This window comes from Nicotiana tabacum, chromosome 15 (genome assembly GCF_000715075.1).
Source record: "Nicotiana tabacum cultivar K326 chromosome 15, ASM71507v2, whole genome shotgun sequence".
Classification (NCBI taxonomy): Eukaryota; Viridiplantae; Streptophyta; class Magnoliopsida; order Solanales; family Solanaceae; genus Nicotiana; species Nicotiana tabacum.
In genome coordinates this window covers 28,029,296-28,101,384 of record NC_134094.1, presented here as the reverse complement: position 1 = coordinate 28,101,384, position 72,089 = coordinate 28,029,296, and the positions used below count along the sequence as shown (strand labels likewise).

The 72,089-nt window shown below is 37.6% G+C and overlaps 1 protein-coding gene across 4 annotated transcripts; it reads left to right on the top strand.

Moving 5' to 3' along the window:
- Positions 1-23,118: 23,118 nt before the first annotated feature.
- On the top strand, positions 23,119-51,982 carry LOC107785348 (ornithine aminotransferase, mitochondrial-like). 4 transcript variants are annotated; one of them, XR_012699102.1, is made up of 12 exons: positions 23,119-23,528; positions 28,229-28,337; positions 29,426-29,656; positions 32,104-32,263; positions 32,391-32,446; positions 32,763-32,915; positions 33,033-33,130; positions 34,008-34,088; positions 34,435-34,668; positions 35,566-35,717; positions 38,779-38,846; positions 51,717-51,982. XR_012699102.1 is itself a non-coding variant. In XM_075230449.1 (11 exons), the coding sequence occupies exons 1-10, from the start codon at positions 23,368-23,370 to the stop codon at positions 35,714-35,716; spliced, it is 1,434 nt and encodes a 477-aa protein (XP_075086550.1). In that variant the 5' UTR covers positions 23,119-23,367; the 3' UTR covers position 35,717; positions 51,717-51,835.
- Positions 51,983-72,089: the final 20,107 nt, after the last annotated feature.

The following is a 72,089-nucleotide window of genomic DNA, read 5'->3' as shown; positions in this document are numbered from 1 at the left end:
TGCGCATCGTTCGAATGGCATCCGAGGCCCCCGAGATGTCGTCCAAACATTACAACAAGTTTGAAATCATAAAACGGACCTACTTGACCTCGCGAAACACAAAAAATAACACCAAAACTAAGAATCACACTCCAAACCAAATCGAATCAACTTATGAATTTCAAGTTCTTCCAACTTGCTCCGAACGCGCCGAATCATAACTAAATTACTCGGAATGACACCAAATTTTGCTTGCAAGTTTTAACTTACCATACAGAACTATTCCCTGGCTAGGAATCCCAAACGGACCTCAATAACACCAAAACCTACTCCAAGCCAAAATTAAAGAACTTTAAAACTTTCAATAAGCCAACTTTCAACTTTAGGCGTTCAAATGCTCTGGGTCATCCAAAACCCGATCCGAACACTCTTCCAAGTTCAAAATCATCATACGAACCTATTGGGACTGTCAAATTCCCGTTCCAATGTCGTTTGCTAGAAATGTTTGCCCAAGTCAAACTTAACCTTTTTAAAGTCAATATTAAGGAACTTAATGTTCCGATTTCAACCTGAACCCTTCCAAACCCGAACTAACCATCCCCGCAAGTCATAAAACAGTAAAAGCACATACGGGAAGGGGGGGTCTTATAAAGTAAAATGACCGATCGGGTCGTTACACCAGCCTCTCCCGGCTCTAGTAGGGGGCGTGGGTGTCTACTCGGCTGATCCGGTAGTACGTTTCCTCAATATTTGTGAGATAATAGAAATACAAAGGCTCAAACTCCGAAAGCAATGAATCTGCATGATAAGTATGAAAGAAGTAGAATTTTCCTAATAGTTTCGTAGCTTCTCAAAGATAAGTTCAGACGTCTCCGTGCCGAACCGCAAGATTCTACTAAACTTGCTCGTGACTCGTAAAACCTATGAACCTAGAGCTCTGATACCAACTTGTCACAACCCAAAATCTTGCCTTAGACATCGTGATGGAACATAGTCTCTAAGACTAGGTAAGCCGATTAATAACAATAGTTAAGCCAATTTAACAATGATATTTTAAAAACAAAGTTTAATATAAAAACTGAAATAAAGGTGAAACAAGCCTACACGGCAATAATCACAACAACCTCCCATGACTAGGTCACGAACTCTAAAGGAATACATAGAAATACCTCAAAATTAAAATAAAATACAATACTGTTCGGATAACGAATTGGACGTATAATAAAAGAAAAAGGACTCCAAGGGACTGCGATGACCAAGCAACTTTACCTTGAATTCTCGCGATCAAGAAGCTAACTCTGTCTGAGTCCGATATCTCGAATACCTGGATCTGCACAAAAATATGCAGAAGTATAGTATGAGTACACTACAGTCGATACCCAGTAAGTATCAAGACTAACCTCGGTGGAGTAGTGACGAGGTATAAGTCAGACACCTACTAGTGATAATAACATGTGCACTATATAAGTATAAAGTTAATAATGGAAGCAAGAATTCGTAAATGGAAACAAGTAATAAACATGTGATATAAATAGTAAAGTAATCCGAACACTGTTAAAGTACTAGTGAAACCAAAATAAGGAAAATAAATGACAACCAACTAATCAAGATGTTCTAATACAAGTCTCACAACAACATTACTCCGGGATACCTCATCTAAAAATCACAAGTCACAAGTCCCAAATCACAAATAATATGCTCACGGCACCTCGTGCCCACATTATCAATCACGACCGTTCGGACAACTCACTTGCCAATATATCAATCTGCCCAGCATGGTTACATGCTCACAATTACAATCCGCCCGGCTTGGTCACATGCTTAATACCACATTTCGCCCGGCATGGTCAAATGCTCACTATCATAATGGAAGTAGCTAATACAAGAATATATGGACATGATCAAAATGAATATCAAGTTCATAATCTTGAACTGGTGTAAACGACATGTTACAGTGTATGCTTTTGCGGGTGTACTATTACAGTCCAAGTCAACAAGTAATATCAAAGACATCGAGTAGCTAATTGGAAGCAACACAACAAATCACGCAAGGTGCATGACATACACAAGGAAAATCACACCCTCAAACGAATATCATCAATATTATGCTCCCAGGCCATTACATATCATCCCTGACATCGACACTCTTATCTCCGTATTGACAACATCATAATAGCCACCCTTATTGCTCCGTCGAGACAATAACACAATAGCCACTCGTATTACTCCCCATAATAGCCACCCTTATCGCTTTGCCCAGATAATAAACACAATAGCCACCCGTATCACTCCGCCCAAACGTTATATCAATAGCAACATGTATCACTCTGAACCATTAGCAACAATGAGATGCCACTCTTATGCTTCACATAACAACAAACAAACCACACAACGAAAGTATATCATGTAACAACAATTTCAATTAAGAATAACTCAACAATAAAGGAAGTTACATTACAATAAAAGAGGTAACAACTTCAAATAAGGCATATAAGAGTAAACTTGACAAGTAAAAGATATGACATGTGCTAACAACTTCAAATAAAGCATGTGAGAGTAAACTTGACAAATAAAAAATATAACATGTGCTAACAACTTCAAATAAATACACGAAAGAAGCCTAAGAGTCTAAACCAATTAATTTTGCCACATATAAGCCGGGTACACACTCATCACCTCATGTACACGTCTTCCGCATAACTCAAACAATATAATCAACCCAAATCCTAAGGGGTAGTTCCTCCACACAAGGTTAGACAGATACTTACCTCAAAGAAACTAAATCAATACTCTAAAATGACCTTCTCATGTGAAACAACCTTCGGATGGCTCGAATCTAGCCAAAATAACTTAATATCATAAATAAAAGCCATAGGAAATAATTCTAGATAATAAAGCTTCGATCTTTAATGAAAATAAAAAAGTCAACCCAAAAGGTCAACCTCAGGCTCGCACCTCGGAATATGATAAAACTCACAAAATTCGAACACCTATTCCGATACGAGTCCAACCATACCAAAATTATCCAATTCCGACATCAAACCAGCCTTCAAATCATCATTTTTGTGTTTTAGAAAGTTTTTACAAAACTCCCAATTCTCCAATTCAAATCACTAATTTAATAATAAAAACAAAGATGGAATCATGAAATATAATCAAATTTGGGTCAAGAACACTTACCCCAATCCAAACCGTAAAAATCCCCTCCAAAGTCATCCAAATCCGAGCTCTCTAACTCAAAAAGTGATAAAAATATCATAACCCTCGAAATATAGTACTTTTATATTCTGCCCAGGTATCTACTCAATGCGATCGCGGAACATTCTGCGCGATCCCGAAGAACAAAATGAAGGCTGCCATAAATAACCCTACACGAACGCGACTCATAACGACCTCAGCTTACGCGATCGAGAGCCACCTTATGTGAACGTGAAGAACAAAATACCTGGCCTTCCCATCATAGTCGCCCGCTATGCGATTGCGTAAACCCTATTGCGTACGCGCAGAGTCAACACTCCACAAGTCCGCGATCATGGACTACACACTACGAATGCGAAGAAGGAAAATCTGTTGGTCCACCAAACACCCTACACGATCGCGGCTGACTCTTAGTGATCACGAAGAAGGATATCAGACACCAGAAATCAGCAAATTCCAAACCTGAAGAAATGGCCCGTAGCCTATTCGAAACACACCCGGGGTCCCATCCGAACATACCAACAAGTTCCAAAATATAATGCGGACCTGCCTGAGGCCTCAAATCACATCAAAACTATGAATTGCACCTCAATTCAAGCCTAATGAACTTTCAACTTCTACAACTCACGCCGAATCATATCAAATCAACTTGGAATAACCTCAAATTTTGCATGCAAGTCCCAAATGACACAATGGAGCTATACCAACTCCCAAAATTACAATCCGAATCCGATATCAACAAAGTCAACTCCCGGTCAAATCTCTCAACCTTCAACTTTCCAACTTTCGCCAAAATGTATCAAATCAACCCACAAACCTCCAAATCCAAATCTGGACATATGCCTAAGTCCAAAATCACCATACTAAGCTATTAAATCATCAAAATACTATTTCGGAGTCGTCTACACAAAAATCAAACTCCGGTCAACTCTTACCACTTAAACTTCTAAAACAAGAATCATTATTCTAAATCAATCCCGAATCACCCAAAAATCGAATTCGATCATACACGCAAGTCAGAATACACAATACGAAGCTTCTCAAGACCTTAAACCACCGAACAGAATGCTAAAGCTCAAAATGACCGGTCGGTCGTTACAAGTACAAATCATGAACTATCTTCCCCAATTAAAAAAGTGGGACAAGATCTAAGAATTCATAGATATGCATAACCAATTGATATAAGAAGGAAATATTTATACCAATTAACAATTTAGATAATGAAATGAACAATAACGTAAAACATCTTTCAAAGTCTTCCTTTAGCATTAAACTTTAACAAAATCAAGTGAAATTTTCCTTTATCGAGAGTACTATTTTTTTTTTCTTTATTGGGAGCATTATACCATCATCGATATGTAAGAAAAGTCAACTAGGTTATATATCTAGCATCAAATATTATATACCTTACTTGCTCAGGTCGTCTCATCATTGTGCTGCACAAATCGATTCAACCATGCTAATAACGTAGCACAATAATACCCTCTTCTGAGGTACTCTGCCATAGTTCCAACCATAAGGTAGGTTCTATGCCTGCACTGGCACGTGTAATTTCATGGTCTAATACAAAAAGATGTCAAAGGCCAATCTCGATGAACTCAAGTAACTTCCAAATCTTTACCATTTATGGCATTTAAAGCTAATCCAATCATTTATAAAGATTTAAGTGTAAATATTTCACCAATCATGTATTTTCATTTGCAAAATACTACAAGTGTTATTCTTCCTTTATTTAATTTATGAGCGAAAAAGAAGAGGGGATGACAAGCAACCACTGAAAACCCTATTGGAAAAATAACAGGTACTCAAATCAACTGAATAAGAGAAAGCGAACTGAAAAGAAACTAAAAAAGAAACGGAGAAGCAAAGAGGAAGAGCAATTGGTGAGGAGAAATCCTAAACGAGGGACTGCCGCAACATCTCAATTGGGTAGTTTGGTGTTCAGGCTTCTTTGAATCGGATAGGACTCAGATACTACGAGAGAATACACTAAAAAGGATATCTTATGAGTTGGGATTCCAACTTGTGATACTACTATGTATAGAAAAAAATTATGCATTATATTTACATTAAAATTTTAGGCTTAATTATAGTGTTATAAATTAAAATCACAATACAAATTAGTTGATTATGATTAAGTGATACAAGTTATATGTAAGTCACATTACATTAATTGTTTTGACAAGAGTGAGTTGCTCTAGTGGTAAGCACCCTCCACTTCCAACCAAGTTCTTGGAGGGAGGGAGCCGAGGGTCTATCGGAAACAGCCTCTCTACCCCAGGGTAGGGGTAAGGTTTGCGTACACACTACCCTCCTCAGACCCCACTAGTGAAATTATACTAGGTTGTTATTATTGTTGTTATTACATTAATTGTTTGATGCAAATCTTAAGTATCAGTAATTTTTCTTGTGTTATACTCAACTTTATTGAAGTAAATATTAGATGCGAATAAGATTTTTTCATTAGAATTGTGATATTTGTTTATTTGGCTACTTCTTAAAAACAAAAACATTGAGAACTCACTATTAAAAATTCGGCAAAAATCAACCAAGATCGACCGACCAACTTTGGTCGGTCAAAAAACCGACCAAAGTTGGTCGGTTTTTCAAATTTTTTATTTTTTATTTATTTTTTACGAAACCGACCAACTTTGGTCGGTTTTCTTTGGCGCAAAAATGCGGGAAACTATTTTTGAGTCCCGCAAAGTTTATATTTCAAGAAACCGACCAACTTTGGTCGGTTTTTCAATTAAAATAAATAAAAATTAATATTAAAAAAACTAACCAAAATTGGTCGGTTAATTCGGCGGGTCATTTAAAAAAACCGACCAACTTTGGTAGGTAATTTTACTTTTTAATAAAACCGACCAACTTTGGTCGGTTATTTTCATGCGAAAATACAATTAAAGAGTATAAATTAAATAAAAGACAATCTTAAAACAAAATGTACCAATGGTCTAGTGGTAGAATAGTATCCTGCCACAGTACAGACCCCGGTTCGATTCCCAGATGGTGAATTTTTTATTACATTATTAAAATACCGACCAACTTTGGTAGGAAAAAACCGACCAACTTTGGTCGGTTTTTTTTGCAATATTTTTTTTTTGAATTTAATTGACCGACCAAAGTTGGTCGGTAATTTCCGACCAACTTTGGTCGGTATTCCTTTCCGACCACAAAAATACCGTCCACACGTAAATAATCGCGTTTTGGTCGGTTTTTGGCCATTACCGACTAACGTTGGTCGGTATTTTTGATCGATTTTTACCGAATTTCTAGTAGTGACTAAATAAGAATTTTGTAATTACTTGCTACCTGATTATTAGTTACTGAAGTCTAGAAGTATCTGACTTCTACAATCAAAAGGAGCATGAAAATAAAACGGACTAAATCAGGAAGGAAGTTAAATGTACCAAAAAAGTAAAACGTGAAACATTGATGAAATTCAAAAAAAAATGACTAACTATTCTTATAAACAAGAAAACCATTTTCTAACCCTAGCCAAACAAAAAAAAAATATGGCCATAAATATGCGTTCTCTATATATGCACAGATATTACAACCACTAACCATTAAGACAAACTTGCAATATGGTGGGAGGTAAAAGACGGATCTAGATTTTAAAAGGATTGGTACACTATTACCAATACTCTGTATGAAAAATGTTGGAATCAATTAAGCCCATTCACTCTAGTAGTTTTAATATACATATTTATTTGATTCTACAATAAAAATTGGCCAAATACATTCACAGCCCCTTAAATTGACATCAAATTTCACTTAGACACTTCAACATAGGCTTGTCTCACATATTTCACCAAATATGTCTATTCCATTTTAATAGACATATTTTATACGGAGTTCAAGTACTCAATAGGAACAAGCCTTGATTAAGGTGTCTAAGTGGAATTTGGTGTAAGTTTAAGAGGTTATCTATGTATTTGGCCTAAAAATATTTATGGTGACAAACGGAGAATATGAATTCCAAATAGGTATCACATTTGAAAATTTTAAAAGAATAAACCAAGCAATGAAAGAAGAAAAAATAAAAATAAAAGTACTTAATTAAAATGCAAGAAGTGACTCGAGGCATGCACATTCCCATGGGTGGTTCCAATCCTAGAAAAGGAAAGGAAAAAATAACAAGATAAATATAAAATTTGATCTTTCATCCTCACTTGAAGAGGTGCACCCGCTAATCATAACATCATATCATACTTTGAGTTTGAGTGCACAGATATACATTTAAGTATTTTTTTTAAAAATATAATATTATTCTACATGATTTAGGAAAGGTGAGCGTGAGTTCACATAAAACCCAAGAACCCTCCCCCTATATATGATATTGACTTGGAGGTCTTTTTTCAAAAGAAATTTATGTTATCATTTCAATTTAATTATTAATAAAAAGTATTATTTTATTTCAACACAATATATGAGTCACCCTCAAAATTATGGACCAAATTCCCATGACATATTTTTTGACCATGAAAATTATTTTATACGCTCAACTTTTTCATAGTGAATCTAATACATACTATTTTTGTCACATGATGCGTGCAGTGTTTAGAAAAAATAAGCGCATAAAACCTATACGTATTTTGTCCAAGTCCTTGTGTAAACCCACGTGTCAAAATTTTATTGTGTTCATATTTTTCAATTTTTAATAGATTAGAAGAAAAGAAAAAGACGGCACCAGGCCTTTCTTCAACTAGTTAAATTGTAAAAGTTATGCATGCAACCTATCTTTTCTCCTCTTTGCGCTGAGCAAGCAACAAATTCGAATCCAAATATCAAGAATTTGGTTTGGATTTGTCTATCGTATGAGGGGGAAATGGAGATAGAAGAGATGAGGTTGAAAAAGATACGGGTAGACAAGCTATATAGAATGCAGATCGACACATTCAATGGAGCAGCCAGTACGACAGACAAGCTACGTTCTTATTCTAGGGCTGGAAGATCCTCTATCTATTAGCATACTCGTACATACAGTTAGACTAGCACTCTCTCCGCAATCAGTCGCAATAACTGGCTATAAGAGAGCTGCTTGTCTACTATCTATGTCATGCCTTGGCAGGTAAATATGAGAGAGAGGCTGTAAGTGCAGTCTCTCCTTCTCCATCTTCTCGAAAGCACTCTTTGAACATGCTGACAGAATAATTGACACTCACATTTCTCTTATTGTTGGGTTTTAAAGCTTGGTTTAGCTTAAAAGAGAGTGAATGGAAAATGGAGGGGAAAATAAAATTTTGATTCTCCCTCCTTGAGAAAGAGACATTGTCCCATATTGGAGGAGGAAAAGAGTTTTGATGGGTATATATATACAATTGCTCTTCTTCTAACTCTTAAAGAGTTAAGAAGAAAGGAAGCCTCGCGTCGTTGTCGTCGCCGCTCGCTCGGCTCGGCTTCGGATTTGGATTTGGATTTGGTCAAATGATCTAATTGATTGATTATTTTTTTTGGACCAAATTTATTTGTTAATATTAAGATTAGCGTAATATTATTTTAATCCAAACTAGCCGTTTTTGTAACAGTAAATTAATTTTCCTCCGCGTTTTGATTTCCCATTTTATTTTGCGTAAATAGCTATTTACGTAATGGTCGTTTTTACGTGAACATTCATAACAGACATTCTGAAGAGTTGTACCTCTTCATTTAAACTCAACATGTTGGCTATAAATAGCAGACCATTCCCTCAAATTCTTCTTACAAAAAATTCTAATTTCTCCTTCTTCCTTCTGCATTGTTTTTAACAGAAAGAAAGCAGTAAGTGTGGTTTGCTACTGTTCTTTGAGTTCGTTGGTCACTGGGGTTTGAAATACTGCTACACCAGTGGGGTTATTCATTATATCCTGGGAGAAAATAATCCTAAACCTCGGGTACTAGGACGGGATTAAGACACTTTGAATTCAGTGGGTTCAGATTAATTTATTTTCTCCTACATTTCTGATTTTTTTCATTGCTACTGGTTTTGAATATATTTTCGAATACATAATACTAACAGACTTAAGGAACTTAATTTATTTTTCTGTATTCATCTTAGATTATGTTTGTGGGAGACTAAATCTTAGTGATTTCTACTCTCAGTTTGGAGACTAAAATCTTCAGATTTTCTACTCCTTTTGTATCCGATTTGAAGAAATAAAATCTCCACCGTGGTTTTTAATCTGCTTCTGTTATTCGGTTTGAAGATTTTAAATACTTCACCGTTAATAATTTTGTTTCTATTTTGTGACTAACAGAAGTGACAGAAATAGGAACCCCCGTGGTTGGCTCTACGAGCAATGTTGCTTCTTCCAGTCGTTCTGTGCCATCACCGGCTCCGACGAAAAAGCCCGAAATTTTTTTCGGTATTGACTTCAAACGGTGACAACAAAAGATGTTCCCTATTTGACTACTTTGAGTCTATAAAAGTTCATCAAAGAGGATGTTCCAGTTATGCCAGAATCAACTCCTGAGAATGTACGTTTTATAGTGATTGAGGCATGGAAGCACTCAAATTTCTTATGCAATAATTACATTCATAGCGGATTGGAGGATGATCTTTACAACGTTTATAGTAATGTGAAAACTTCAAAAGAACTATGGGAGACATTGGAAAAGAAGTATAAAACTGAGGATGTCGGTTTGAAGAAGTTTGTTGTAGCCAAGTTTTTGGACTATAAGATGGTAGACATCAAGCCTGTCATTACTCAAGTTCAAGAACTGCAAGTTATCATTCATAATCTCCTTGCTAAAGGTATAATCCGAATTAATACTTTTGTTGAAAGTATTCATTTTGTTACTAATTACGAATTTTTCATTGAAGGTTTGATCATCAATGAGGCATTTTAAATTGCAGCAATGATTGAGAAGTTGCCTCCTTTATGAAAGGACTTTAAGAACTACTTGAAACACAAGATCAAGGAGATGAAACTCGAAGATCTCATCGCTTAGTTAATGATCGAACAGGACAATAAAGCTGCAGAAAAGAAGACACGTGGGATCTCAACAATTATGGGAGCAAATATAACGACCCGACTTGTCATTTTAAGAATTTACATCCCGTTCAGTGACTTAAGGTTTCGAGCAGCCTCGCAATATGTATTATGACCCGCGTGTGTGATCAAGTTTGAATTACGGATGATTCAGAGTGATTTGGGACACTTAATTCCTAAAAAAGAGTTTAAGTCTTAGGATTTTGATCGTAGTCGGAACTATATGAAGACGAATCTGGAATGCTGTTTTGTCGGTTCCGTTAGCTCCGTATGATATTTTGGACTTAGGAGCGTGTTCGAAAAATTATTTGGAGGTCCGTAGTGGAATTAAGCTTGAAATAGAGAAACTCAAAATTTTGGAAAGTTTGACCGGGGGGTTGACTTTTTGATATCGGGGTCAGAATGCAATTCCGAGAGTTGGAACAACTCCGTTATTTTATTTGGGACTTGCCTGCAAAATTTGACGTCATTCCGGGTTGGTTTGATAGGTTTCGGCACGAGTTTTAGAAGTTAAAAGTTTTTGAAGTTCATAAGTTTGATTTGTGGTGCGATTTATATTTTCGGCATAATTTGATGTGATTTGAAACCTCGAGCGAGTCCGTGATATATTATGGGACTGCTTATCATGATTGGACGGGGTCCCGAGGGGCTCGGGTGTGTTTCGGACCAAATTGGAGTTGTTTGGACTGATGTTGCTGAAGTATGGTTTCCTTCTTCGCGAACGCGAATGAAGTCCCACGTTTGCGAAGAGGAGTTTGAGGGGCTGATGATTTGTCCTTCGCGAACGCGAAGAAGGAGCGGGGCAAGCCTTCGCGAACGCCGCCCAGGCAATGCGAACGCGAAGAAGAAAAGGAAGATAGGGGCCTGGGGTCGTTTGGCCTTCGTGAAGAAGAAAAGGAAAATGAAGACTTGCTTTATGTTGAGTAATTTCTATCTCTATTGATTGTTTTTGGGTGTTGTACACGTTGTGTGGAGCATTTGGCTATTTATTGTGAAATTAATTGACTTGGTTTTAGCTTTGAAATTTGGTTGTGGCCATTGAAAAAATTGTGATATGAATTGATTTTTGTTATGTTGTTGTGATAATTTTCCGTGTAAATTATTATGTTGTGTGAGTTGTTATTTTGGGGAGATAAGGGTGGCATTTCACCGTTGACATTATGTGGTTATAAGTGTGGCATTTCACTGTTGTATTTGTTGGTTATTGATATTGTCTGGGCGGAGCGATAAGGGTGGCTATAGGAGCGATAAAGGTGGCTATGGATATTGTATGGGCGGAGCGATAAGGGTGGCTATAGGAGCGATAAGGGTGGCAATAGGAGCAATAAGAGTGGCTATTGTCAGGGACGATATGTGATGATGTGGGGTTGTGGTGTTGATAATTTTCATGTGATGTGATTTTCTTGTGTTTATTTTTATACCTTGTGCAACTTGTCTAGTTGTTAGTAAATTGATAATAATCTGATTTATGTTGAAATTGGGAGCCTGTGGCTATTGCCAGGCGGTTTATAAAATAAAATGTGGGCACGAGGTGCCATAAATTGTGATATGAGATGGGGATATTGGCACATGAATTGTCTGTGCAGTTGTGATATAAAAATATGGGCACGAGGTATTGTGATGAAATGATAATGATATTTTTGGCACGTGAATTGTCCGTGCAGTTGTGATATGAAATGAGGGCATGAGGTGCCGGAAAAATATGATGATTTAATTATGGGCACGAGGTGCCGTGGAAATATAAAAATGGGATGAGACTCGTATTTACGAAAAATATGAAAATGGGCTGAGACCCGTATTTTTGATGATTTTGAAATGAGGTGTCACATGGTGACTTTTTAATTAAAAGAATTATATTCAAATATTTTATTTGGAAGGAGTTTTACTTAGAAAGTATTATATAAAAGAATTGTATATTGATAGATATTTATTTGAGCAAATTGTATTTGAAAATATTTATTGAAAGAATTATATTTGAAAAATATTTATTTGAAAAAATTATATTTGAAAGAGAGTTATGTGGAAGAACTATGTGAAATACATTTATTTGAAGGGCTTGATTTAATTGGGTGTAATTATGTTTATTAATTGTTCAGTGATATTAATGGTATTCTTGTTGTCTGTTATGCATATCACTGGTTGTTTTATTATTATTATTATTATTATTATTATTATTATTATTATTATTATTATTATTATTATTATTATTATTATTATTATTATTATTATTATTATTATTTGTTTCCTATTATTTTGTATATTATATTGCACAGGTTATTATTATTATTATTATTATTATTTATTTCATATTATTTTGTATATTATATTGTACGGGTTATTAGACTAGTGAGTGTCTTGACTGTACCTCGTCTCTACTCCATTGAGGTTAGTCTTGATACTTACTGGGCACCGCTGTGGTGTGCTCACTCTACACTTCTGCACATTTTTATGCAGAGCCAGGTATTGAAAATAACGGACTTGAGCAGAGTTAAAGCGGGATCGTAAGAATACAAGGTAGAGCTGCTTGGTCGTCGCAGTTCCTTGGAGTCCTTTCATTTTATTGTACTGTTAACTTGTAATCAACAGTATTGTATATTCGGTCCTCGTGATCATTCTATATATTCAGTTAGAATTCGTGACTCAGTACTACTAGTCTTGAGAGGTTGTATATTGTAATTATTTCTGCTGTTAGTTTTGGTTACTTATTTAATTCAAAAAATAAAAATGGCTTAAAAAATGAAATAAAAATCGGCTTACCTAGTCTTAGAGACTAGGTGCCATCACGACTCCTGTGGTGGGATTTTGGGTCGTGACAACAAATATTATTAAGACTGCTCCAACTAATCCGAAAAAGATAAAGAAGTCTTCTGGACCGAACAACTATCCCAGCAAGAAGAAATTCAAGGAAAACTGGCACAACTGTGGAAAGCTTGGACACAAAGTTGCAGAATGTCGTGCTCCGAAGAAAGAGAAGAAAAAGGGTCAAGCAAATATGGTTGAAACAAATGATGACTTGTGCACTATGTTGTCTTAATGCAACTTAGTGGGGAATCCTAAAGAGTTATGTATTGATTCTGGAGCCACCCACCATGTTTGTATTGTTAGAGAAGCATTTGCTTCATATGTTCCCGCTGGACCCGACAAGACTATTTTTATGGGAAATTCTGCAACAGCCAAAATTAAAGGTTATGGAAAGATATTTCTGAAGATGACCTTTGGCAAGGTGGTGACTTTTAACAACGTTTGTGATGTTCCTGAAATAAGGAAGAACTTAGTTTCTATTTCACTTCTCGTCAAGAACGGATTTAAGTGTGTTTTTGTTTCAGACAAAGTTGAAATAAGTAAGAATGAGATGTACTTAGAAAAATATTACCTTACTGAGGGCCTTTTCAAGCTGAATGTAATGGTTATTGACAATAAAAAAATTTCAGCTTCTTCTTACTTACTTGTGTCAAATGATTTATGGCATATACGTTTGGGACATGTCAATTATAAAACCTTACAAAAAATGATTAATTTGGAAGTATTGCCTAAATTTGAATGTGACAAATCAAAATATCAAATATGTATGGAATCTAAGCATGTTAAACATCCTTATAAGTCAGTTGAAAGGAATTCAAATCCTTTAGACTTAATTCACACAAATATTTGCGACATGAAGTCAATAACATCTCGCGGTGGAAAGAAGTATTTCATAACTTTTATTGACGACAATACTCGATATTGCTATGTTTACTTATTTAATAGTAAAGATGAAGAAATAGATGCATTCAAGCAATACAAAAATGAAGTAGAAATGCAACTTAACAAGAAAATCAAAATGATAAGAAGTGATTGGGATGGTGAATACGAATCTCCTTTTAAAGAAATATATTTAGAATATGGAATTATTCATCAAACAACGACATCTTGCACGGCCCAATCTAATGAGATTGCAGAAAGAAAGAGTCATTCATAAAAAGAGATGATGAACGCTTTGTTGATAAGTTCTGGGTTGCCACAGAACTTGTGGGGGGAAGCCATTCTTACGGCTAATCAGATACTAAATAGAGTACCCCATAGCAAAACACAATTCATTCCATATGAAAAATGGAGAGGAAGGAAGCCCAACTTGAATTATTTTAAAGTGTGGGTGTGTATGGCAAAAATGCAAGTTCCTAAACCCAAAAAGGTAAAGATAGGGACCGAAAACCATTGATTGTATTTTCATAGGATATGCGACCAATAATAAAGCATATCGATTTCCGGTTCATAAATCAGAAAATCCCACAATTCATAATAATACGGTTATAGAATCAGATAATGCTGAATTCTTCAAAAATATATATCCGTATAAAAAGGAATGTGAGTCAATTGGTGAAGGATCTAAATGACCTCGGGAAGAAACAAAAGAAAGTACGTCTAATCAGGAGGATCCAAGACATAGTAAACGTCAAAGAACGTCTACTTCATTTGGACCATATTTTGTGACTTTATTATTGGAAAATGAGTCTCGAACATTTAAAGAAGCTATGTCTTCTTCGGAATCATTATTTTGGAAAGAGGTAGTCAATAGTGAAATAGAATCCATATTTAACAACCATACATGAGAATTGGTTGATCTTCCTCCTGAAAATAAACCGTTGGGTTCTAAATGGATTTTGAAGAGGAAAATGAAAGATGATGACACTATTGATAAATATAAGGCAAGACTTATGGTCAAAGGGTATGGACAACGAGAAGGTCTTGACTATTTTGATACATACTCTCCAGTTACAAGAATTACGTCCATACGAACATTAGTAGCATTAGCTGCGGTATATGGTCTTGAAATTCATCAAATGGACGTTAAGACGACCTTCTTAAATGGAGATTTGGAGGAATAAATCTATATAGAACAACCTAAAGGGCTTGTGATTCCAGGTAAAAAAAAAGAAGGTATGTATACTTGTTAAGTCCCTTTAAGATATTCCATTTTAGCCCAAACCGTTGGCCCCAATATGTATACATTGTGATAGTCAAGCGGCAATTGGAAGGGCTGGGAGCATTATGTATAACGGTAAATTTCGTCATATATGACGAAGATATAAAATCGTTAGGCAATTACTCTCTAGAGGAATTATCATGATTGACTACGTAAAGTCAAGTGATAATGTGTCGGATCCACTTACGAAAGGCCTAACGAAAGAAGTAGTTGAGAAATCATCGAGGAGAATGGGACTATGGATGAGGACAAGTCATTGTGGCGGTAACTCTACCTAGAAGACTGGAGAACCCAAGATCTAGATTCAAGAAAATCAAACAAAGTCATTAATGACAGTTCAACATTGTCAACTAAAATTTTTTGGCTCATTCTCGTGATGAGACAATGTTCAATACCAAGGATAAAGCATTAAGACTTTTAATGGTTTCTAAATTTGATACGGGGTATATCAAATAGTGTATCTAAGAGATGACACATTTAGGAATCACCTATGTAAGTGTGAAATGTTAGCCGCTTCAAGGAGAATTTCTTAAGGCCAGTTCTCTACGCACTTATGAAACCAAGCGGTGTTCATGGCTGAAACGAATACAACAATGAGAACCAAAGACGGTAAGGGTTGATTGTGTGACTTATGATTGTCTGGGTATACACCAAAGTTCAACGGTTCAAAGATATCAAATCTACCGATTGACCAAGTATATCTGACATAAATTCACTACGAAAAGTTCAAAGGGAAACCTGGTTATCCAGATGCGATTAATCATTGCTTGCGAATCACACAGTTTTCACGTATATTTCTATGATATAGCCATTCCCCATTCATGTAGGGGATTGTTGGGTTTTTAAGCTTGGTTTAGCTTAAAAAAGGATGAATGAGAAATAGAGGGAAAAATAAAATTTTGATTTTCCTTCCTTGACAAATGGACATTGGCCCATATTGGAGGAGGAAAAGAGTTTTGATGGGTATATATACAATTGCTCTTCTTATAGCTCTTAAAGAGTTAATAAGAAGGCAAGTCTCGCGCCAGCGTCGTCGTCGCTCGCTTGGCTTCGGCTTTGGATTATTGGTCAAATGATCTGATTGATTGATTAATTTTTTGGACCAAATTTATTTATTAATATTAAGATTAACATAATATTATTTAATCCAAATTAGTCGTTTTTTGTAACGGTAAATTAATTTTTCTACGCGTTTTGATTTTTCATTTTATTTTGCGTAAATAGCCATTTACGTAATGATCGTTTTTACGTGAACAATCATAACAGACATTCTGAAGTGTTGCACCTCTTCGTTTAAACTCAACATATTAGCTATAAATAGGAGACCATTCCCTCAAATTTTTCTTACCAAAAATTCTGATTTCTCCTTATTCCTTATGCATTATTTTTAACAGAAAGAAAGCAGTACGTATGATTTGCTACTGTTCTTTGAGTTCGTTGGTCACTGAGATTTAAAGTACCGCTATACCAGTGAGGTTATCCATTCTATCCTGTGAGGAAATAATCCTAAATCTCAGGTATTAGGAGGGGATTAAGTTCCTTAAAGAAATACTGTGAATTCAGTGGGCTCAGATTAATTTATGTTCTTCTACATTTTTGATTTTTTCATTGCTACTGGTTTTGAATATATTTTCTAATACAAAATACTAACACTCATTACCAGTGATTTCTCTACAGTTTACTATCACATTTCTAGACTGCGACTACGGCACTGAAGAAGCAAGCTCACTCTCATTCCAAGAATTAGAGGAAGACATGTCGTCAGTTACTGAAGTTAGAAGTTTACGACTTGCTTTCTCTCTTCTCTTATAGTTGGCGGTCTCAGTCAATTTGGGTGCGTGACATTACATATGTTTTGGTAAAGTGGCAAAAAAAAAGTTGTGTAAATTAGATACACTTTAAAAATGTTGGAGTGTATAAAGTAATTTTCATGATGAAAAGGTGTATCACAGTGATTTAGCCTATAATTTTTAAGGTAACTTATGTATTCTGCCAATTATCCTTCCGCTATCATATTAGGTTACAACTACTGCTGTTGATCAACTTAGTATGATGGTGACCAAAAATTAGGCATTACTAGTACACAAAACTTAAACTATTTTCTGAATGTAATGTTTTCATCTTCCTTCCGTCTATGCGTGAGACTTTATTAGTGTTGGAGGATGTTAAACTCTTATCCTCGAGCTAATATATCCATGGCAAGATAGGTTACGGTTTCATGTGATTTTCCTAAGAAAATTTGTTTATGTTTAGTAAGTCTTTACATTAAAAAGGTACTGCTACTCTGCTAGTCTTTAAAATAAGTTTATGACTTCTGCACCCAAAAAAAAAAAAAAAAAGTTAGATGATTTAGTATCGTATTCTATGACCTTGGACATATTCACTTATTGAGCGAATTAGAATTGATATAGCATATATTAGAATAATCTTGCTTAGTTTAAACTATTAAATAATTTATTATGACTTTTGAGATGAACTTTCATATTTGTTGAATGATAATTATATATTTAAATCATCTTGAAAAAATAAAGTACTTTCAAATTTTATTTTTATATTGTACTTAAATAAACTAAAAAGCTTAATTATTGTCCTTCACAATAAATATTTGTAATTTAGTTATCTAATTATATAATATTAACTATTAAGTAAATCTCTTTATGTTCTTATTAATAATTTGATACGTCAAAATAATTTTTGAAAACTTTGGTCAAACACAAATTATTGTTCAAAAGTGCTTCTCAAATTGATTAGTCAAACACAAACTGCTTTTCTCCAAAAGTATTTTTTTTAAAGTACTTTTAAAAATTATTTTTCAAAATAAATTAATTTTTCCGGCTTGGCCAAACATACTATAAACAGTGGCGGACCCAGAATTTTGCACAAGCGAATTCATTAAACACGACACTAATATAACAAGTTTGCTCAATTATATTTTTCCTTTTTTTATTTGTGACAACAAAAGAAAGTCATCAATTTAAAGTTAGATGTTTTAGCTTTAGCAGTTGAGCCAGTTTTTTAAATTGACTTCACGTTTCACTAAAAATTATAGAAGAGAAATGAAGTGTTAAGGCTCTAAAGTGAATCTTAATAAGGGTAGTGCAGCCATACAAACATACCTAATAACTGTCAAAACTAAAGAGCGAGTGTTGTTATGTAGACTCGAACGCTGAACCACCTAGAGCACTTGAACTCTCTTGACCACTACGTCACAAGCATACCTAAACATACCTAATAACTGTCAAAACTAAAGAGCGAGTGTTGTTATGTAGAATTGAACGCTGAATCATCTAGAGCACTTGAACTCTCTTGACCACTATGCCACAAAGGTGTCAAGCGGATTCATTATTATTTAAATAATTATTTTTATTTCAAATGATAATTAGATGTATACACAGTATATTTTCCAACAAAGCGGATTCATTTGAACCCTCTTTGATACACGTGGGTCCGTTCCTGACTATAAATCCGTAAGAATCACTTTCATTTCAGCAGACTATGTGACCTATCATAGTAACTGCTGATAAAACTCGTAATTGCTAAAGAATCTTGTAAATCTATAGGATTTCATTGGCAAAAAGTACATAGCTCCTGTTAGTTCTCATAAATTTAAGTGGTTTTGTCTATACTCTATAGCTTTGTGAATTTGATGCGGAAGAAGTTTATAGCATCATCTTACAAAATAATACTTTTTTCGTACTAATTTTTGTGGTACTATTTGATTATTCACAAAGTTTAAGAAAAAGATAAATATATTAAATAAAATTTGTAATATTAAACAAGTCTTGAATATATGTATAACTATAGATTATCATTTTAAAGGTTAAAATTTTAAAGTTTTTTTTTTAAAATATAAAAAGATACTCTTTTTGAAACAGACTAAAAATAAAAATATGTCATTGGTACTTTAGGAAGCACCTAGACACAAGAGGGGGAAGGGAGGAGTGAATTGTGTCGTACTCAATTTTCGCGAGTCACAAACCTGGTTCTTTGACGTACCTGATTTAGACACAAATAGTTAGTAAAGTGTGGAAGAAAAAACCACGACCTACCCTCATATGATTTGCCTTCAAAACTTCACTAACCTCAAAGATCAATTTTAGGTTGCAGTGCAATTACCAAGGGGATTAACTCTCGTACCCTACCCCTCAATCAACTCGATTGCAGATAAGTTTTAGGTTACGGCTCTATAACTAAGGAGACTAACTCTAGTAACTTCTCCTACAATCAACTCAATTGTAGCTAAGTATTAAGTTACAACTTGATAACCAAGGAGACTGACTCTAGTACCCCTACTCTTTAATCAAATCAAAACTCTAGAACTAATGATATATGAATAATACTTCTCAAAAGCAAAATAGGTTATAATTTAAGAATAATGAATTAAGACTCAACAACTAAAGAACTAAAACAATTTCATCCTATGGACCAAGTTCTTCAGTTGTATAGTTTGAATTCTTGGAAGCATCTTCTTGCTATGAATAATATTTTATTTGGATGATTCTCGGTATTTGTGCGAAATAGCCTTAACTTCATAGCAGAAACGTGATGCTTTATATAGGTATGACCCTATGAGGTTGGACGAAATCTTTCTTCGATTTATGTTCCAAAACCTAAAAGAAATCGGATAAGGAAAAGAATCATTTTAGGAAATCGTTTCTTATTTGAATCTGACTCCTCAAATCTTCCTTTAATGCAAGCATTTTCATAATTGTTAAATCCTTTTTGAACACGAATTCCCTCCGCTAATAATTTTCTTGTAGCCCACGAATTTAATTTTTTAAGGAATCTGACTTGCATTAGGATTTGACTTTCCTTAAAAGACTCATTTACACGCTTTTCTTTTCCATGCAAGTATTCCTATAATTAATGAATCCTTGTTGACTACGAATTCCTCTAATTACTATCATACTTTCAGCCCACAAAATATCTCCCTCAAGGAATCCAAATTACAACAAAAATTCAGCTCAGCCGACTTGCACTAGAAATAAGCTTCCAGCTTCTGATCAACGTCTTCAAGGGACCTGGTTCTTTTGATATTTGTATGACACATCTGCAGCCCTGTATATCAGCACAACACATATCTTCACGAGATCTAGTACGCTGCCAGTTGTTGGTTAATCGTCAAAACCACTTCTAAGAACATATTCTTCAAACATCACCTTTAAGGGACATGGTTCTTCCATTGACACCATAACATATTTGTTCTACCAGTCCAGTAACATAATAACCTGTTCATAAAACCTGGTTCCTTCAATACGATAATCCTGGTTTGTTAATCATCAAAATATAAAACGTGCTCAACTAAAGAGGTACATAAATTGGGATAAAAGAAATAGACAAAGATGTGTTTAATTTGCTGTGCACATAGCTGTTAACATAAATAACTTCGGCATTGATTATTTTGTACAAACTAAACTTAACATTTAACTAAAATTTTTTCTTCTTCAAAAGAAGCTCTTGTACTCAAGAGTTACCTGATGCACCAATAATCGCCAAACACGAATTGAAATGAATTTTAAGAGAATACACTATACCACCACAAGTACCACCTTTTGTAATGCACAAGGACGAAATGGTTAAACATAATTTTTACAATTTAAATAGCAAATATATGTTCAATTTGTTTGTGCACATAGCTGATAATATAAATAAACCTTTGCCTTATTTATTTCGTACAAAGTAAATTTTACTTTTTACCATTTTTTTTCTTCAAAGGAAGCTCTTGTACTGAACATTTACCTGATGCACCCAATAATTGCCAAAGACAATTGAAATGAAAAATTTAAGACAATACATTATACCACTACAAATACCACCTTTTGTAATCATTTGATGTGCACAAGGACGAAATGTAACAAACAATTTAAATAGAAAAAAAAATTATAATTTTTTTTGTATTTTATTTTCAGCTTGTATAAATAAGATTCTTATCTAATACAAACTAAAAAGGATCTTTACACAAATAGCCAGACATATTCATGCTTTACTTTTTCTAGCCATATACATAAATTATATATTGATTATACACAACTATACACATATAATACATAAATTATGTATAAACTATACCTCCATCGGCTATTTTTTATTTAAGTAGCTAGATGAGCAGCTATTTGAGTTAATTCTTCACCTAAAAATAATGTGTAACGGATCACAAAGTCGATTGACCCGGACGGATCTACCTGTAATATATGAGTACACATGTACTGTTAGGGATCCGCCTCTTTGAGCTTGACTTGACAACGAGAGTGTTGTCATGGAGCAATATGAGTGTTGCCAAGCTAAGGTACACGAGCTAGCACCAAGGCAAAAAGAAAAACGTGCAAGTGATGGCCAAGGCTTCGAGGGAAGCAAGTCAGCTTGGCAATAGTTTGACAATGAGATGTGGTTTGAGGGTGACACTTGGGCATGACAAAGGCATGGGGCAGTGATGCCAAGGCAAGTCAAAAACGAATTTGACAAAGGCAGGCTAAGTGCAATGAAGGCATGCGCGCAAAGCAGACTTGTCATGACATTGGGGCGCGACAAAGGACTATGTGCGGGGTAATGACATGGGCTAAATGCGGCTGCAATGAACCTGAGAGTAAGGCATTGGTGCCTGATTCAAGACAAGGCACACACATGGGCATCAAGCTTCAGCTTGACCAAGTCAATGGTGGTTACAAAGCACATGGGCAGCAATTGGCTTTGTTCAAATCTGGCAGGCAGTTGCCATAACATTTTTGGAGCCATGTTTCCATTATATTAACATGATCTACATAATCCTAGTAGTTGGGGGATATCAACTACACTAGGCTAAAATAGTAGGTTGTGAGGGATAAATGTCTAAGTCTAAGTGCAACAAGTGTAAAGGCAAAGGGCTGTCACATGTTCTATAAATGTGCAACACCCTTATGCTTGTGGCATAGAGAAAAATGTGTGAGTGCATGTTTGAGTTAGGAAAGAGTTCCTAAGTTTATTTTCAAGAGTGAAAACGCCTAAGACTAAGAGTAGTCTTGTCAGAAAATATGAGGGTCAAGAGTGATCTTCTTGTACACTGCATTATACTTCGAGTTGAGTTTCTTTGTATGCTCGAGTTAAATACAAAGTTAGGAAAAGAGTTTCCTATATATTGTGCCTTGTGTTCTTATTTATTTACTGTTGCATTTACTTAAATTCGTAGCCTAAATCATTCCTAAATTTACTACGTTGAAAGATGCCTAAAATATTATAAGTCCAAAGTTGCTGTAATTACTTCATTCAAAAATGAAACTTGAATTTTTATAGAATCAAGTTCGAAAATCATTCCTATTTTGATCATTTCTTAGATTCTTTTGAATTGTATCGAATCCATTTTCGATTTTAAATCAAACAATTACCTTATCAAACTAGAAAACTTAATTTTGGCTAAGTGTTGTGAGAAGGATGAAGTTGGGCGTGAGGCCTGGCTGCAGCACAAACGGGTTTTGACGGACAAAAATCGTAAAAATAGCACGGGCTAGCCAGTTTTCGGACTGGTAATTGAAAAATAGCCAGCGTTTGCAAAGTCATTGAAAAATAACCACTATTTTGCTGCAACAAAGAAAGTTCCAGCATAATATACTGGAGATTGGTGCACCTGTGTATGAACTTCCAGCATATTATACTGGAACTCCAACACACTGAAAATTTCAGCATAATATATTGGAGATTGGAGCACTTGTGTATGAATTTCCAGCACATTATGCTGGACCGCTGAAATATTTTCCGGATTTTGAACAGTGTTTTCGTTAAGATTTATCTTTACATGAAAAGTGACTATTTTGATTATTTTTGAAACTTTAGCTATTTTTCAATTAACACTTGTAAATGTGACTATTTTTGAATTTCCTATCTAATATTATAAAATAATTTTTAAAAACTTTAAATATTAAATCCTCCTATATTTAGGCAGGCCCAACTTAATGCTGAATTTTCCCTCCAATTGGTCAGCCGAATTGAGAGTAAATGAGTATTTGTGGTTCGTTTATCAGTTGCAGTTTCACTCGGATAGTGAGCCATTTGGGAATTGTGCATTGAGACGCCACCTTTTACCACATAAAGACACAAACTGCAGTTCCCATCATCAGCTTGAGTAAGACAACACGTAACGAAAGAGAAAAAAAAGTTGAAACAATCAATTGAAGCAATCAAGGACTGCAAAACACAACTAGACAGAGAGAGAGAGGAGATCGAAAAATATTAGTTCTTCATACCAAAAGGGCAATTTCATAATCCGAATTGAGGTTGAACATGACGATGAAGAGGCCTTTGCAGTGTATGTTGAGAAGGATTTACACGAGAGGAGGAAGCTTTAGAAGTTTTAGAAGTTTTAGTGCACTTCCTGAAGGCAGCACCACAACTTCCCCTTCTCAAAATCTCATCAACTTGGAGTATGAGTGCAGTGCCCACAAGTAAAATTATCTCCCACTTCTTTACTGTTTCTTTGTTCAAATTCTAATTTCTTGTTTTTTTTAATTATATGTTTCATTTCCTTATCTGCGTCACTCTTGTTTTTTTTTTAAACTTCAAAATCGATTATATGTGAATTTATTTGACATCTTATGTTTCTAGGCTTCTGTGTTTTTCAAAGTCATTCCTTTTGTAGTTTCTCTCATTTTTTATTTGATAAGAGTGTAGTTTTTTGTTTGTCCTGTGATTGCAGATTTTAACTTATTCATGACTAGGTGATTGAAATGAAAGTACGCTTAATCTCATCCTTTAGTGTCTGCTTATCATCTTGTCTTTCTTAGCTTTTTTTTAGGTTCTTAAGAGTTGATTATGGTATTTTTCCTGGAGAAGTTGCTTCCTAGATAAACATCCTTTACAGTGTATTTTGGATTTGGGGGCCGGGGGGTTATGTTATAATTCTCCTTGTTGTTCCTTCTACTTCTTGCAACACTACATGCCATTAGTTCGATGTTGTGCAAGTTATTGTTATCAGGGAGATTTGGTTTTGTTGTCTATTACAAATGTTATTTTAGTTATATGACCCTTTTCATAGGATATCGGTAGAAAATAGCACGGTAGATTGTAAATAAAACACAAAAGATTTTTATAGGGTCATTTTCTTCTATTCAAATGGTAAGTGGGCGTAGGAGATCATTTCCTCCTGTTGGTTGTGTTGTGCTTTATTTTGCTGATGGATCAATTGTATGACCTGTAATTATGATCATAGTGTAAAGATGTCATTGCCTGTAGGTAATCCCAAGTCCTGAGATGGGAACACTAGTTGTAGTGGATAGGTATACAAGAAGTTGCAAAACTACAAATGCTAATGCAAGTTATTGGATCAATAGTTGATTTGCCAAACTCGTAGGCATTTCAATGCACTCAGGCGGATAGAATTGATTATCTTTATCCTAGCGTGCTTCTGGTGCACTTCAACATTGACCACCATGCTACTAGAGCTTTTTGGTATCAGTAGGAGTTGGGCTAGTCATAAAGAAGAAGAATGAAGAATAACGGTGCTTCTTGGAGTGAGTTCTTAGTTTTGCTAAGTTAGAGGCCTTGTTGAACTGTGAGATTTCACAAAATTTTAGTGGCTTGGATCTTGCAACTAAAGATAAGACCACCAAGGGGTTGACAAAATATAATTGGTTTGTTGTGATAATGCGGTCATACGGCTGCTGATATTTTCAACGAGATTTCTTATAGGAGGCTATTTGCGGCAGTGAAGAGCAAACAAGTAAGATGCATTAATTTTGTGGTCAATTGCTCATGCTTTTAGCAGGAGAAGGATTCCTTTTAACTGTGTGCTTAATGAGTGATCATATACCAATTTCTTGTTGCTTTATAGCAATGGATTTTCAGTCGCAGGAGTGCTCCACCGAAAGAGTTAGTCAAAAGGATCCTTGTAAGAAAGTTGAATTACAAGAAGTCTCTACGTTATCTGATGCGATATTTGGATCCAAGACTCATCTAGCTATTGAGAAGCTTGATGAAACTAGCGAGGGTGTCAACCTAAAAGCTTGAACTATGGAGGAGCACCTTAGAGAGTAAGGATTTTAGGATTAGTAGAAGTAAGGCTAAATACATGCTCTGCAAGTTTAGTCAGCATGAGAAGAGCGAAGTTGAGGTGAGACTAGATGGGATTGCGGTGCCAAAATGCAAATAATTTAGATATTTAGGCTCATCGTTTCAAGAAAATGGAATGATATTTATGTGTCTTACTTTTCTTTTTGTCTTTTTCCAAAATAATATCTCTTTCTATACTTAGTAACTCTTTAACTCTAACTTTCCACATGGTATATTTAATTCCACAAGATTCAAGGATATTTTGGTACATTACACACATCTTTATTTTAAGACCACAAGATTTAAATGTCTTCCTTACTTTTTAAAATTCCGTGCCCGCGCAAACTAAGACACATAAATTGAAACAGAGAGAGTATTACTTACTTTTTAAAATTCCGTGCCCGCGCAAACTAAGACACATAAATTGAAACAGAGAGAGTATTACTCATTTATGTATTTAACTTATTTTTCAGTCTCACTTTTGTTTTATTTTGGTATGATGATAATATGAGTTGAGCTTAAAGAAAGAAGTGAGGATTCATATAGCCGACTCCAACTTGTTTGGGACTGAGACGTAGTTGTTATTTATTTACTCATGTGGCTCCCCAACCATTAAACTTTGGATTTACTCATTCATATGCACTAATCTAGATGGGTACAAAGGTTTGTTTCTTGTATATAGTTTTTGTTAGGGTGGAGAGCGTGGGTAGTGCGAAATTAGACAAAGCAAGTCGATAATGATGATAACTAAGGCAAATAATGGAGGCACAAAATATACGTGGTTCGGTAAGTAAGACCTAACCATGGGCATAGAGGAACAATTTCCCTGTATTAAGTATACAAAAGAGATTACAAAATTAGATATAATATTATAATTAATCTCAAAATACCTTGAGAGAATAACATCATAGAACACTTAAAAATGTTTTCTTAACACTTAACTCTTCTAAAAAATACTCTCTTTTGATACAAGAGAAAAGATACTATATTGTTTCTCAATTTCTGAAGGGTGCTTCAAAAGTAAGAAATGGTTGACTATGCATAACAAAATTTTAGGAAATTGCTTGGCCAATATTTGGCCAACAATTCTCAAGTTGTTTGGTTAGATATTGGGTAACAATTCTCAAATTGTTTGCCCAAAATATTAACTAACAATGCTTCGTGTTGAGAGGTAAAAAATAGGCCACGTAACAAATTGGTATACGAGCACGCCAACAAGAGAGGTATATGACACATGTACCCTATTCTTAGTATGGACCGGACTATTATGCATGCAATGGTGTGTACATGGCCAGACTTTTGAAAAGCCGTGATTATGGTAAGCCGATAATGGGGACTTTATGGAGAAGGTGGAGAAAATTTGCTATATTAGTCAAAAATAGGCCAAGATGGAGATTTGTTACGTGGCCTATTTTTGGCCTTTCAACATTAAACATTGTTGGCCAATATTTCGCCAAACAATTCGGGAATTGTTGGCCAAATATTCGCCAAGCAACTTTATAATCTTCAGTTATAAATAACCAATCATTTCTCACTTTAGAGGCACCTTAAAACATTACGTAACATTTCTAGTGTTTGTTTCTTGTATCAAGATAAAGAGTATTTCGTGAGAGAGTTAAGTGTTGGAGTTATACTAGTGTGGTTCTCTTTGTGAGTGTTTTGCGTGAGGTTATTCTTTCCGGATATTTCAGGGTTAATTATAATGCTATATCTAATTTTCTTATTTTTTCTGTATAGTTGATGATATAATGGAATTGCTCCTCCCTACATAGTTCTTATTGACCGACTACACAAGTTTTGTGCCTCCTTTTTTTGCTTTACTTACCATTACTATTGGCTTACTTTGTCTATTTTTGCACTACCCGGACTCCCAACCCTAACATATTGATATTAGAATCAAGTTAATCCGAGTTTTGTCCCAGTGTCACCATGGGGTTAACATAGGCATATGTTGACAAACTCGATTGCAATGCTAATTTCAACACATGGAAACTCAATATGCAGGCTATCCTGATCTAGGATGGTGTAGATATTGTCCTGCAGGGAGGCAAAAAAGCTGGAGAAAATGACGGATGAGGAGTTTGTCAGGCTTGACAAAAAGCCAAATTCAGGTATCGTAGAGTGCTTCCACGCTCTTCTACATTCACCTCCTTGCCATGATCTGGCATCATTAGAAGTTGGCTACTTGTAAAGAGGAAGAATGAAGACTAGCAATGCATCTTGAAGAGAGTTCTTAGTTTTGAGAAGCTAGAGTCTAGTTGATTTGTGAGTTTTCACAAAATTTTATGACTTGGATTTTAGAACCAGGAAATGAAAAAAATTTGAAGTGATTCTGCCAACCCTCTATTCAGGGACAAGGAAATGAGAATACCAGGGTGTTGACAAGACACAAGATAACTGGTTTGTTTTGATGCTGTATGTGGTCATATTGCTGGCGATATACTTTCAACGAGATCTCTTATAGGAGGCTATGCAGCAGTGAAAAGCACAGTTAAGATGCATTAAGTGGTCAACTGCTCATGCTTTGAGCAGTGTGTGCTTAATAAGTGATTATATCCCCGTTACCTTACTTTATCCAAAAAAAAGAGGGATTATATCTCCAATTTCGTGTTGTTTTCTAGTAATGGCTTTTCCATTTGAGGAGTAAGAGAGTTGAATTACACAAGTCTCTACTTAATCTGTTGCGATCTTTGGACCTAGGAGTCATGTGGCTTCTGGACCATTAAACTTTGGTTTACTCGTTCATGTGCACTAATGTAGACGGGTACAAATATTTCTTTTGTGTGCATATACTTTTGCATCTGGTTGTAGATTCTCTTTTCACTCCTTTTTACTTTTTTTAAAACTAAATTCAGCGCATCCATTTTGGACAAGGAAAAAATAATCTTAGGTGTTGCACTTTAACTTAGCCACTAAAGGTAATTGGAAGTAACACTAGGTTAATAGATTGTAGCTAATATTTTTTTTTAGATATTTTTTTGCGAGTGTTTGCTAATGTCACAGCCCAAACCATGTCAGCTCTTGTTATTTAATGAACAAATTACTATTACGTGGCTGGTATAGCGTTGAAATACTTATTTTTCTGATCGAATTGCAGTTACCATCCGATTCCTATTGTCTTTTCTAAAGCTAAGGGTTCATCCATCTGGGATCCTGAAGGGAAAAAGTATCTTGATTTCCTCTCAGCTTATTCTGCTGTCAATCAGGTAAAAAGATAAAGGAAAAATAATGGACAAATTGGTATCTCTTATCAAGTGTTTCCTAAAAATATGTAGAATCAACATTGTACTATTCTTTTATTGGGCTTCTGGCACGCACTTGCCCTACTCCGTAGATCCTCTTCTTCAGTTGAAGAATTGCAGGGAGGTGTCATCACCTTTCTTCCCATGCATACAGTTCATGGCTCTTGGTTTTATTTATCTGATATATCTGACATAATGTATTGGTACAGATAATCAGCTAGCTCGTCTTACTTAATATATGGTATTAGTAAAAGAAACTAGTAAAGTAGTCACTAACACGGATCGACTTTAGCAGGTTCATTTTATTCTTATTAATACCTGTCTTTTCTCTAAATAATAGAATATATATTTTATCAAATATTTTATTCAAATACTTGCAACCAGACAAATGAGTTGCTAAATGTAAGGCTTTCAAATATTAAGTCTGCAGAGCTTCCAAAATTTCATGAGTGTGTGTAAAATTCATACCTTCCCATATGCACCAAAAAATAGAGTGCTTAAAAAAATATGCTTTACCCTGTTCATAGCCGAGCAGCTTAGCTTCAAGACACCTCATGTATATCTCTTTCTACGTTTCATATTATGCAAACGAGGCTAGTGTACCACATTTCCCTGATTATGTTTGGGGCTCTAGGGCCCCTCCGCATGGATAGGCATTGATGGTCTCTAGGCACCACTTGTTGCATTCCAAATAATGCCACGGCATATTCCACATCTCCGTTGCTGCGTCATAGTGCAAAAGTAGGTGTCAGGCCGTTCCCTACTCTCTTAGTGATGCTCTTGTCCTCCACACCACTTTCATCTGAGTACAGCGGTTGAGAATTCAACTTGACTTAATCTAATATTTGTCATAGTGGAAGAAAATAGTATCGAAATGTTACTTTCATAAGGTTTACATTACACAATTGCTTAGTTTTGAACTAATAAATGGATTTGTTCTGATAAGCATATTAAATATTGTTGAGACGTCCCAAAGTCAGGTGTCACATTTAAAGAATAGAGAAGTACTATGCAAGATTTTCAGACTGAATTAAAGTTAACTTTATTTTCAGGGACACTGTCATCCAAAGATCATGAAAGCTTTAGCAGAACAGGCTCAAACGCTCACTCTTAGTTCTCGTGCCTTCTATAATGATAAGTTTCCAGTATTTGCAGAATATATAACCAGCATGTTTGGATATGATATGGTGCTACCTATGAACACTGGTGCAGAAGGAGTAGAAACAGCTCTTAAGCTGGCAAGGAAATGGGGTTCCATGAAGAAAAGAATACCAAAAAATGAGGTAAAGAAAATATACCATCCTGTTGATACTTCATGCATTTGGTGTATGTCAGGAGGTCGTACTTTAGCAACTTCCCAGTAGTTTGCCTAATTACTTGGGTCACAGATTAGTTAAGTTATAGATAGATCTCTTAGGATAGGTGCATGAAAAGCAATTGCCTCATCTAATGAGAGTAAATTAATGGTCAAAAGGAGTAAAATAAAGTGATTCTTCTGGCCAGTACCCTTTTTTATAAGTCCCCCCCCCCCCCCCCAAAAAAAAAAAAAAAAAAATAGGAACAGAGAGAGAGAGGTGATTCTTTTCAACAACTAACAGGCTTAATGTTGGCGCACAATCCGCCCAGTTTCGAATTCTGCGCCATTGGCCCTGAAACTTCTCGGTTATTTTAAAAAAAGAAAAAGAAACAGCACTTGCCATAGGTAGATTACGTGTATGTATATCTTTGCAAAACATTGTTTGGGTCAAATTTTTTTTTTGTATGCTTTTCTATCCCTAACATTCTGGATTGACTTCAACTACTTGATTTGCTGAGACCTGGTTATTTTATTTCAAATGAGAGGAGACGTGAAGGGTTGGTAAGGAGATTGCATGACATGAACAGGCAGTCTCCAGCTGAGTACGATCAATCTTGAAGGACTTATAACTTAGGGTGGTGAGTGAACTAGGAGTTAAAATTCTTGATTAATGCGCCCCCTCCCCCCCCCCCCCCCCAAAAAAAAAAAGAAAAGAAAAAATGATTGAAAGAGAGCTAATGAAGAACAGCAAAACTTGCGTAAGAGCTAGGTAAGGCGATAATCCATAGTTGCAGACCTGAAGAAAGAATAATAATGCACGTCGTCTAACAACTTAAACTTTTAAATGAGGTGATTCACATAGTTCAAGCAGACAAAGGGTTCCGGGTTGCTGTCTAGCCACCACCAGTCATAAAAAATTTCCACATGCTTGACCTAAGAGAAGAAATCGGGATGACACATGAGTGTGTTGCAGACCTACAATAAAGAACTAAAAATGTTCTTTCTTTGACAGATTAAGCCTTTAAATGAGGCATTTTATGCAATTCAATGGTTGTTATATCAGCTGAATGAAGCAATCTTTCCGACAACTTGGGGAAGATGGAGAAAATAAGAATGAATTTACAGGGTCTAAACTGAATGGCCAACATAGCTTTTGATGATGGTGGCAAGTTCATTCCTTTTTCTTGTTTTTTTTTTCCTTCTAATGATGGTGGTGTCAGGGCCAGCTTGTGTGCACCTTGACAATTTTATTGAATACCTACTGCCTCCCACCAGCATAGGTACCAGATAACTTTAACCACCAAGACTCAGACAGATGGGAAGAAATCAGTAAGTGTTGTTTGCCTCCGCTAGGATTTGAATCTGAGACCTCATGGTTCTCCTCCCACTTCATTGACCACTAGGCCACACCCTCGAGTGCAGTGGCAAGTTCATTTCTTTTATTGCCATACTTTAAAAATCACCCTTGTGGAAACCAAGTGTGTAATAAGAACTATCATCATCGATTATCTTCTTTTTGTTCTGGTTAAAGTGCAAAATGCATGACCGCTAACTTTTGTAAAACTTTGGATAACTTAATTGGGGTTGCAAAGAGTTATGTTCACTGCTCTCTGTCATTTCCTCTGCTATGTTCAGACATGACTAGTCAATCTTGATTGCGCTTAATGAAGATTTTTTTAAAATTGGAGACTGAAGATTTCAGAATTAACTTCTGAAAAGTTTTCTCTTACTTGTGGAACATTTTGTGTAACTTTGTCAACATTTACTTCAGCTGGTTTCTCCCCAATTAAGTTATCCAAAGTTTTACAAAAGTTAGCGGTGGTTATATAAATGTTATGAAAGTTAGAGTCCAAAACCTGCTACATCCAGTTTTATGGTGTATTCCTACTTTCAAATTCAAGTCAACTGTAACCACCGCTAACTTTTGTAAAACTTTGGATAACTTAATTGGGGTTGCAAAGAGTTATGTTCACTGCTCTCTGTCATTTCCTCTGCTATGTTCAGACATGACTAGTCAATCTTGATTGCGCTTAATGAAGATTTTTTTAAAATTGGAGACTGAAGATTTCAGAATTAACTTCTGAAAAGTTTTCTCTTACTTGTGGAACATTTTGTGTAACTTTGTCAACATTTACTTCAGCTGGTTTCTCCCCAATTAAGTTATCCCCCCATTTAAGTTATCCAAAGTTTTACAAAAGTTAGCGGCTGTTATGTAAATGTTATGAAAGTTGAGTCCAGAACCTGCTGATCCAGTTTTATGGTGTATTCCTACTTTCAAATTCAAGTCAACTGTATGTTTCCGGTCATACATAATTGAACTTCAGCTTAAAGTTTCCTAACGGCACCATGAAATGCCATGTCCTCTTTACTAAGATTGACCCGGAAATCTGTCAGAACTTTTCAGTATATTTTGTTTAAATTTTTCATTTGCAGGTTATCATTGTCTCATGCTGTGGCTGCTTCCATGGTCGGACATTGGCTGCAATCTCCATGAGTTGTGACAATGAAGCTACTCGTGGCTTTTGGCCCCTATTACCTGGGCAACTTAAAGTTGATTTTGGAGATGCTGTTGCCCTTGAAAAATTATTTAAAGGTATGTAAAAAGGTCGTGCCTGTAAAGGTGATGAATCTGTCTTGCCAAAGTAATGGTGGTCAAATACATACTTCTAATTGCAAACATAGTTGTTGAAGCTCATTGTTTTTCACTATTATGGTTTCAGAGAAAGGAGATCAGATAGCTGGCTTTTTGTTTGAACCAATTCAGGGAGAGGCTGGGGTATGTGTATTCTTCAACCAATGTGACCATTTAGAAATGCATAGTGTCTAAGATCATATCTAATATGTTATAACAACAAATTTACAAATATTTGCTTGGAGAGGGCTCTACCTTACCTCAACCTGAAATCGGTGTTGGCATTTTCAATCTTTTCCATTGCCTTTTATTTGCTTAATGTTTTGTTCATGCCACCTGGAAAGGGCACTCCGGCAGGAAGATAATGAAGTCTTGTTACTATATGTTTATTGTCACTTGACCCAATGGAAAAGTATTGTGTTTATTCTGTACCATACATGATATTTTTCTTCCTTACCAGGTTATAATTCCGCCTGAAGGTTACCTGAAGGCTGTTAGAGATCTTTGCTCAAAGTACAATATATTGATGATTGCTGATGAAATACAAAGTGGTTTGGCACGTTCTGGTCGATTGCTGGCTTGTGATTGGGAAGAAGTTCGTTCAGATGTTGTTGTAAGGGACTCATAGTTTTTATAAGAAGACGATTAAAATTTGTTTTGAACGTATGCTACTAGCTTGAGTTTGTGGAATTGTGGTCATGCTCCTAAATTTTGAAAACGTGCTGTGCAGATATTGGGAAAAGCATTAGGTGGTGGAGTGTTGCCTGTGAGCGCTGTACTTGCAGATAAAGATGTTATGCTTTGCATTCAGGCCGGAGAGCATGGAAGGTTGCAAATTGCTATATGAGAATTTCTCGCAACTGTTTGTTAATTTATTTTGACTTGCAGTTAATTTCCGATGAGTTAGTTACTTTGAAAAGAGCAAATTATGGATTCCGATCAACTTTCTCGAGTTCATTTGACTTGCACAATTCTATGTTTTATTGATGTCAATGATGCCTTGGGTGTTGCTCAAAAAATTATGAAATGATGGAGTGCTTGTTAATAGGATAAAAATGTTTTTATTTGAACCTTATGGTGCTTTTATGGCTTGTGAAGGAGAATAAAGATTGCCTCGACTAAACTATCGACTAAGCCTAATCCTCCATATTCTAGTATCTTTCCAGTCTTTATTGTTTTTTCCTTATTTAAAAAAAAAAAAAGACTGGAAAGATACTAGAACCTGGAGGAGTCGATAGTTTAGTGCCAATTTCTTAATTCTTCTTCATTGTACAACACGCCAAGATTTTATATCCAATTCTTGTCAGCATTGAGGTTCAGTTTCTTCCCTATATAGTTATACTAGTAATCGTTGCTAGTCAAACCACCGTCCTGCAGTGTGGACGACCGGCTTTAATCTTCCAATGGCTATGATTTTAAGGTGGAAATTGTTGCTTTAAATTAAAACCATGTTGTGTTCCGGTTCTTCTGTTTCAGTAAATGTATTTGAAGAAAAAGTTATTAAATTTTAAATCCTGCTCTGTGTGAGGTTTACCCTTACGATTTTAAATGGACTTGAATTGGGCTTATAGCTGGTTTTGACCTTGCTATATACCACTACCATAGATCACTACAGTCATGACTATGTGTATGCTTTCTATTTCTTTCCATTAAATTTGTTTCTGTATAATGATACATGCCTTTTTTTCTTTTTCAATCACATCAGCACCTTTGGGGGGAATCCTTTGGCTAGTGCAGTTGCAATTGCATCTTTAGACGTAATAAGAGAAGAAGGACTTGCAGAGAGGTATCAAATTCCTTCCCTCACACCAGATGTTTTGTTGCATATATAGTGGCTCCATCTGCCTCTGGCCCAAGGGTCGGGTGTTGTGGGAGAGGGGTAGGGAATGTTTCAGAAATAATGTCAAACTTACGATGTTTAGCATGAAATGCTCTTCATGTAGGGAGTAATTCCTCTGCTCATAATTGGGCAGGAAAACAGATGAATTACACTGGCTACGTGATAGAAGTTTTGTGGTCATGTCGTAAATCTTTTTTGTATAAATCACCTGATAGATCCTGCATTCATATTTTTTTGGTAATCAGCAACTTTTGAAAATCACAATCTGTACTAATGGTTTCTTTGATAATAGATCTGCTCAGATGGGAGAGCAACTTAGACATCAGCTGATGAAGGTTCAAGAGCAGTTTCCTAATTTCATAAAAGAAGTTCGAGGGAAAGGCCTATTCAATGCTGTGGAGCTTAATAGCAAGTCCTTATTACCTGTGACAGCTTATGACATATGTATGAAACTGAAGGAGAGAGGAATTCTTGCTAAGCCAACTCATGATTCTATAATACGCTTGACGCCCCCACTGTCGATGAGGTATGCCCTTTTTTCAGAATTTTATAGTTTCTGCCCCCCCTTCTCTTTTTCTTTTTTGGAGATATGAGTACCATTTCTTGTGATAAAGCAGTATAAACAATCCAAAAAAAAGAATTATCAGCAGTATAATCCTCTATCTTTCCTTTTTCTCTTTTTTCTTTTTTTTTTTTTTTTTCTGTAGGAGAATGTTTCCTGTTATAACATGTAGACAAGTTTTGTTCACCTCCAATATTCCCACTTCAACTCATCTTCTATAGTGTCCCTAACCATTCCTTTTTGCTACTTATTAAAAGAAATTTTTACGTGTATTCTTTTGAGGAGAAGGTGGAAATCTCTTCCTCAATTCCGCTGAGTTGCCGCTTGCTACATTATATTGAATTAGTTCCTAACTCTAACTAATGTCCTTGCAGTATATCCATGTGTTTGTAGAACATTGTGCTATTGGCTTTCCAAAAATGAAAATTCATAGCCTTCGAAAACTGAAATATATCATAGGAGATTAGACTTTGCCTTACTGTACTTGTATCATAGGAGATGTTAGTTTACCTCTCTTTTTTCCTTCTTTTCCAGGATAATGATTATTTTGCTGCTTTTCAATTGAAAGTACAGTAAAATTATTACCTTTTTGAAATGAAATCAAATAATTAACTTTCAGCCCATAACATAATTCAGCATTGTACTTGAAATTAAGGAATGCGAATATTTTCTCATTGTCAAGTTATGTTTCTGATTGCTCAATAATGTCGGAGTTGGAGTCTTATGTATGTAATGTAAGAGGGCTAAGCATATTATAAAGTAATATTCCTACAACCCGATATATATATATATATATATATATATATATATATATATATATATATATATATGTCACTCAATGTCTTATTGTTGTATTCACAGTTTGGAGGAGCTCCAAGAAGGCTCTAAGGCCCTGCATGATGTTTTTGAAGTTGATCTACTGAAGATGCAGAAAGAGAAGCCAGCAACAGTTTCCCATGCTACCTCTAGTGTCTGTGACCGCTGTGGCCGCAACTTATATGGCTCTTCATAAGGTATTGAAAGTAGAGGTAGTTTCCATAGATAGCAGTAGTCCCCGTCTTCTTGTTCTACACTATACAGTTCATATCAATCAATATGCTTTCCCATAAAAAGTATCATCACTGTAGTACCCCAGATGTCTGAATTTATGGACGATCAACTATTTGGTGCCCGTTAAAACCATTATCTTAATTCTAATGCATAAACCATTATATCCACATTGCTTGTCTTGTTGATTGTTTCATAATGGGATTACAGAAGGAAAATGGTCAAATATACCCTTGTTCTTTCATATATTGTCTACAGTTAACATCCGTTATACTATCGGGCCAAATTTACCCCTACAATTAGCAAACTTTTAAAAATACCCCTTGATCTGTTAAGTCATCCAAAATCTCCCAAATTCATTTTATTTAAATCACTTGTTGTTCTTCTTGGTCCACTATTTTAATTTAAAAAATTACTATTGATGTGAATGCTAAAGTTACTAGACTATACAAATTATTCATGATTTTTTTATTACCAATGCACCCATTTCTCTTTTTGTAATAAATAAAATTAGTTTAAAATTTTATTTATTTTTCAATCATATACACACCGTAGAATTTAATGGGTCTATTTATTATATATTATATGCAGCTGATCATCATGTATGTACATGTATATTCAAATATATTTTGTCATTGTCTGGTTAGTATAGAGTTCGATCGACTAACTTAAGAGTGCAAAATGTGTAAGCATTTAATTAAAGCAAAGTTGAATTAGACAATGTAAAGTCTCCGAGAAACTTCAACTTCAATTACTAATACTCGCAAAGTCTCCATACATTTGGTGCAGCGAATTCATTAAAATTATGATGTTGTAAATACTTTTAAAATTTAGAAAAGTTACATAATTTAGATTTTTCAATTTACTATACTTTATTTATTCGGTTGTATTATTTAATTTATTTTTTTTCCTAATTCAGAAAGCAGGTAAATGCCAATTATTTCAAAAATAGTGGACTAAGAAGAACAACAAGTGATTTAAATAAAAGAAATTTGGGAGATTTTGGATTACTTAACAGATCAAGGGGTATTTTTAAAAGTTTGCCAATTGTAGGGGTAAATTTGGCCTGATAGTATAACACTAGGGGTAAATTTGGCCCGATAGTATAACAGAGGTTAAATATAGACAATATATGAAAGTAGAGGGGTATATTTGGCCCTTTTCCCATTATAGAATGAGGTACAATGCATATTTAATGCTTGGATTATTTGAAGAGCTCGCTAAATGCATTTAATGCTTGGATTATTTGAAGAGCTCGCTATTTGAGCAATTTTTTGATGGTCTTTATCTATGTAACGACCCGACTTGCCGTTTTAAGAATTAACGCCCCGTTCAACGACTTAAGGTCTTGAGCAGCTTCGTATTAGATTTTGACTTGCGTGCGTGGTTGAATTCAGTTACTGGATGATTCGGGGTGATTTGGGACACTCGGTCCCTAAAACGGAAGCTTAAGTCTTAGGATTTTGACCATAGTCGGGAATGTGTGAAGACGATTCCGGAATGGAGTTCCGTCGGTTCCGTTAGCTCCGTTGGGTATTTTGGACTTAGGAGCGTGTCCGAAAAATTATTTGGAGGTCCATAGTGGAATTAAGCTTGAAATGACGAAAGTCGAATTTTTGGAAAGTTTGACCAGGGGGTCGACTTTTTGATATCGGGGTCGGAAGATTCTGGAAATTTGAATAGCTTCGTTATGTCAATTATGACTTGTGTGCAAAATTTCAAGTCATTCCGGATTGATATGATGTGTTTCGGCACAAGACATAGAATTTGAAAGTTCAAAGTTCATAGATTTTGATTTGAGATTTGATTCGTCGTTTTGATGTTGTTCTATGTGATTTGAGGCCTCGAGCAGGTCCGTGTTATATTATGGAACTGGATGGTGTGATTGGACGGGGTCCCGAGGAGTTAAAGTGAGTTACGGGATGGTTTTGGACCATTTCTAGGTCATTTATAGCTGCTGGTTTTTGGCTACAACAGTGTACTATGCGATCGCGTGGAATTGGCCGCGATCGCGAAGCACAAAATGGGGGAAAATGGCCAGTGAATCGCGATCGCGGAAGGCCTTTCGCGATCGCGTAGAGGAAATTTTCTGATGCACTGATCCGACTTTGGAAGCTTATACCTCGTAATCTATAAGAAATTTGGAGATGATCCAAAAACGAAAGTTGTAGCCCTTTGTGTCTAGTTTTCAGAAAGCTAAACCATTTGTCATTTAGAGTTGTGTACAAAAGGTTATGGTAGATATACTATAGGCTGTCCGTGAAGAGTTTGGAAATCTCTGTTGCATAGGGATGACTTTGGAAGCTTATATCTCGAAATATATAAGGAATTGGGAGATGGGCAACAAATGAAAGCTATAGCCCTTGGAATCTAGTTTTCAGAAAGTTAAACCATTCATAATTTGGAATTTTGTACAAAAAGTTATGACCATTATACTAGAGGCTGTCTGGAAGAGTTGGGGAGTTTGTTCTTCGCGATCGCGAATGGTTTTACGCGATCACGAAGAGCAATTTTGGAGCTGAAAAATTTTGTGTTTCGCGATCGCGAAGTATTTTCCGCGATCGCGAAGAGTAAATACCTGGACAATAGCTATATTTTGAGGTTTCAGCCATTTTTAACATATTTGGAGCTATGGAGCTCGGATTGAAGCGATTTTTGAGGCGATTTTCACCATATGGATTGGGGTAAGTCTTCTATATCCTAAAGTGATTATATTTCATGGTTCTATGGTTATATTCATCATTTATTTCGGATTTAAATAGAAGAAATCAAGATTTTTACAAAATCTTTCAAAAATAAAAATTTAAGATTTGGAGGTCGAGTTGTTATCGGAATTTGATAAAATTGTTATGATTGAACTCGTATCGGAATGGGTGTTCGGATTTCATGAAGATTATGTCGGGTTCCGAGGGGCGAGCCCCTCGTTGACTTTTGTTGACTTTTTGGAATAAATTTTTAAGTCGACATATTATTATCCAAAATTTTTTTCGACGAATTTTGATGAAGTTATGCAATTAATTTGGATAGATTTGAGCGTTCCGGAGGTCAATTCGAGCAAGAAGGCGATTTTGGAATATCGGCCTAATTTCAAAAAGGTAAGTGTCTTGCTTAACCTCGAGTGGGGGAATTATCCCTTAGGCATCGAGTCTTATGTGCCATTTGTGAAATGTAAAAAGCCGTGTACGCGAGGTGACGAGTACGTACTCGGGCTTATATGTGTAAATTATATTGAGTTAAAGTCTTGAGCATATTGTGTGGTAAATTGGATAATTGTTGGTATATATTTAATCATCTATTTGTCGTGCCTAAATCCTTCTTCTTGTTGTTGAATATGTTGTTATATGACAATTTGATGTGATTGTTACTTGATTATTTATGTAATTTCGTGAATTTGTTGGTTTGATAATTATTGGAATTTAATTTCATTATGGATTTTTCCTCTGCAAATAATTAATTAAATGAGCTTAAGAAGAGGTGTTTATATAATTATTGAAAATTTGAATTTAATGAAGACTTTGCTTTATGTAGAATAATTTCTATCTTTATTGATTGTTTTTGGGAGTTGTGCACATTATGGTCGAGCCATGAGCTCCTTATTGTGGAAATTAATCTATTGTTGATTTCTGTGGCACGTAATAGTTGTGCACTTGATGTGCAATTTGTGATATGTTGTAAGATTTGAGCACTTGATGTGCAATTTGTGATATGTTATAAGATTTGAGCACCTGATGTGCAATTTGTGATTTTGTCACGACCCGAAATTTTCCACCGACGGGACCGTGATGGCGCCTAACATTTCACTTGTTAGGCAAGCCAACATTAGAGAATCATTAAATCAATTCTTTATTCCCATTCCGTAATTAACTAAGATGAAATATAATAAGTGCGGAATATCATAAAACTGTATTAATTACTATCACCCGGATCTGGAGTCACAATTCACAAGCATTCTAGAATTTACTACAAGTAATAGTCTGAAGAAATACAACTGTATAAATGAAAGAAACAGTGGAACAGAAAAGATAGACTGGGACTTCAAGGCATGTGAACGCCGATAGATCTACCTTGAGTCTCCGGACAGCGGACCAATAGCAAAATCTCGATCAACCCGACCCGGTATCAAAATCTGCACAGAAAGTGCAGAGTGCAGTATCAGTACAACCGACCCCATGTACTGGTAAGTGTCGAGCCTAACCTCGACGAAGTAGTGACGAGGCTAAGGCAAGGCACCTACAAATCAACCTGTACAATTTAACAGTATATATGCAAATAACAGAAATGAAGCACTAAACAGGAAATGTCGAGAGGGAAACATACTGAGGGGAACATAAGATAAAGAACTACAATAGAATGATCACCGGAGCAGTCAATATACCATGAATCAACAGGAATAGTGAATACAGTAAGAAAAAATGCACGGCATCACCCTTCGTGCTTTTACTCTCAATCTCACCATAAAATTAATAGAAACGGCAAGGCATCACCCTTTGTGCATTAACTCTCATATCATGGCACGACATCACCCTTCGTGCATTAACTCTCATATCATGGCACGGCATCACCCTTCGTGCATTAACACTCACAATATGGCACGGCATCACCGTTCGTGCATTAACACTCACAATATGGCACGACATCACCCTTCGTGCATTAACACTCTCTCTTACCATAATGCAATGCATAAATAACAACAGGGAGATAGAATAACAAGTAAAAACCTTACTTCAACATTTGGTTCCATAACATCAATTTCAACTTTGAAATAAAAACTCAATTATCACCAGAAATTCCGTAAACATGATAAGAACGATAAATTGAGCAACACTAGTATAACACATAACAATTTGGCATGGGAATGAGACAATATAAGAAAAACCTAGAAACATGGAAAACAAGTAAATTGGCGGCGCATAAGTACTCGTCACCTCACATATACGCCGTGCATATGAATTTCACTTAGCAAGTAATCTAAGGTTCCTAATTTCCTCAAGTCAGGGTTAGACACAACACTTACCTCGCTCCGAAAGTCACTTAATTCTCAATCACAATTTTTTCTTTGGAATTCACCTCCAAACCACTCGTATCTATTCAAAAATGACTCAATAATATCAAATATTGCTAAAGGAATCAATTATATTGCATAAATTAAATTTCTCAAATTTTCCTCCAAAAAGTCAAAAAATCGACCACGGGCCTGCTTGGTCAAAACCCGAGGTTCGGACCAAAATCGATTTACCCATTCATCCCCGAGTCCGAATATACAATTGGTTTTAGAATACGACCTCAAATCTAAATCCCCAAATTTTTGAAATCCCTAGTTTCTACCCTAACCCCTAATTCTACCATGAAAACTCTAGATTTTACGTTGAAAATTCAAGAAATGTAATGGGTAATTGAAAGAAAATAGTTTTGAATCACTTACCAACAATTTGGGGAAGAAATGGATCTTGAAAAATCGCCTCTCACCGTTTGGTTTTTGAGAAAAATGAGTTTTTGACAAAAATTCCGTTTTTGGATTCTGTTAAGTGCTGGGCGACAGTGTTCATCGCGTTCGCGAGAGCACTGTCGCGTTCGCGAAAGGACTGGCTGCCAAGCCTTCGCGTTTGCGAGACACTGCTCGCGTTCGCGATGGTTACTCCCCCCTGGCCTTCGCGTTGGCGAGGTATTTGCTCGCGTTCGCGATGAAGGAACGACCAACCCTCCCCCAGGTCCCCAAGTGCTTCGCGTTCGCGATGAGCAACTCGCGTTCGCGAAGGGTAAATCCCCCATCACTTCGCGTTTGCGATGAAGAATTCTCAGCCTCACCAGATTACTCTTCGCGTTCGCGAGAGAACCTTCGCGAACGCGAATAAGGATATGCCAGACACCTGAATCTGCAGAAAATCAGATTTTTCCCAAGTTCAAAACATCCCATGGCCTATCCGAAACTCACCCGAGCCCTCGGGGCTCCAAACCAAACATGCACACAAGTCTAAAAACATCATACGGACGTTCTCGCGCGATCAAATCGCTAAAATAACACCTAAAACTCCGAATTTAGCACCAAATCAAATGAAATTCTCAAGAACACTTTAAAATTTCTATTTTCTCAACTGGACGTCCGAATCACGTCGAATCAACTCCGTTTCTCACCAAATTTCACAGACAAGTCTTAAATATTATAATGAACCTGTACCGGGCTCCGGAACCAAAATACGGACCCGGTACTCACAATGCCAAACATCATTCAATTCTTAAAAACAATTAATTTTCAGACTTTAATTTTCATCAAAAATTCATAGCTTGTGCTAGGGACCTCCGAATTCGATTCCCGGCATACGCCCAGGTTTCATAATTCGATACGGACCCACCGGGACCGTCAAAACACGGATGGGACCGTTTATCAAAAATATTGACCAAAGTCAACTAAAATCAACTTTTTAGGCATAAATTCTTATTTTTATCAATTTTCAACATAAAAACTTTTCGAAAACCAGCCCGGATGCGCACGCAAATTGAGGAGGGTAAAAATGAGACTTTTAAGGTTTAAGAGCGCAGATTCGAGTTCTAAACATAAGATGACCTTTTGGGTCATCACATTCTCCACCTCTAAAACAACCGTTCATCCTCGAACGGACATAGAAAAGTATCTGGGATGGTGAAAAGGTGAGGATATCTACTCCGCATATCGGACTCGGACTCCCAAGTATCTGCCTCAATAGGTTGACCGCTCCACTACACTCGAACTGAAGGGTAACTCTTTGATCTCAACTAGCGAACTTGCCGGGCTAGAATTGCCACCGGCTCCTCCTCGTAAGTCAAATCCTTGTCCAATTGGACAGAGCTGAAATCTAATACATGGGATGGATCACCGTGATACTTTCGAAGGTCCGATATACCTCTCCCACTCTCTCCAGAATCTCAAAAGGTCCGATATACCTAGGGCTCAACTTGCCCTTCTTTCCGAACCTCATTACACCCTTCATGGGTGATACCTGAAGTAACACTCTCTCTCTCCGACCATAAATGCAACATCACGAACTCTACGATCGGCATAACTCTTCTGCCTGGACTGAGGTGTGCGAAGTCGATCCTGAATAATCTTGACCTTATCCAAGGCATCCTGTACTAAGTCTGTGCCCAACAACCGAGCCTCTCCCGGCTCGAACCACCCAACTGGCGACCGACCCCGCCTACCATATAATGCCTCATAGGGAGTCATCTGAATTCTCGACTGGTAGCTGTTGTTGTAAGCGGACTCTGCAAGGGGCAAGAACTGATCCCAAGAACCTCCAAAGTCAATAACACAGGCGCGAAGCATATCCTCTAAGATCTGAATAGTACGCTCGAACTGTCCGTCCGTCTGAGGATGGAATGTTGTGCTCAACTCAACCCGCGTACCTAACTCACGCTGTACTGCCCTCCAAAAGTGTGTGGTAAATTGCGTACCTCGGTGAGAAATGATAGACACGGGCATACCGTGAAGACGGACAATCTCATGAATGTAAATCTCTGCCAACCACTCCGAGGAATAGGTAACTGCCACATGAATAAAATGCGCTGACTTAGTCAGCCTGTCCACAATAACCCAAACTGCATCGAACTTCCTCTGAGTCCGTGGGAGTCCAATAACAAAATCCATGGTGATACGCTCCCATTTCCACTCAGGAATATCTAACCTCTGAAGTAAACCACCAGGTCTCTGATGCTCACACTTTACCTGCTGGCAATTTAGGCACCAAGCTACATAGGCAACTATGTCCTTTTTCATTCTCCTCCACTAATAATGTTGCCGCAAATCTTGATACATTTTGGCGGTACCTGGATGAATAGAATACCTGGAATTGTGTGCTTCTTCAAGAATTAATTCACGAAGTCCATCCACGTTAGGCACACAAATACGACCCTGCATCCTCAAAACTCCGTCATCTCCAACAATAACCTGCTTGGCACTACCGTGCTGCACTGTGTCTCTAAGGACAAGTAAATGAGGATCATCATCCTACCGATCTCTGATGCGCTCAAACAAAGAAGACCGAGCAACTGTACAAGCTAGAACACGGTTGGGCTCAGAAATATCTAACCTCACGAACTGGTTGGCCAAGGCCTGAACATCCAATGCAAGCGGTCTCTCACCAACTGAAATATATGCAAGGCTACCCATACTGACTGACTTTCTACTCAAAGCATCGGCCACCACATTGGCCTTCCCGGGATGATACAATATAGTGATATCATAGTCTTTCAATAGCTCCATCCACCTCATCTGCCTCAAATTGAGTTCCTTCTGCTTGAACAAATACTGCAAGCTCCGATGATCAGTGAATACCTCACATGCACGCCGTAAAGATAGTGCCTCCAAATCTTCAGCGCGTGAACAATGACTGCCAGCTCTAGATCATGAACAGGATAATTCTTCTCGTGAACCTTCAGCTTCCGCGAAGCATATGGAATAACCTTGCCACCCTGCATCAATACCGCACCCAGACCAATACTAGATGCGTCACAATATACCGTATAAAATCCTGAACCTGTGGGTAATACCAATACCCGTGTCGTGGTCAAAGCAGTCTTGAGCTTCTGAAAGCTTACTTCACACTAGTCTGACCACCTGAACGGGGCACCCTTCTGGGTCAATTTGGTCAACGAGGCTGATTTGGATGAAAACACCTCCACAAATCGATGGTAATAGCCCGCCAAACCCAGGAAACTACGGATCTCTGTAGCTGATGTGGGTCTAGGCCAATTCTGAACTGCCTCAATCTTCTTAGGATCCACCTGAATACCCTCTGCTGATACCACGTGACCCAATAGAGCAACTGAATTCAACCAAAACTCACATTTTGAGAACTTAGCATATAACTGGCTATCTTTTAGAGTCTAAAGAATGATCCGAAGGTGCTGCTCATGCTCCTCTCGACTGTGGGATTAGATCAAGATATCATCAATAAACACAACTACAAAGAAATCCAAGTAGGGTTTGAACATTCGGTTCATCAAATCCATGAATGCTGCTGGGGCATTTGTCAGCCTAAATGACATCACAAGAAACTAATAATGCCCATATCGAGTCCGAAAAGCTATCTTAGGAACATCAGATGCCCTAATCCTCAACTGATAGTAGCCAGATCTCAAATCAATCTTTGAAAACACCTTGGCACCCTGAGGCTGATCAAATAAATCATCAATCATCGGCAATGAATACTTGTTCTTGATAGTGACTTTGTTCAACTGCCGATAATCTATACACATCCTCTTCGATCCATCTTTCTTCTTCACAAACAACACAGGTGCACCCCAGGGCGAGACACTAGGTCTAATGAAGCCCTTATCAAGCAAATCTTACAACTGCTCCTTCAATTCTTTCAACTCTGGCGGGGCCATGCGATATGGCGGAATGGAAATAGGCTGAGTGCCCGGAGCCAAATCAATGCAGAAATCAATGGAAGGAACCCTCTGGGAACTCACGAACAACCGGCACCGAATCCATGGAAGGAACCTCCGCACTAGAATCGCGAACATAAGCCAAATAAGCTAGACACCCCTTTTCAACCATATGTCGAGCCTTCACATAAGAGATGACCCTACTGGCAGAATGTCCAAGATTCTCTCTCCACTCTAATCGAGGCAACCCCTGCAAGGCTAAGGTCACAGTCTTGGCGTGACAATCTAATATAGCATGATAAGGTGAAAGCCAATCCATACCCAGTATGACATCAAAATCAACCATGTCGAGAAGTAGAAAATCTACACGAGTCTCAAGACTCCCAATGGTGACCACACATGAACGATAAACATGATCTACAACAATAGCATCTCCCACTAGTGTGGACACATACACAAGAGCACTCAAAGAATCACGGGGCACAACCAAATATGAAGCAAAATAGGATGACACATAGGAGTAAGTAGATCCCGGATCAAATAGAACTAAAGTATCTCTACTGCAAACTGAAACAGTATCTGTGATAACAACGTCAAATGACTCAGCCTCAGGCCTGGCTGGGAAAGCATAACAACGGGGCTGGGCCTACCACCCTGAACTACGTCCCTGGGACGGCCTCTAACTGGCTGGTCTCCACCTCTAACGGCCTGACCCTTGCCTCTGGCTGCCTGACCCCTGTCTCTGGCTGGCTGAGAAGGTGGTGCAGCAACTGGTGCCGGAACCATGGCACGAGAACTCTGATGCTGTGAGTTGCCCGTTGCCCGAGGGCAAAATCTAGCAATGTGCCTCGGATCACCACAAGTATAATATAACATCGGCTGTTGTGACTGCTGACCCTGAAATTGACCCTGTCGACTTGAATAACCACCCTGATAACTCTGGAGTGGAGGTGCACTAATAGGAGCTGGTGGTGCACTGTAGGCTAGCTGGTCTGAATAATGCATCTGAGGGCCACGACCACCTGAGGTACCGTGGGATGCCTGGAGCGCTGAATGAAACGGCCTGGGAGGATGGCCTCTACCAAAAGTACTTCTGCCTCTAGATGAGTCACCGCTGAACTCACCGGAACGATGAGGCCTCTTGTCAGACCCCTGACCTCCCTGAGTAAGAACCATTTCAACTCGTCTGGCGACATTAGCAACCGCCTGAAAAGAAATCTCGCTCCCAGTCTCCTTAGCCATCTGTAATCTGATAGGCTGAGCAAGTCCATCAATAAACCTCCTCACCCTCTCTCTCTCTCTCTCTCTCTCTCTCTCTCTCTCTCGGTAGGAAGCAGAAGAATGGCATGACGGGCCAAATCAACAAAACAGATCTCATACTGAGTAACAGTCATACTGCCCTGTTGGAAACGCTCAAACTGACGGCGACACTCCTCTCTCAATGTGATAGGCAGAAACTTCTCTATGAAGAGTTGAGAGAACTGGTCCCAAGTAAGAGCAGGCGACCCAACTGGTCTGGTCAACAAGTAATCTCTCCACCATTTCTTGGCGGAACCAGTCATCTGAAATACAGCAAAATCGACCCCATTGGTCTTTACTATACCCATATTTCGTAGAACCTCGTGACATCTGTCAAGATACTCCTAGGGATCCTCTGAAAGAGCACCACTGAAGTGAACATGAAAGAGCTTGGTAAACCTGTCCAATCTCCATAAAGCCTCAGAAGACATAGTTGGCCCATCTCCGACCTGTGCCGCAATAACCGGCTGAACTAATCCGACTGGCTGAGCTGCTGGAGCCTTATACTGGGGATCTATCTGCTCCGGAGCGGGAGTGATGGGAGTCTGGGCTCCTCCTCCAGCCTGAGAGACTGCTGGTGCCATGGGAAATGTGCCAGTCTGGGCCACACGCTCTATAAGGCCCACAAAACGGACCAAAGCGTCCTGAAGTACTGGGGTAGCAATGAACCCCTCCGGAACCTGAGCTGGTCCGACAGGAACAGTCTAGGCTGGAACCTCCTCGTCAAGCTCTATCTGAGGCTCCACTGCTGGGGCTGCTGCTCGGGCTCTAGGCTGCGCCCTGCCCCTGCCTCGGCCTCTGGCACGGCCTCGGCCTCGACCTTTGCCCCGCGTAGGAGCTGTCACTGGAGGCTATGGTTGCTGCTCAGCTGAGGAAGCGGTACGTGTTCTCGCCATTTGCGAGAGAATAAGAGTAGAAGAGTTCAATCAGTATTGAGAAAGCAAAATCGCACGACAGAGAAGAATAGAAGTGAAACTTGTTCCTACACTTCATAGCCTCTGGAAGATAAGCACAGACGTCTCCGTACCGATCCTCCAGACTCTATTATGCTTGCTCGTGAATCGTGAGACCTAGGAAACCTACTGCTCTGATACCAACTGTCACGACCCGAAGTTTCCCACCGACGGGACCGTGATGGCGCCTAACATTTCACTTACTAGGCAAGCCAACGTTAGAGAATCATTAAATCAATTCTTTATTCCCATTCCGTAATTAATAATAATTAACTAAGATGAAATATAATAAGTGCGGAATATCATAAAACTGTATTAATTACTACCACCCGGATCTGGAGTCACAGTTCACAAGCATTTTAGAATTTACTACAAGTAATAGTCTGAAGAAATACAACTGTATGAATGAAAGAAACAGTAGAACAGAAAAGATAGACGGGGACTTCAAGGCCTGTGAACGCCGACAGATCTACCTTGAGTCTCCGGACAACGGACCAATAGAAAAATCTCGATCAACCTGAGCCGGTATCAAAATCTGCACAGAAAGTGCAGAGTGCAGTATCAATACAACCGACCCCATGTACTGGTAAGTGTCGAGCCTAACCTCGACGAAGTAGTGACGAGGCTAAGGTAAGGCACCTACAAATCAACCTGTGCAATTTAACAATGTATATGCAAATAACAGAAATGAAGCACTAAACAGGAAATGTCGGGAGGGGAACATACTGAGGGGAACATAAGATAAAGAACTACAACAGAATGATCACCGGAGCAGTCAATATAGCATGAATCAATAGGAATAGTGAATACAGTAAGGAAAAATGCACGACATCACCCTTCGTGCTTTTACTCTCAATCTCACCATAAAATTAATAGAAACGGCACGGCATACACCCTTCGTGCATTAACTCTGATATCATGGCACGACATCACCCTTCGTGCATTAACACTCACAATATGGCATGGCATCACCCTTTGTGCATTAACACTCACAATATGGCACGGCATCACCCTTCGTGCATTAACATTCTCCCTTACCATAATGCAATGCATAAATAACAACAGGGAGATAGAATAACAAGTAAAAACCTTATTTCAACATTTGGTTCCATAACATCAATTTCAACTTTGAAATAAAAACTCAATTATCACCAGAAATTCCGTAAACATGATAAGAACGATAAATTGAGCAACACTAGTATAACACATAACAATTTGGCATGGGAATGAGACAATATAAGAAAAACCTAGAAACATGGAAAACAAGTAAATTGGCGGCGCATAAGTACTCGTCACCTCACATATACGCCCCTCACATGAATTTCACTTAGCAAGTAATCTAAGGTTCCTAATTCCTTCAAGTCAGGGTTAGACACAACACTTACCTCGCTCCGAAAGTCACTTAATTCTCAATCACAACTTTTTCTTTGGAATTCACCTCCAAACCACTCGTATCTATTCAAAAATGACTCAATAATATCAAATATTGCTAAAGGAATTAATTATATTGCATAAATTAAATTTCTCAAATTTTCCTCCAAATAGTCAAAAAATCGACCCCGGGCCTGCTTGGTCAAAACCCGATGTTCGGACCAAAATCGATTTACCCATTCATCCCCGAGCCCGAATATACAATTGGTTTTGGAATCCGACCTCAAATTGAGGTCTAAATCCCCAAATTTTTGAAATCCCTAGTTTCTACCCTAACCCCTAATTCTACCATGAAAACTCTAGATTTTACGTTGAAAATTCAAGAAATGTAATGGGTAATTGAAAGAAAATAGTTTTGAATCACTTACCAACAATTTGGAGAAGAAATGGCTCTTGAAAAATCGCCTCACCGTTTGGTTTTTGAGAAAAATGAGTTTTTGGCAAAAATCCCATTTTTGGATTCTGTTAAGTGCTGGGTGACAGTGTTCATCGCGTTCGCGAGAGAACTGTCGCGTTTGCGAAAGGACTGGCTGCCAAGCCTTCGCGTTTGCGAGACACTGCTCGCGTTCGCGATGGTTACTCCCCCCTGGCCTTCGCGTTGGCGAGGTATTTGCTCGCGTTCGTGATGAAGGAACGACCAACCCTCCCCCAGGTCCCCAAGTGCTTCGCGTTCGCGATGAGCAACTCCCGTTCGCGAAGGGTAAATCCCCCATCACTTCGCGTTCGCGACCAGGCCTTCGCGTTCGCGAAGAAGAATTCTCTGCCTCACCAGATTACTCTTCGCGTTCGCGAGAGGACCTTCGCGAACGCGAAGAAGGATATGCCAGACACCAGAATCTCCAGAAAACCAGATTTTTTCCAAGTCCAAACCATCCCGTGGTCTATCCGAAACTCACCCGAGCCCTCGAGACTCCAAACCAAACATGTACACAAGTCTAAAAACATGATACGTACCTTCTCGCTTGATCATATCGTCAAAATAATACCTAGAACTCCGAATTTAGCACCAAATCAAATGAAATTCTCAAGAACACTTTAAAATTTCTATTTTCTCAACTGGACGTCTGAATCTCGTCGAATCAACTCGGTTTTCACCAAATTTCACGACAAGTCTTAAATATCATAATGAACCTGTACCGAGCTCCGGAACCAAAATACAGACCGGGTACTCACAATGCCAAACATCAATCAATTCTTAAAAATAATTAATTTTCAGACTTTTAATTTTCATCAAAAATTTATAGCTTGAGCTAGGGACTTCCGAATTCAATTCCGGGCATACGCCCAGGTCCCATAATTCGATATGGACCCACCGGGACCGTCAAAACACAGATCCGGGCCCGTTTATCAAAAATGTTGATCGAAGTTAAATTAACTTTTTAGGCATAAATTCTTATTTTCATCAATTTTCAACATAAAAGCTTTTCGCAAACTTGCCCGGACTGCGCACACAAATCGAGGAGGGTAAAAATGAGATTTTAAGGCTTAAAAGCGCAAATTCGAGTTCTAAAACATAAGATGACCTTTTGGGTCATCACAGATATGTTGTAAGATTTGAGCACTTGATGTGCAATCTGTGAAATACTGTAATATTTGGGCACTTGAGGTGCAAGTTGTATTATGCTGTAATATTTGGGCACTTGAGATGCGATTTGTGAAATATTGTGATATTGATACGCATGCGGTGAGATAAGGGTGGCTTGAAACGCGTGGCTAGTAGGGGAACTACTAGAAGTCATGCGGTGTGATAAGGATGGCTAAAAATGGGGGATGCTATTTTGGGAAAAATAATTTTAAAAAAAAATTAAATATGAAGGCTCCCGCGGTGATATAAGAAAATGAGATATTGTGAATTTATTGATGATTTGAGACTACGAGGCGGTACCTCGGGAGTGCCCTATTGATATTTCTTTATTTATGTTCTTGTGTTGGGTGATTTTGTTTCATTTAATATGTAAATTCTTGTCTTCTTCCATGATGTACTAGTTGACTTCATTATTATGTGTTTTGTGCTCCTAGTTGTATTGTGTTGGCTTTGGCTTTTTAGCACGGGACGCTGAAGAAGTATATTTCTAGTTTTCTTACTGATTTTCGATGATTGAGTTTATTTAAATAAAAGAAATTATTATTATGTTTTAAATGAAATAGTTTTACAACCAAACCAGTAGTTTATCTGATGCTTTAATTTAAGTGCAATGTTATTTTCTTCACCCAAATAATTTTAAAAAAAAATTCAATTCTTTGTTAATTTCTTACTTGATTTAAAAAATTCTAAACTCACTTTAGTGGAAATAATTTGATCATGTGGATCTTATATACATTGAGGATATTGGCATGTAAATTGTCCGTGCAGTTGTGATATGAAATAAGAGCACGAGGTGCTGGAAAAATATGATGATTTAATTATGGGCACGAAGTGCCGTGGAGATATGAAAAATAGGCTAAGACCCGTATTTTTATGATTATGAAATGAGGTGTCACATGGTGACTTTTTAATTGAAGAATTATATTCAAAATATTTATGTGGAAGGATTTTTATTTAGAAAGTACTATATGAAAGAATTATATTTGAAAGATATTTATTTGATGAATATTATATTTCAAAGAGAGTTATTTGGTAGAATTATATGTAAAGGACACTTATTTGAAGAATTTGATTTAATTGGGTATACTTGTATTTATTATTTGTTGAGCGATATTAAATGGTATTTTGTTGTCTTGTTGTGCATATCACTGGTTGTTTTATGATGTCCTTATTGTTATCTGTTTTCTACTATCTTGTATATTATATTGCACATGCTATTAGACTAGTGAGTGTCTTGATTGTACCTCGTCTCTATTCCACTGAGGTTAGTCTTGATACTTACTAGGTACCGACCGTGGTGTACTCATACTACACTTCTACACATTTTTGTGCAGAGTCAGGTATTAAAAATATCAGACTTGAGTAGAGTTAAAGCGGGACCGTAAGGATTCAAGGTAGAGTTGCTTGGTCGTCGCAGTCCCTTGGAGTCTTTTCATTTCATTGTACTGTTAATTTTTAATCAACAGTATTGTATATTCGGTCCTCGTGATCATTCCATGTATTCAGTTAGAGTTCGTGACTCAGTACTACCAGTCTTGGGAGGTTGTATATTCATATTTATTCCGCTGTTAGTTTTGGTTACTTATTTAATTCAAAAAAATGGCTTCAAAATGTAATAAAAATCGGCTTACCTAATCTTAGAGACTAGGTTCTATCACGACGCATGTGGTGAGATTTTTTGGGCCGTGACAATCTAGATCTGCAAAAGTATATTAAGTCTGCATGTTATGTACTTATTTCGAAAGTGTCGGATTAATTTTACGAATGGACGCTCAACTTTCACTTTATTGCACCATGGTTAATTACTATACTATTTTTGTAATGAATTTCCAACTTTACCTAAGTATCATGAAAGTTTCTAAGCTATTTTTTTTTGTAGCAAAAGGTAGTATAATAGGAAGTTACTATAAAAGGATAAATTTTCTATGATATTTTTAGGTAAAGTTGAGTAGAGTTTTTGGTTTAAAAAAATGGTCTAGTGACTTTATGTGATACTTGGCAAAGTTGAGACTTTTCGGTTATAAAAAAATAGTTTAGTGATTATGGTGCAATAAAATAAAAATTGAATGAGTGAACATCCATGATATTCCCCCAAAGAGGTGCTCAACTTCTCTAAGCTTTATTCTTTGGTCGGCTAATTTTTGTTACCATAGTTGATAGGTAAATGCTTACCACACACAGTGTTTACACCAAATAAAGACATTTATTTTTTGTACATATATTTATCACTTATTTATGATTAAGTGATATGTATTACACTTTAATTTTTAACTACTAACGTTAAATTAGTTGGTTTGGTATAAATATTCAATTCGAGTAAGTTTATGCCCGTACGACATGTGTTTCTGACAATTTTTATGTGTGTATACAAGAGTGGGTTGCTTTAGTGGTGAACACCTTCCACTTTCAATCAAGAGGTTGTGAGTTCGAGTCACCCCAAGAGTAAGGTGGAGAGTTCTTGGAGGGAGGGAGTCAGGGGTCTATCGAAAACAGTCTCTCTACCCCAGGGTAGGGGTAAGGTCTGCGTACACACTACCCTCCCCAAATCTCACAAGTGGGATTATACTAAGTTGTTGTTGTTGTTGTTATTGTATACACATGTGAGACTGGAGAGGGAGAGAGCGCTAGATTGTAGCTTAAGAGGTATTTATTTATAGAATATCAAAATCTTACTTAAGCCTGAAGGAAAGTAAGTCACTTACACCTTTATAATGCTTCACTCACATGAAAAGTAAAGGAAGTTGTATATAGTAGGTACGTTGTTGGTAAAAATTGAACAGTACCTACGAATGATAATTAAGCAAACTATAGTTACTCAAGACTTGTATCGACCGTATTCAATGCGCTCGATGCAAAATACAGAAAAATAAAATATTCTTGTTTAAGAGTCGAACTCAAGACCTTCAGTTACTAAGTAGGCACTCTAACCAACTGAGTTACGAGAGCTTATTGCTCTCTTATTTTAGTTCAAAATAATTGATCTCTTGTTTTATGAATTTGTTATAATTCAAATATAACTATGAATGTTAAATTTGCTGAAAGTATAGCTACGAATGAAAATACAGTGTATATATTTAATGTGTCTGTTTACCCAAAAAATGGATAGAGTTGAATTTATACATAGTTCTAAGGATATGTGATATAGCTTAATACAAATCGTAAGGATAAAAGGAAATATCAAATATGAACTGCAAAGAATGTAAAATAAACAACGTTGTAAAGAAGACGATTTTTAGGACTAAGCAAGATGGATCAGTTTTTTAGGCTTAAAAGAGTAACTCTTGAATATAAGAGGATATGGTGCTTGAATTACAATGTGAGCTCTATATCAAAAACTGCCTCTACAAAAATGATGACCCTTCACCTTTATAGTAGAGGGATCTTACTTTAAATACAATAAAAAATACGTAGTGGAGAGCCCATGATGTATAGTCTTTTCCTCGATTTCCGCCAAGATTCTATCCCATAGTGCGATTGCAACGGCTCTTGTTTGCGAGCTCGATACTGGCTCGAGCTCGGTATTGGATCGAGCCTTCGGCCTTGGTTCGAGCTCGATTCTGACTTGGGGTCTCGGTATTCGGGGTGAGTGTTGGTCGGTCTATGCATCTTCGGTAATCTCCGCTTTGCCTCATAGTTCGATTTGGATATGAGCTCGATAATGATACCGAGCTTGTCATTGATCGGTCTTAGAGCTCGAAGCTCGACGCCCTTACTTCGGACCTTGACCGAACTTGTCATGCAAATATCTTTTGATCGAAACATTATCGTCTCGACCAGTCCGTACGACTGACTCAAATCGATTTTGACCGTACACAATGTGCTTTTTTTAATCACCTGAGTTATTAGTATCCGCAGTGTAGCATGCAATAGCTAATTGTTATTTTCACCAGGTTATTAATTATTCATATTGCTTATCAAAGGGATTTACATCTATATCTTATAAGTGAAATGATTAATGTAATAGAACTAATACCAACTAAAAATGTATTTTCCAAAATTCTTACGTCAAATCAAAGAAAACAATTTAACATAGACTATACATAAAAATAATTCAATCTTACATATATAGTGTAATTTTTTGACGAAAAAGGTTCGAATGAACCCCTTGTGTTTCCCCTCCCTCCGCCCCTAATTAAATTAATCATTTTTTTGGATAAAGAAGACATTTTGTTCAAATAAAAACTACTTAAGAGTCATTATATAAGGAAAAACTAACCTAGATAGATAATGTTGACACTTGGGAAGCTTCAACCAACCTTCTTAACAGGTGTGTTGATAGGAATGAGTAGGGGTATACAAACCGAATCGGAAAATCGCACCAAATCGATTAAAAAATCTAACTAAGTTTGGTTTGAATTGGTTTAATTTTGAGTAAAAAAACCTAAGTCAAACCGACATTTAAATATATAATTTTTATATATATTTTTAATATTTTATTTAAAATTTTCTTTAAAAATGTCTAGAAATATTCGGGATTCTCTTACTGGATATAATATTTAATAAAATATGAAGTGATCCATATTTATTAACTTTAAATAATGGGTTGTATGATCATTTTCTTATCAAGTGTTACCGAAATGCGTCAATCTTTTTGTTCTTCCATATTCATATGTCAATATCTATTAAATTCTTATATATTTTTCGAATTTGAAGTGGTTATTATTATTTAGGTATCATATTGATTTTTATGTTTAGTTACTAGATTCGGTTAACCTTGAAAGTGTACTTCAACGAAAAATTATTGTCAGATGACAAAAAATAAGTATAATGTGTTACTAAGAAAATTCTCCCATAAGAATATTTTAATAGATAATATGTTTGTCATTTTTTTAAAATTTTACTAAATATATATTTACTTATAAAAAATTTAACAAAGTAAAATTGAAATAATATTTAAGTAACAAAAAATGCGAGAAACCCGATAAAACCGAAGCAATCCAAACCGATATAGTTGGTTTGGTTTGGTTTTTGTAATGACCTAACCGGTTATTTTAACTTTTAAAACCCCGTTCCCTAAAATAAAATTTTTCGTATGTGCTTTTAATGATTTATGATTTGCGGGGATGGTTGGTTCGGGATTTGGAAGTGTTTGGGTTGAAATCGGAACACTTGGTTCCTTAAGTTGGCCTTAAAGTGCTAAGTTTGATTTCGGTCAATATTTTGAGAAAACGACCCCGGAATAGAATTTTGACGATTCCAACAGCTCTGTATAGTGATTTTGGACTTAGGAGCGTGTTCGAAATTTTATTTGGAAATCTGTAGTTAAATTAGGCTTGAAATGGCTAAAATAGGAATTTAAGTTTGGAATTTTGACCGGGGAGTTGACTTTTTGATATCGGAGTCGGAATCCAGTTCTGAAAATATTTATAGCTCCGTTATGTTATTTATGACTTGTGTGCAAAATTTGAGATTAATCGGACTTGATTTGATAGGTTTCGGTACCGAATGAAGAAGTTGAAAATTTTAAGTTTCATTAAGCTTGAATTGGAGGATGATTCATGGTTTTAGCATTGTTTGATGTGATTCGTGGTTTTAGCATTGTTTAATGTGATTTGAGGTTTCGACTAAGTTCGTATGATATTTTAGGATTTGTTGGTATAATTGATTGAGGTACCGAGGGGCTCGGGTGAGTTTCGGACAGCTAACAGATCATTTTTGGCTTTTGGAACATTGCTGATAGCTGCTGAAAATTTTCTTCTGATTTTCTTATACGTGATCGCGTGGATTGGGTTGCGATCACGTAGGCTTAAATTGGCAGCTGAGAATTTGTTCTATGCGATCGCGTGGGCAAGTCCGCGATCGCGTAGGTTGGATTCAGTTGTGCTATGCGAACGCGTGACTAAGGCTGCGTTCGCGAAGAAGAAACGAAGCAGAAGCTGACCACACGCTTAATGCTTCGCGATCGCGTGAGGAGGCTCGCGATCACGTAGGCTTGCGGAGACTGTGATTCGCGATCACGTGGGATTTTCCGCGATCGCGTAGAGTTTATGTTTGGGCAGTAAAATAGGAAGTTCGCGATCGCGTAGAAGAAATCACTGGGCAGAGAGTTTAAGTTTCTATTTTCCATTTTTAACGATTTGGAGCTCGGATTTAGACGATTTTTGGGAGATTTTCAGAGAAAATAATGGGGTAAGTGTTCTTAACTCAATATTGATTAAATTACCCGAATCCATCACTATTTTTATCATTTAATTGGTGAATTGAGTTGAAAAAGTTTGAAAACCCTCTTGGATATATTTGAGGATTTGAGGGCCGAATTGTTATCGGAATTTAGTGATTTTAGTATGCGTAGACTCGTGGTTGAGTGGGTGTTCATATTTTATAACTTTCGCCGGATTCCGAGACGTAGGTCCCACAGACGAATTTTTTATTAATTTTAGAATTTTTATTGAAAATGTAGTATTTTCTTATAGAATTGATTCCTATAATTTTTAGTGATTGTATCGAATTATTTTTGGCTAGATTCGAGCTAGACAGAGTTGGATAATCGTGGACAATTCCTTCTAGTAGATTAAATTGGAGCAAGACAAGGTAAGTCTTTTGTCTAATCTTGTGAGAGGAAAATTACCTCATAAGTGATTAAAATTAAATAATTATTGCTAATTATGGGGGCTACGTACGCACGAGGTGACGAGAGTCCGTGCGTAGCTACTATTAATGCTAAAGTCCGAGTAGTGTAGGACTCAAAGCATGAATTACTTGTGTAAATTATATTCTTTATTTAATTATATATATATATATATATATATATATATATATATATATATATATATATATATATATATATATATATATATATTGTGAATTGTTAGATAAAAATATTAAAGGATGAAAATCTCATATACTTGATTTTTCTTTTTAAATTAATTAATTGTTAAGAGAAATTGTTCTTCCTCCTGAATTTATCTTATAACAAATATACTCTCATTCCGGAGGTACATAAGAAAATGTCCTCCTTTCTTGTGGAGCGGGCCGAACGCCTCGGCATGATAGATGCATCTATGGATCGTGCTGCACGTCCCTCGGTAGTGTACATGACACTCTGGATCGGGCCGTACGTCCTCGACAGAAATCGTTCTTAATAATAATAATCACACGATACCTTAATAGCTTATTTCAATTTGCGAAACTAATTGATAAATTTGAGAATCCTTGGAATTTAATGAATTATTATGCCTGCTTGCTAAGGAATTAATTGTTATTCCTGTAAATGAGATTTAATTGATAAATTGGAAATTATTTGAATTGAAGGAATTTAATTAATATATTGAGAATTATTGCATTTGAAGGAATTTGATTATTTTCGCTGGTTAAATAAATTATTGTAAATTCTGTGAATCATACTGATTTAAATATTCTAGTCGTATTGCAATTATTATTATTGACCCATAGTGAGTGTCAAAGTCGGTCATCTCATCCCTACCACTTCGAGATTAGGCTTGATGCTTACTAGGTACACGTTATTTACGTACTCATACTACACTTGCTGCACTTTTTGTGCAGGACCTGAGACAAGTACTAGTGGGGGACCTATCGTCTTACACCCACGTTATCTAGGGGCATAGTGGTGAGCTGCTTTTCTGAGCTGTTCTGCAGCTACTAGTGTCTCTCCTTGTATTTTTCATTCTGTCTATCTTATTTCAGACAGTATTTGAGGTTTTGTATAATTTACTAGATGCTCATACACTTGTGACACCAGGTCTTGGCACACACATTGGTAGAATTTGGCGTCTTATTATTTGTTTTGGTTTTTAATTTTGTCAATTTATACTTATTTTATTAAGTTGGCTTGTATAGCTATAGTGTTGGGCGCCATCACGACCGATAGGTGAAATTGGATCCTGACAGTTTTGATAAAAATCGAATCAACCCGGTCCATGTACACGCTAGGAACCAAGAGGTTAGTTTCAAGAAAATGTTTCGGTGGGGAAGTCATTTTATAATGATTTCAAGAATTTTCTTTACTCATGTGCAGAAGTTATTTTTTTTAATACTGACTTTATTTTAAATTCATATTATTTATTCCAACACACACTTAGTTTTATTTTAAACTTTTAGTGTATTAAAAGTTCATCAATTCACTCTTCGATTTTAATTTCTAATACAATTTTTAATCCTTTAATGTATACTTTTTCTAGAAAGTATTTTTCATTTATTAACTAACACTGGATTTTTTTTATCTTTCCGTGAAAACATGTTACATGCAAAATGACTTTCGACGTATCGAACACAATCTGAATACGACCTTTTTCACTCTTTAAGATATTTAAGGAGACTTTTTGGAATTTTCATTATTGTATTTGTGACAATAGCATTTTGGGAAAAGCTTATCGTTGTTGTGCGGTAGGATTACTTGGAAGTGACTCATCTTGTGATTTTATTATTATCCTTATCATGTGTACAGCCAATTTTCTGATTTTATGGTATCAATTGATTCTTAAAATCATTAATTTAATTTTTCTTCTTCTTTGCATCTAGGATGTCTAATATTTATATATATATATGATGATAAGCGACATATAAGTAGAGGCAGAGCTAGCTTATTAGGTGTCGATTCCGCCGAATTCAGATCACTTTTGCTTAAATATTATATTTGTACTAGAAAATTTATTATACATATATAAATATTTAATTACGAATCCAATAACTAAAACGAGTTGTGCGTTCCCGGCAAATTCAGAATCCATAATTTAAATCCCGGGTATGTGTAGGAGGGATGTAAACTATAGTTACACGAGGGAATGGTATAAATATGATGATAAGTGTCACGACCCGAAATTTTCCACCGCCGGGACCGTGATGGCGCCTAACACTTCACTTGCTAGGCAAGCCAACGTTAGAGAATCATTTACCAATTTCTTAATTCCATTCAGTAATTAACATTAATCAACTACAACAAAATATAACAAATGCGGAATATCATAAATCTGTATTAACTACTACCACTAGGATCTGGAGTCGCAATTCACGAGCATTCTAGAATTTACAACAAGTAATGGTCTGAAAAAAATACAACTGTCTGAATGAAAGAAAACAGTAAGACATAAAGGATAGACGGGGACTTTAAGGTCTGTGAACGCCGACAGATCTACCTTGAGTCTCCGGACAGCGGACCAGTAGCAAATCTCGATCAACCTGAGCCGGTATCAAAATCTGCACAGAAAGTTCAGAGTGCAGCATTAGTACAACCGACCCCATGTACTGGTAAATATCGAGCCTAACCTTGGCGAAGTAGTGACGAGGCTAGGACAAGACGCCCACATATAACCTGAACAGTATAATCATGCTAGTGGCAACAACAGTAAATAAGAAATAACGCAGAAATAATGGGAGGGGAACATACAGTGGGGAAATACAACATAAGGAGTGAGAATAATGAAAAGACATAATTAAACCGGAAATCCTTAAACGAATTGAGCAATTAGGACAGCAAGAAAAACTGCACGGCATCACCCTTCGTGCTTTTACTCTCAACCTCACCAAATAACAAATAAGACTGCACGGCATCACCCTTCGTGCTTTTACTCTCCTCCTCACAATATAAATAAATTACGCACGGTATCACCCTTCGTGCTTTACACTCTTCCTTACAATATAATTAAATTATGCACGGCATCACCCTTCGTGCTTTATACTCTTCCTCACAATATAATTAAATTATGCACGGTATCACCCTTCGTGCTTTACACTCTTCCTCGCAATATAATTAAATTATGCACGGCATCACCCTTCGTGCTTTACACTCTTCCTCACAATATAATTAAATTATACACGGTATCACCCTTCGTGCTTTGCACTCTTCCTCACAATTTACAAAATCAATAACAACGGATAGAGAGGAATTTCACAAGAAAATCAATATTTCAGAAATGATTACTTTCACAATTTAACATCTCAACCTCGAATCAATATTCATAATTTTATCGACCTTGGTGGAACCGGATACAAGTTTTCCAACATTTCAACAACAACAATAAGCATGGATAACAAGATTTATGACTACACATTTGCACTAATAGAATTTCACCCGCGTACTATGACTCGACCACAACGTATAGATGCTCGTCACCTCAACTATACACCGTATTCAACAACAAAATACGTAGCAAATACTCACACAATACCTATTCCCTCAAGCCAAAATTAGACACAACACTTACCTCGCTCTGAAGGCCACTTAATTCTCAATCATAGCTTTTCCTTTGGAATTCACCTCCAAACCACTCGTATCTATTCAAAAATGACTCAATAATATCAAATATTGCTAAAGGAATTAATTATATTTCATAAATTAAATTTTTCAATTTTTTTCTCCAAAAAAGTCAAAAAATCGACCCCGAGCCCGCTTGGTCAAAACTCAAGGTTCGGACCAAAATCTTTTTATCCATTCACCCCCGAGCCCGAATATGTAATTAGTTTTGGAATCTGACCTCAAATTGAGGTCTAAATTCCCAAATTCCCGAAATCCCTATTTTCTACCCTAACCCCTAATTCTACCATAAAAACTCTAGATTTTAGGTTAAAAATTCAAGAAATATAATGGGTAATTGAAAGAAAATGATTTAGAATCACTTACCAACAATCTGGGGAAGGAATGACTCTTGAAAAATCGCCCTTCACCGTTTGATTTTTGAGAAAAATGAGTTTTCTTTTTGGCAAAAATTCTATTTTGGATTCTGTTAAGTGTTGGGCGACAGTGTTCATCGCGTTTGCGAGAGCACTGTCGCGTTCGTGAAGTGTATGGGCTGCCAAGCCTTCACGTTCCCGAGGCAGTGCTCGCATTCGTGTAGGCTACCCTTCCCTGGTCTTCGCGTTCGCGAGACATTGCTCGTGTTCGCGATGAAGAAAAGGCTGACTCCCCCTCCCCAGTGCCTAACACTACGCGTTCGCGATGGGCTTGTCGCGTTCGCGAAGGGTAACGCCCCCATCGCTTCGCATTCGCGACCAAGCCTTCGCGTTCATGAAGAAGAAATCCTCAACTGCCCAGGTTACTCTTCGCGTTCGCGAAGGTACTCTCGCGAACGCAAAGAAGGACATGCCAGAACACAAACTCTGCAGAAAAACCAGATTTTCAAAATCCAAAACATCTTGTGGCCTATCCGAAACCCACCCGAGCTCTCAGGGCTCCAAACCAAACATGCACACTAGTCTATAAACATCATACGAACTTGCTCGCGTGATCAAATCGTCAAAATAACACCTAGAACTCTAAATTTAGCCCAAAATCAAATGAAATTCTGAAGAACACCTTAAAATTTCTATTTTCTCAACTGGACGTCCGAATCACGTCAAATCAACTCCGTTTCTCACCAAATTTCATAGACATGTCGTAAATATCATAATGAACCTATACCGGGCTCCGAAACCAAAAATACGGAAACGATACTAAAAATGCCAAATATCAATTAATTCTTAAAAACAAATAATTTCCAACTTTTAATTTTCATCAAAAATTCATAACTCAAGTTAGGGACCTCCGAATTCTATTTCGGGCATACGCCCAGGTCCCATAATTCGATACGGACCTACCGGGATCATCAAAGCATGGATCCGGACCCGTTTACCAAAAATGTAGACCGAAGTCAACTAAAATCAACTTTTAAGGCAAAAATTCTTATTTTCATTAGTTTTCAACATAAAAGCTTTCTGAAAACCTGCCCGGACTGTGCACGCAAATCGAGAAGGGTACAAATGAGATTTTTTAAGGCTTAAGAGCGCAGATTAGAGTTCTAAAACATAAGATGACCTTTTGGGTCATCACATTCTCCACCTCTAAAACAACCGTTCGTCCTCGAACGGACATAGAAAAGTACCTGGGCTGGTGAAAAGGTGGGGATATCTACTCCGCATATCGGACTCGGACTCCCAAGTAGATGCCTCAATAGGCTGACCTCTCCACTGCACTCGAACTGAAGGGTAACTCTTTGATCTCAACTAGCGAACTTGCCGGGCTAGAATTGCCACCGGCTTCTCCTCGTAAGTCAAATCCTTGTCCAACTGGACAGAACGAAAATATAACACATGGGACGGATCGCCGTGATACTTTCGAAGCATGGACACATGGAATACCGGATGAATAACTGATAAACTAGGTGGCAACGCAAGCCTTTAAGCCACCTCTCCCACTCTCTCCAGAATCTCAAAAGGTCCGATATACCTAGGGCTCAACTTGCCCTTCTTTCCGAACCTCATTACACTCTTCATGGGTGATACCTGAAGTAAAACTTTCTCTCCGACCATGAGTGTAACATCACGAACTCTACGGTCGGCATAACTTTTCTGCCTGGACTGAGCTGCGCGAAGTCGATCCTGAATAATCTTGACATTATCCAAGGCCTCCTGAACTAAATCTGTACCCAATAACCGAGCCTCTCCCGGCTCGAACCACCCAACTGGAGACCGACAGTGCCTACCATATAATGCCTCATAGGGAGCCATCTGAATGCTCGATTGGTAGTTGTTGTTGTAGGCGAACTCTGCAAGGGGCAAGAACTTATCCCACGATCATCCGAAGTCTATAACACAAGCGCGGAGCATATCCTCAAAGATCTGAATAATACGCTCGGACTGCCCATCCGTCTGAGGATGAAATGTTGTGCTCAACTCAACCCGCGTACACAACTCACGATGAACTGCCCTCCAAAAGTGCGACGTAAACTGCGTACCTCGATCAGAAATGATAGACACGGGCACACCGTGAAGACGGACGATCTCCCGAATATAAATCTCTGCCAACCGCTCCGAGGAATAGGTAACTGCCACAAGAATGAAATGCGCTGACTTAGTCAGCCTGTCCACAATAACGCAAACTTCATCGAACTTCCTCTGAGTCCGTGGGAGTCCAACAACAAAATCCATAGTGATACGCCCCCACTTCCACTCAGGAATATCTAACCTCTGGAGTAAACCACCAGGTCTCTGATGCTCATACTTTACCTGCTGGCAATTTAGGCATCGAGCTACATAGGCAACTATGTCCTTATTCATTCGCCTCCACCAATAATGAACCTCAGTCCGTATCCAAGACCCATATGCAGTGATGTATGAATGTAAGATAAGCATATATGATGCACATGGACAAAGTAGTAAACATGTATGGATGTATGCATGTATACAAGGGATGATCCCTACGGATGATATATGCCTATATGCACGTATGCCCACAAACCTAATGTGTAATATGTCATCTAGATAATAATCATGCCCAAATAAGCATCAAACTCCATTTTATAGTCTTTAACGCGGGTAAGAAAACTCAAGTAGTCATACATCAATGTAATTACTTTATCATGTGATTATTTTGGAGGTGACGCACATGCTAGGTGATGGGCGTGTGGGCATGCACCGAAGGGATTGTGACTTGGTCCGTCCCGTGAAACTGTAAAGTTGAATAACCTGTTGTTAGCTATAAGCTCTCTTTATGTTGAAGAAATTTGACTGTAAAACATGTTAAAAATCATGCTTAGGCTATGTGATAGTAATTTTGGGACCCACAGAGGTCGCGTACTTGTTGAATTATTTGCTAATTGATGTCTTGTACTCAGTCATGATTTTTCTTGTGCATCATACCTCAGTCTTTCTTGATATTTGTTGATTTACTATGTTATTGTTGTTTGGGCTGATCTTTGTGATTTCCAAGAGACTAGAGAGGTTAAGGACTGAGTAAGGCTGAGGGCCTGTCGCTGAGGTAAGGATATATGGCACGTGAGTTATCCGTGTAGCACGTGAGTTGTCCATGCGGATTATGGTGCTTGGGCTGTAGGAGTCCCTTCGGAGTCTGTACACCCCCAGTGAGCGCGGGTACCCATTGAGTGTGAGTGCTGAGGGCTGAGAGCCGAGTGGTTGAGATGTTGTGATGAGTTGAGTTATTGTCGCCTGCGAGGCTATACTTGCTTTGCATTTGTTATTGCACTTGATTGCTATCTGTCATTGTTGTGAAATATCTGAAAGATTTTATATCTAGATTACATAAAATTGAACTGTATAAAATTGATTTGACTTAAACTGCCAGATTTGGAAGCATGTCTATTCTTTGCTGGAATTACTGAAAGCGATTTGTAACTGTGTAGCTCGTCTTTATCTTCAGTTCCTTAGTTATTATTGTTACTTGCTGAGTTGGTTGTACTCATACTACACTCTGCACTTCGTGTGCAGATTTAGGTGTTCCCGGACATAACGAGTGTTGATCATTTCACGTAGTTGATTTTCAGGAGATTTTGAGGTAACTGCCGTATTCTGCAGACCTTGGCTCTCCTTCCCTATCTCCTTGTTTTACTGTATTTGATCTCATACTATTATAGATTGTATTTTCCAGACTTGTATTTATATTAGATACTCATGTACTCAGTGGCACCGGGTTTTGGGAGTGTTTATATATGTATTTGTGAGTTTTTCTTCCGCTAAATTTAGATATTATGTTTTCAAACTCAAAAGATATGGGAGTTTATTGAGAGTGTCAGTTTGCCTAGTATCGAGATAGACGCCATTACGACAGGTGAGATTTTGGATCGTGACACTTCCTTGGTCCAAAAATGGAAGAATGAGACAAATTTGGACTTTATTCTGCTGCCCAGGGTTTGTTCTTCGCGTTCGTGATGAACAAATTCCTCAACAGCCATTTTCAAACTCTTCTCAGACAGCCTCTAATATAATGGTCATATCTTTATGTACATAACTCCAAATGATGAATCGTTTGACTTTATGCAAACTAGACTCCAAGGGTTATAACTTTCATTTGTTGTTCATCCCCCAATTCATTCTAGATCGCGAGATATAAGCTTTCAAATTCAGCTGTGTGCAACAGAGATTTCCAAACCCTTCCCAGATAGCCTGTAGTGTATCCACCATAACGTTTTGTACACAATTTCAAATAACAAATGGTTTAACTTTATGAAAACTAGACACAAAGGGCTACAACTTTTATTTTTGGATCATCTCCAAATTCCTTATAGATTACGAGATATGAGCCTCCAAAGTCAGACTAGTGCAACAGAGATTTCCTTCTTCGCGAACGCGAGAGTCTCTTCGCGAACGCGAAGAACAAAATCCCAGAAGCCAAATCCTTCTCCGCGAACACGAGAGGCTCATAGCGAACGCGAAGAACAACACCAGATATCAAAAAATCACCATCCAAAGTAGCCCAAAATGATCCGAAACACACCCGAGGCCCCCGGGACCCCAACCAAATATACCAACAAGTCCTAAAATATCACACGAACTTAGTCGAGGCCTCAAATCACATCACACTTTGCTAAAGACACGATTCACACCCCAATTCAAGCCTAATGAAATTAAGAAATTCCAACTTCTACATTCGATCCCGAAACCTATCAAATCAAGTCCGATTGACCTCACATTTTGCACACAAGTCATAAATGGCATAACAGAGCTATTTCAATTTCCAGAATTGGATTTCGATCCCGATATCGAAAAGTCAACTCCCCGGTCAAACTTTCAAACTTAACTTCCTATTTTCTTCATTTCAAGCCTAATCAATTACGAACTTCCAAATAAATATCCGGACATACTCCTACGTCCAAAATCACCATACGAAGCTACTGACATCATCAAAATTCCATTCCGGAGTCGTTTGCTTAAAAGTCAAACTCCGGTCAAACTTTAGAAATTCAAGCTTTATAAAATCAAACCTTTTATTTTATTTTAGTTTTTCAAAAACTAACGGAAAACGTGCCTACGCACCTCGGAATAACTTTAAATTTTGTACATAAGACATAAATATTGTTACGAAGCTGATCGAACTCTCGAAATCCAAACCGGGACTCGGTATAAAAAAAATCCAATTATGGCCAAATTTAAGAATTCTTTAAACCTTTAAATTTCTAGTTTTCGTCAAATGGCGATAATTCAAGCTAGGGAGTTCCAAATTTGATTCCGGGCATACGCCCAAGTCTGCAAAACACGATATGGACCCACCGGAACCGTCAAAATACTGATCCGAATCCGTTTGCTCAAAACATTGACCGAAGTCAACTCAAATAAGTTTTAAAGGCAAAATTTCATATTTTCTTTATTTTTTCACATAACATTTTTTGAAAAAAAGATACGAATTGCGCGCGCAAATCGAGAAAGGCTGATTGGATCTATTCGAGGTCTCGGAATACATAAATGAAAGATAAAATTAAAAAATGACATATCGGGTCATCACACGACGTGCAGCCCGATCCCAAAATATCAATATAACATGCTGCGACGTGCAGCCCGATCCCAAAATAGCAATATAACATGCTGCGACATGCAGCCCAATCCCAAAATATCAATCTCACTCAGGACCTCGGCCTCACTCAGTCATTACTCTCCAGTCTCACTCACGGGGCTCACAATGCCATGAAACTAGCCCGACAACAATGATATGATGTATCAATAAATAACTGAGACTGAGATATGATATGGATGCATGAATATGACTGAGTACGAAATAACAATGAAATCAGTGAACTAACAGCAAGAAACGACCACTATGGGTCCTAGCAGTATCATCATAATGCCTAAACATGATATCTAGCATGATTGACAGCTTAACTACTTTATCACATGGTGAAAACATGGATATCAACAAAGTAGGACCACTATACAGTGCCATGGAAACAACAGAGTCCCAATTCACATGGTGCACGCCCACACGCCCGTCACCTAGCATGTGCGTCACCTCAACACAAATCACATAACACGTATTTCGGGGTTTCATACCCTCAGCTCCAAGATTAGAAGAGTTACTTACCTCGAACAAGCCAATACCAATGCCGAGCAAGACAAGCAATGCTCCATAGATGCCATCACGTGCGTTCCGACCTCCAAACGGCTCGAAACTAACCAAAAACAACTCAAATACATCAAACAATACTAAAGGAACCAATCCCCGATCGAAAAAGATCAAATCTAGAATCAAAAGCCCAAAATCGGCCAAAAGCCCAACTCAAGCCCGCACCTCAGAACCCGACAAAATTTACAAAATTTAACAACCCATTCAATTACGAGTCCAACCATACTAGTTTCACTCAAATCTAACTCCAATTCGATGTTCAAAACTTAAAAATTCATATTATGAAAATTTAGGCCAAAACTCCCAATTTTCTCTTTAAAATTCATCAACCAACGCTAAAATCGAAGATAGATTCAAAAATCGCCTCAATTCAAGCTTCATAGCACCCAAAATGAAAAAAATGGCTGAAACCCTCGAAATAGAGTACTTTATAATCACTGAGCGAATCAATGAATTACGATTGCGGAAATACCTTCGCGATCGCGAAGAAGAAAATGCACTGCCCCTGAAAATACACTACGTGATCGCGTAATAAACTATGCGGCCGCGAAGCACAAACCACTCAGTCTCATAAAGAACCTACACGAACACAGCCCCAGGCTTGCGAACGCGATAAAGAAGCCATGAAGACCTGCCCAGTTCGGCTCTACAATGCGAACGCGTGCACACCTACGCGAACACGATGCTCGATCTGCAGTAACCTATTCGATTGCGGACCCATATTCGCGAATTCGATGAAGAAACACTTAGCCTCAATTTTTCCCTTACGCGATCGCATCCCTCAGTCCGCGATTGCTAAGAACACTGGGTGCACCAGACATCAGCAGAACCAGCAGTGAAGAATGAAGGAAAAATAGCCCGAAACCCGTTCGAAACTCACCCGGGCCCCTCGGGACCACGTCCAAACATACCAACAAGTCCCATAACATAACACAGACCTACTCGAGGCCTCAAAACACACATAACAACATCGGAATGACGAATCACACTTCAATTCGAATTCAATGAACTTTGAAACTTCAAACTTCCACAACTGATGCCGAAACCTATCAAATCACGTCTGATTGACCACAAATTTTGCACACAAGTCACATTTGACATTACGGACCTACTCCCACTTTTGGATTCGAAATCCGACCCCGATATCGAAAATTTCACTCCCGGTCAAACTTCCCAAAAATTCAACTTACGCCATTTCGAGCCAAATTCAACCACGGACCTCCAAATCATAATGTGGACGCGCTCCTAAGTACAAAATGACCCAACGGAGCTAACGGAACTATTAAAATTCCATTTTGAGGTCAAATACTAAAAGTCAAACTTGGTTAACTATTTCAAATTTAAAGCTCCCTCGTTGAGAATCATTCTTCCAAATCAGTCCCGAATAAATTGAAAACCAAAACTGATGATTCACACAAGTCAAAATACATCATACAGAGCTACTCACGCCCGTAAACTACCGAGCGAAGTTCAAGTGCTCAAAACGACCGGTCGGGTCATTACATCCTCCCCCACTTAAACATACGTTCGTCCTCGAACGTGTCTAGAGTTGTTCTTAAAGCTATCAAACCGTTGTATAACCTTACCATGCACATACGCGGGGGTGATCCCACGTCACCCTATCCCTTACAGGTCCGATAACACAATATAACTAAAATTTCTCAATACAACCTAGCCCACAAGCCTTCGAATCTAATTTCCAACATCAGAAATTTCTTATAAGATCAGAATTTCGCAACCTACACATTGTATAAGTCTGAACAAGATGTACCAAAAGCCGTAACCATAACTCAAATACTCAAAACTCAAATACCACATAGCTCAAATGCTCTAAGCAATAATTTCTAATCACATTAGCTGCTCAAAACAACCCAAGGCCGATAATAAACATCATATCAAACAAGACTCCATTCTAAAACCTTCGTACACTGCCAATGATGAAAGAAACATGCAGAACTCATAACCATTCATCAGATCAACAAGTCATGGTACTCCATCTCCTTCGACAAGACTATAGCAAATTTCTAAGCCGACTTCTGATATTATCCTTCCAACCATGTTATAATCAAATCTGACGGCACCCATCCTCGAGCTGACGACTTCATCTTATCAAATACCAGTTACTCTACTGACATGCCACACCAATACTATCTAAAGCCGCAACTCGTGCAATCCGTGTACCAATAAGTAATATTCCAAATGTACTCAATCACGAATATGACTCAAATAAGAGAACTATCTCGCAAGCTCAACGGGTGCCACCCCAACGCAATGCTAAGAACCCATCACACCGTAGAACCATAATACACGAATCTAACACAAAGGATCATATATCAACATAACCCTGCCGACATGTGTGACCCCATGCAAACATTGAGCCATATGAAATACCTCAGCCACCATGCTCAAAATCAATAACCACGCGCAACCCGACATAAAGTACTCAGAGTGCATTACCATGACCATGTAGAAGCAAATGACACAATGCCACACAAACCCAAAAGAACATAACCAATGCGCAATCGATCATGTATCACCCAAATACCCATCTCGCATAAATTCCGCTATAAGGCCCAAATAGAGCCGCACCAGGTGTACTTATAACCAACGAATCACAACTCCTCGTAGCATAGAAGAGTAACTCACAGATCATTTCAGAATACGAATAAGCCCAACAACAACCGAATGGCACATCCCTCAATAATAGCAGTATGGAGCCAACTAATCCGACTCGGTGTAGAATACACATCCTAATTGGGCCTACCAATGGATCCAAATCAACTCTGGTCACCTACCAATAGATAAGTAACCCTCCAAAAGCCCACAATGACTGAATCATAACACATACTATCAACTGGCTAGCTTCGGCCATAACCTCACAGTCCACAACCATGAAACAATCTGCTCCTGAGAACTCCCAGCCTCCAAATCCATAAAACACACGAATCACCATATTTGATCCTAACTCCACCGACAGAATGTCTAACACATCTCTCATACACGGTTATCCCACGAGCAATACTTCTAAAATTCTTCCGTGCCATATAGCAAAATTTGAATATCAGTAGTCGATCAACCAGGAGAGTGCCGCAGTACCAGTGAAGTATCCATAAATCAAAACACATTGCCCTTTCTGAAATGTATACTCTCGTCAGGACATACCGATTATTAATCATTTTCCTAGTTATCTGAAACCATCCATGCTGCCTATAAATTTATGTCCTACCCTTCAAAACTGAACTGTGACCTTGCACAAGCAAATCTCAATCCCATGCAATACACCGCGTCTATAGCCAGATCTCAAATCAATCTTTGAAAACACCTTGGCACCCTAAAGCTGATCAAATAAATCATCAATCCTCGGCAATGGATATTTGTTCTTGATGGTGACTCTGTTCAACTGCCGATAATCTATACACATCCTCATCAATTCTTCTTCACAAACAACACAGGTGCACCCCAGGGCGGGACACTAGGTCTAATGAAGCTCTTATCAAGCAAATCTAACAACTGCTCTTTCAATTCTTTCAACTCTGGCGGGGCCATGCGATATGGCGGAATGGAAATAGGCTTAGTGCCCGGAGCCAAATCAATGCAGAAAGCAATATCCCTGTCGGGTGGCATCCCCGGTTGGTCTGCAGGAAACACCTCTGGAAACTCAAGAACAACTGGCACCGAATCTATGGAAGGAACCTCCGTACTAGAATCACGGACATACGCCAAATAATCTAGACACCCCTTCTCGACCATATGTCGAGCCTTCACATAAGAGATAACCCTACTGGCAGAATGGCCAAGATTTCCTCTCCACTCTAATCGAAGTAACTCCTGCAAGGCTAAGGTCACTGTCTTGGCGTGACAATCTAATATAGCATGATAAGGTGACAGCCAATCTATACCCAGTATGACATCAAAATCAACCATATCGATAAGTAGGAGTTCTACACGAGTCTCAAGACTCCCAATGGTGACCACACATGAATGATAAACACGATCTACAACAACAGCATCTCCCACTGGTGTGGACACATACACAGGAGCACTCAAAGAATCACGGGGCACAACCAAATAGGAAGCAAAATAGGATGACACATAGGAGTAAGTAGATCCCGGATCAAATAGAACTGAAGCATCTCTACTGCAAACTGAAACAGTACCTGTGATAACAGCGTCAGATGACTCAGCCTCAGGCCTGGCTGGGAAAGCATAACATCCGGGATGGGCCCACCACCCTGAACTACGTCCATAGGATGACCTCTAGTTGGCTGGTCTCCACCTCTAACGGCCTGACCTCCACCTCTAACAGTATGGCCTCTATCTCTGGCTGTCTGACCCCTGCCTCTGGCTGGCGGAGCAGGTGGTGCAGCAACTGGTGCCGGAACCATGGCACGAGAACTCTGATGCTGTGAAATGCATGTTGCCCGAGGGCAAAATTTAGCAATGTGCCTCGAATCACCACAAGTATAACATAACTTTGGCTGATGTGACTGCTGACCCTGAAACTGACCTGAATAACCACCTTGATGACTCTGGAGTGGAGGTGCACTAATAGGAGCTGGTGGTGCACTATAGGCTAGCTGCTTGGAATAATGCATCTGAGGGCCACGACCACTTGAGGCACTGTGAGATGCCTAGAGAGCTGAATGAAATATCATGGGAGGATGGCCTCTACCAAAAGTACTCCTTCCTCTAGGTGAGGCACCGCTGAACTCACCGAAATGACGAGGTCTCTTGTCAGACCCCTGACCTCCCTGAGTAAGAACCAGTTCGACTCGTCTGGCAACATTAGCAGCCGCCTGAAAAGAAATCTCACTCCCCGTCTCCTTAGCCATCTACAATCTGATAGGCTGAGCAAGTTCATCAATAAACCTCCTCACCCTCTCTCTCTTGGTGGGAAGCAGAAGAATAGCATGACGGTCCAAATCCA

What these genes read in the sequence shown, in the direction of transcription:
- LOC107785348 (XM_075230449.1), top strand. Translation starts at nt 23,368, where the DNA reads ATGACGATGAAGAGGCCTTTGCAGTGTATGTTGAGAAGGATTTACACG. An exon ending in CAGGCCGGAGAGCATGGAAG is followed by an intron (nt 33,131 to 34,007) that starts GTTGCAAATTGC and finishes CAATCACATCAG; the next exon opens with CACCTTTGGGGGGAATCCTT. An exon ending in ACGCCCCCACTGTCGATGAG is followed by an intron (nt 34,669 to 35,565) that starts GTATGCCCTTTT and finishes TTGTATTCACAG; the next exon opens with TTTGGAGGAGCTCCAAGAAG.